Source organism: Malania oleifera, chromosome 5, assembly GCF_029873635.1.
Source record: "Malania oleifera isolate guangnan ecotype guangnan chromosome 5, ASM2987363v1, whole genome shotgun sequence".
In the NCBI taxonomy this organism is placed as follows: domain Eukaryota; kingdom Viridiplantae; phylum Streptophyta; class Magnoliopsida; order Santalales; family Ximeniaceae; genus Malania; species Malania oleifera.
Genome location: NC_080421.1, coordinates 72120625 through 72192713, shown reverse-complemented (window position 1 = coordinate 72192713; position 72089 = coordinate 72120625). Strand labels below are relative to the sequence as shown.

At 36.1% G+C, this 72089-nt stretch overlaps 1 long non-coding RNA gene across 1 annotated transcript; it reads right to left on the bottom strand.

Annotated features, from left to right (window-relative positions):
• Positions 1–25596: 25596 nt before the first annotated feature.
• Positions 25597–58138, bottom strand: LOC131156394 (uncharacterized). The gene is made up of 2 exons (XR_009136982.1): positions 57842–58138; positions 25597–26869 (listed from the first exon to the last, which is right to left on the bottom strand). It is a non-coding gene; the product is annotated as an uncharacterized LOC131156394 (long non-coding RNA).
• Between the last annotated feature and the right edge of the window lie 13951 nt (positions 58139–72089).

The window sequence follows — 72089 nt, the reverse complement described above, 5'->3', positions numbered from 1 at the left end:
AAAGTATTTCTTCACTTGGAGAGAATTGAATATGAGGCAAAGAAGGTGGTTATAGTTAATTAAGGATTTTGATTGTACCATCAGTTATGACCTGGGGAAAGCAAACGTGGTAGCTGATGCGTTGAGCAGGAAGTCCAGAGAATCAATGTTGGTGACTATGGAGATCCAGTATCTAATTGTAATGGATCTGGAGAGACTCAGCATTGAATTAGTTGAAAGTGGTTCTCAGGCTCACATTTCCAGTTTAGTGGTGCAGCCTATTCTGTAGGAGAGAATTAAAGCCACTTAGAAAGAAGACCCAGAATTAGTAGAAGGGATGGACAGAGTGCAGAGTGGTCAGGGGGAGGAATTCAATGTTGTAGATGATGAAGCTTTACGGTTCGGTTCCAAATTATGCGTTTCTGCCGATACTAAGATCAGAATGACTATTTTAGAGGAGACTCATAGATCTTTGTATACAGTTCATCCCGGTAGTACGAAGATGTACAAAGATCTGTGGGAGTCGTACTAGTGGAGTGGAATGAAGAGAGAGATCGTCGAGTATGTAGCCCAGTGTTTGAAGTGCCAGCAAGTAAAGGCTGAGCACCAGAGGCCGGCAGGGTAGTTGCAGCCATTATATATCTCATAGTGGAAGTGGGATCATATATCTATAGACTTTGTGTCAGGATTGTCGACGACATTACATGGCCAAAATGCCATCTAGGTGATTATTGACCGTTTGACTAAGATCGCCCACCTATCAAGATCAGCTACGCCCTCAACCGTTTAGCGGAGATCTACATTTAGGAGATAGTTCGTTCTCATGGCGTGCCAGTATCGATTGTGTCAGATCAAGACCCCCATTTTACGTCACGTTTTTGGAAGAGTCTGCAGGAAGCACTAGGGTCTCAATTGTCATTTAGCACGACATTTCATCCTCAGTCAGATGGTCAGACTGAGAGGATGATACATATATTAGAGGATATGCTCCGTGCGTGCATATTGGATTTTAGAGGTAGTTGGACTCAGTTTATGCCACTAGTAAAGTTTTCGTATAATAATAGTTATCAGTCTAGTATTGGCATTTATACCACTAGTAGAGTTTCCGTATAATAACAGTTATTAGTCTAGTATTGGCATGGCACCATTTGAAGCACTGTATGGTAAGAGATGTCATTCTCCTTTATTTTGGGATGAAGTGGGTTAGCGACGAGTAGTGGGACCAGAGCTTGTGTAGCAAGCGCGTGATAAGGTTTGGCTTATCAGGGACAGGATTAGTGCATCTCAGAGCCGATAGAAAAGTTATGCTGGTAATCGCCACAGGAATTTGGAATTTGATGTGGGTAATCATGTGTTTTTGAAGATAGCTCCGTTGAAAGGGCTTATGTGATTTGAGAAGAAGGGTAAACTTAGTCCTAGGTTTATCGGTCCATTTGAGATTCTAGATAAAGTGGGACTGGTAGCTTACAGGCTAGCTTTACCACCTGTGTTGTCTAGGATCTACAAAGTATTCAATATTGCTATGTTGAGGAAATACGTCACATATCCTTCTCATGTCATCAGTTATGATGAATTAGAGCTTAGTGATTCACTGGTGTATGAGGAGGTATCAATATAGATTCTGAATAGGAAAGTACGGGAGCTACGTACAAAGAAGATTCCTCAGGTAAAAGTTTTGTGGAGAAATCATGCAATTGAAGAGGCTTCTTGGGAATCCGAGAAACAAAAGAAGCAGAAGTATCTAGAAGGAGTCTAAAAAGGTGAAATGTAAGTAGTTAGGTAGTATTTATTTTGCAGGTATAAGTAATGGTTTAATTAGTGTAGCATCTTAGTTTTGGGAGAATTTTTCTTTTGCATATGTAATCTCACAAGACTCGAAATGTAACCACGGTATTCCTCCGCCAAAAGTGAGGGTAAGTAATAAAATAAGTAGACCCTTTTCCTGTTAAGAGATGATGAGTTACATAAACAGTAAATTTCGAGGACAAAATTTTATAAGGAGGGGATAATGTAATGACCCGAAGAATAATGGTATTTAAATAATAAAAGAAAGGGAATGGAAACCGGAAACGGAAGGAGGCAGCCGACGAAGCATTCATCAACGACATTGCATTTTGGAAGGAATAACCAAGGGGAATTTTCAAGGCCTCGTCAACGAACACAGGGGATTCGTCGACGAGGAAATATTTAGAGGAGTTTTGGGCAGTCTAAATTTCATTGACAAGGAGTGGGTTTCGTCAACGAAATTATTAAAGGACTCGTTGACGAGATGATGTGACTCATCGATGAATTCAGGCCTATAAATAGTGAAAAACTTGAATTTTTTTATGGAAATCCTGCGTAAAAACCCTCTCTCTCTCATCCTATGGTTCTTCCCCCTTCTCTCTTCGATTTTGAGCCAGATTTCAGCCGATTTGAGGATCTGAAGCCACCACGACGCTCCTGAGAAAGTTCTCTGTAAGTCTGTCGGAGCGGATCGTCGATGGGGCTGAGGTGGAAACCATCCCAAATCAAAGGTAAGGTTTTCTACTCAATATTTAGTTAATTGACAGTTGAAGGAAGTGATATACACGTAGAAATACTGAACTTTAGTTCTGGGGTATGTTGTTTTCAGGGTGTTGAATTGGGAACCCTACGGGTGCAGGACATATTTTCTTAGGGCTTTTCAGGAATCAGGTAAGGGGATAAATTAAGCTAGTTCTTTTAAGAAAATGTATGTATATATAGCATTTGATTTCAGGAAAGTAAATATGTCTATATATATGATTTATATTTGAGAAAACACTATTGAAAATGATGGTATGTTGAATATATGAAAAACCTATTCAGTGGCATGAGTAGAAATTATTATGAAATACTGTTTTCTAGAAATGTGATTATGATATGGATTTTTATAATGGAAAACTAGCGTATGGGCCGAGATTTTATATATGTTTGCTGGTGTACGGACTGAGCTATGTGTATGATTTGCCAATGTATGGGTTGTGCCATGGAAATGATTTACCAGCGTACGGGCTGTGCTATGTGTATGATTTGCCAGCGTATAAGCTGTGCCATGGAAATGATTTGCTAGCGTACGGGCTGTGCTATGTGTATGATTTTCTGGCGTATGGGCCAAGCTATGGAAATGTTTTGCCAGCATACGGGCTGTGCTATGATATGATTTGCCGGTGTACGGGCCGAGCTATGATAAAATGTGAAATACCGGCGTACGGGCCGATGATTTTCATGATATACATATATCTGTAGAATGATATGATTGATTTAATAATTAATGATATGAAATATCCATGTATCACAGTTTCAGTATATGTTATATGATATCAAAACCTGGTTGGCTTGGTCTAGGCTAGCACTTGCACGGTACCGTTGCTATGTGTCCATGGTCATCATGATCATGATATTTGTGTTAACGCTGCTGTACAGAGTGGTATGAGATTGGATGGTCAATGCGGTTTTTAAGAAGTGTGTGAGTGCCCCTGGTGTACGGACCAGGTCAGAAAGACCCATCAGACTTACAGACTGTACTTTTTTACTTGGCAGTGGTCGGCCAACCATTGTCAGGTCTCGCCTTCGGGTCATACAACCCAGTCATGTGAGGGTAATACATAACAACAGCCAGCTAACCTACTAGGAATTTTTTTTTTTGTATTATTATTATTATATGAGATGAAATATGTTTATGAAAATGCAGTATGTTCTGCCATGTTTTGATGATATATATGTTTTCTCAAATTTGACAAAACAGTCATTGAAAATGTTCTGTATGGTATAAGTATAACATGGAATACTCATGTTGCCACACACTGGTATTAGTTTATTTCCCTTACTGAGAGGTGTCTCACCCCAAAATTTTATAAACTTTTCAGGAGCTCCTGATAGGAGAGCAGGTAAAGCCCCGCTGATCTAGTACAGTAGATCTGCCCTTCCAGAATGGTAAGTATTTTGATAGGGTCGGATGTATTTTTTGGAAATGGCCCTAAGATATCTTTTTGGGTTGAGTGTTGTGTATATATATACAGTGATTGTAGTAACTCTGGTATTGTGATGTATGGTATAGTGAGATGTATATGAATGTATGTTTCATGCTGCTTAGGCTTCCATTATATGTTCTGATGTATCCCTGGTACCCACGAGTCCAGGTAGATTATGATATGCCGAGCTTTGTGATATTGTATTTATTGTATTTAAAAAAAATGTGGAAATTAAGCAAGTCGTCACAGCATCCCTGTTAATTCATCTAGGTAAACTTTCAAGGAGGGATCAAACTCGTGACCTTGATGTCCCCAAAGTCACAAGTCATCCTTACCTCATGACATTTTGATTGTTGTTTAGTATTTTTATTATTATTATTATTACATAGGAACTTCAGCCACCAATGAGCCCTTCGAACCCCTTGGTACGGCACCAAACCTACGGATCAGCATCCTCCACCCCCAGGTCTCGCTGATCAGGGCAAAGTCTAGATGCAGACACAACTTTCGTGCATCCATTGGACGTTCGGCCAACCTGACCCTCGGGACACATCTCCATTACCATCCACAGTCTCTTATGACTCATAGAGCAAAGTTTCGCCGTCCACAGCTATTGCTAGCTCTGTGAGTGTATCTACCTTGAATTGAGCCCCCCGATACTCCTTACGTGTTGATGTCTTTCCACCGCGTCATGCCCATGGGGGCTTGTCGTTGTTTAGTGTTTTGATGTCGTTGTTTTGTGCTTAGGACAACAATCTCTATTTTTTGGTCGAGATTTGTTTATTTCGCATTCTAGTTTGATTACGCCTTATTGGTAATAACTCATATTACTTTGTGTGGAAATAATTTGTTATATTTGATGATTGTGGTTGATGTATGCTATTAGTTTCAATTACGGAAGGTCTGTTGTAACATATTATTTTGATTTAGTGAAAAATTAAAAGTGGACTTCAATCGTGTGGTTTTTTTCTTTTATACCGAATTGTTTCTAGGTATGACATTGTTTTTGTTTTTGTTTTCTTTATTGTATAGTTGTTTGTTTTTTTTATTTTTGTTTGCTTCTGAGTTTTTGAAAATTGTTTATTCTATTTAGTGTTGATTCGAAGAAGGAGAAAGATTGTATTTGTTGTTGTGCATTTTCTATCACCTACGTACCTCGCTTACAAATTTTGAAAAAAGAAAATAAACTATTTTAGGCAAGTGAATAGATAGTTTCCATTTTAGTTGATATTACTTAGATTCTAATTATATAACTTTAGAAGTGGCGAAAGATGAAACGACTAAGTTAGAGTTAGACCATCTAATACGTCACATTTTAGGCAATAAATTAAAATTTTGGATTGTACGAACGATTAATTTACATAAAATTTTGGAATCCACTAATTAAAAAACATTATATTAATATTTAGACCTTACATCTAATATGTCACATTTTAGGCAATAAATTAAAATTTTGGATCGTATGAACGATTAATTTACATAAAATTTTGGAATCCACTAATTAAAAAATATTATATTAATATTTAGACCTTACAAAAATACTATGGGATTCACGTTTTTAGGATGCACATCAAGTCATACCTCTCACTTATATTGTCGAAGTGGTAATTACCTTACATCTACAACCGAAGAGTTTCAAATCTTAGAAGAAGAAACACTTGCAATCATTCTTAAATTGCAAACAAAAAAGACAACCTAATAATTTCGTCTTCCGAAATAAACAAAAAAAAAAAAAATGTTACATGCATGTAATTAAGAGGATAGTTAATCATAGGAAAGGGGCCTAATAGCTAATTTAATTAATGAGTGAGGCAGAGATATTATAATTAATGTGGTCAAAAGAGGTATTTTTTTGTGCCTCATTCAGCACCAAATCATTATAATAAAAATGAAAGAGAAAGAGAAAGAGAAAGAGACGTATAAAATGGGAAAGCTTTTGGTGGAGGAAGAATGCTTCCCCCCTTAGACTGCACTTCTTAAATTAAGTAATTATTACCCAAAACCCATTAATAAAATTGGACCAAGTAAAAAAAAAAAGAAGACAAAAGTAGAGAAATGGACTTTGGCACAGCCGGTGGTGGTGAGAGAGAAGAGTTCAAAACAGAAAAAATAAAAATAAAAAAAATGGTCTGCCTCCTATAGGGACAGTGACACATTTCATTTGGGCTCTCTCTCTCTCTCTCTAACAATGACAATGACCAACAAATGAAAAAATAAAAAAAAGATATGACAAATCTTATAGAATCGGTAATAAAAATCTCTTTCGTGTTGGAGTTGCCTAATTATGCTTAATTTATTTTTTTTAGGTACCAAATGTGCAGTAAAATGTTGTGATAATAAGAACATGATTTGCGGATTGAAAAAATCCTGTCACTAAATTGAAGTTGTGTTTGAATATTAATGAGAAATAAAGATTGTGAAGGTAACACATCATTCTTTGAGCAGCCATGTCATCCAAGACATTTTGCAAGGTGTCACATTACCCAAATCGAGATATAAGAGGTTAGGTATGACTTTAGTAATGCAAAACATGAAGTTTGATAGATAGTTATTTATGTATGAGTGACATAATTCGATGTCCTGTTATGAGGGTAGTTAAAGACATGAGATGAACATTAAAAGAAAAGGAAGGCTTCAAGAGCAATAGTACTGTCGAAGTCATCGTACCAAGCATAGCACCTAACGGAGGATGGTGTGTTAAGGCCTATTGATAGGCAGCTATTATTAGCTAGAGGAAAGATATGCCCCTAGTGTGCCATATGAGGACAAATACTATTGTCACGGATAATAAGGTGTTTTAAAATGTGACTACCAACCCATTGCTAGCCAAAGGGTGTGATTGCTAGTTGTATATATCAACAACATAGGGAAAAGGAGGTAGATAATTTCACTTGTTCGACGGAGTAGACGATATATAAGAAGTAAGAAAATCAAAAGGTACCAAAATTACCAGATATGAGGAAGAAGGTTTCCGCCTCAACAACCTACTATGTGGAAAAGAATATGCTAAATTTACCAATAGGTTGATGTTAGTAAGGTTTTATTACTGTATGGATTGGTTAGCAACCATTTAGCTAGACGAGTTACTAAGAATCTTGTAGACTTATAGAACAATTTGCAAATTATTCACGAGAGAGTTACCATTTATCATGACATTTGGAATTGATGTTGTTGCTCTTGTATAAATTGGCTTCCTAACTATTTGAGATTTGGGCATTTTTAGGGGACTAGTAGAAGATTTCCTTGCAAACTTGGACTTTCTAGAGTAAAAGAGGGAGGTTGATAAGGAAAGGCTTTTCCAATATCCACAACAATCATGAATTAGTAAAGGATATGTCGTGTTGGTATAGTCAATAGGCACCTTAGAGGATGGGGTAAATTGAGTGATAAAAAATTGATCAAAATTTAATTATAACAACAAAGATGATATGCAGAAGAAATTTATGAAAACACCCAACCAAATCACACAATTAAAGGCACACACAATTCATATATAGTGGTATGAATTCAAGCATGGTCAAGCTCATGAATGCTTAGCCTTGAATTTGATCAAAGCCAGTAGATGTTGAATGAAAAGATAGGAAGGCGATGACATCTCCTTCTGATATAAGGCAGACTTACACCCTTGACATTACAAAGCTAGCGAGATTTTTTACTATCTTTTGATATATGGGTAAATTTTTTTGAGGGCCATACTGTGCCATCGTCTAAAAAAAATCAAAGATAAAATAGTATTGCAAATGGTAACTCTTGGAGCCACACAATTGCTAACTATTTTTCTCAAGTTTCTTGAGAAAAAATGAGGAAACTATAAAAGTGGATGAAGACTTATTCCCAAAGATCATCATGGATGTAGCCAAGATTGTGATCCCTAAGCCAGGGGCACATGATGACATGAGAGGCAAGGCACCCTCTAATAGATGGGCTCCCAAAGAAAAGTAGATGACGAATGAAGTAGGGTCGAGTCAACCTTAGCTCAAGAAAGAACCAACCAAGTGAGATCAAAGGGATGTTACCCAATTTCCAAATTGACGTATGAAAAAGGTTATGCAACACATTAATGACCAAGGAAGGATCACATAAAACTATAGGCTCAACCAAAGGATCCTTAAATCTTTCACCCATTAGCAACTAAGGATTCAAAGTGCCACCATCACCAGCCAAGGTGCCCCCAAAACACAGTATTTAAAATATTAAACCTCAATCAATCAAAGGAAAGAAAAATATCAAAATTGTAGCTCACCAAAACTCGGTTGTGGAAACTTTAGAGAAAAAGATAGGTCAAGAGGCATGCTTGAAGAAATGGTGAACAAATATCATCTAATAATAATTTCAACAATAGATACACCTTGAAAGCAAAGAAAACAACTCGTGGGCAACAAGAATGGTAGCTTAAAGAGGTATGATCTAGCCTAGGGGGCAACATAGGCCATAAAGATCAAGTGAATGAAAATACAGAATGTGATTCCCCCTAAAAAATAGACAACCATAGAGCAATTTAGGAGTTTACCATATATTTCCATTAATATGGTATTTACTCTCCTTACCACATTTGGGGTGACTCCTGAACAGAAACCATTCTTGGATGGTGATGTGGTGGAGGTAGAAAGACATATTCGTAAGATGGAGGGCCTAGAAAAGGAATATAGGCAATGTTGTGAAGCAAACTCGACAATAATTACCTTCCATAGACTAGCAAAGGCAATTGATAAACACCTTAAGCCATTGTACATAGTGGCCCATGCATTTTGAAGGGAGCTCGAGCATTGAACATCATGCCAAATTGGACCCTAAAGAAGTTAGGCTAGAAGGTAGAAGAGGTACTCTTATTAAACATCATAATAGTTGATTTCATGGGAGGGTGGGGGGAATTAAAGAACATGGCATGGCCTTAACAAATTTAACTTTTGTAGAAACTGAGCCTTCATTGTAATGGGTTCAAAGTCAATATGTGATGCTTTCCTAGGAAGAGATTAGATCCACTCCAATATGCGCATACCATCCTTTGTACCCCAGTTCCTTATTCTTTAGAGACCGAGTGGGAATATGAGGATAGTGATGCAAATGGTTGCCTATTCTCAATGGGAACCAACACTTTGAAGTCTTACCTATATAAGGGCGATATCAACCAAGTAACTTGGGTCATGGGTGATGGAAGCAATGAACAAATGGGATGTTCGATAACAAGGGCATAAACGCTAACCAAACAAGCAATAATATTAGTTATCCATTCTCGCATAGCTTTAGGAAACTTAATTAGTGAGTTCACTAACACATATGTGTGATTGAAAACCTCGAAGTCGTTAATGGATTTAAGATTCATCAATGCCTTTGCAGTGTCGTCCCCTTCATTTGAATGATCCTCATTATGAACCTCATAACAAGTTATCATGTTCACTGCCAATTCATTCTTTTGAAAGAATCTTTGTGGAAGTATTCTCCAAGTCTAACATGTAGTCAAATCTCATAATATAAAATATCAATATTGTCCTGTATAGCCATTTTAGTTGTTAGTTTTTATTGACTTTTTGAGCCAGTCTCCTGTTTTGATTATGACAAACCATAGTATCTTATCAGTATGTTAAGTGTATGAACATGTTTACTTTTCTTAGCATGAATGACAGATGAGATATAAAAGCCGAGAAGCGCTTAAATGAGCACATCATTCAACGCAATTCACGATATTACAAACGAGCAGAGCATGAAGTTTCTTGTTTGTTTCAAGTTGCATTCTATTTCATTCTATTTTCCTTAGTCTGTAATAATTAATGCATGGCATGCATGGTAGGACTATAAGCTCAAATGACCATAGGGAAATCAATGACAATAGAAAAGACTTCGATCAACTTTCGGTCGACCAATGCCAGGTTTTAGGCTAAATTAAAATGCCTAGATAATACATCGACCCTAGGTCCCTGAACGTCACTTAGGAAAATTCCTTTTATTTTTATAAGTCACATATATGATAACTGGGGTAAAATATGACTTGGTTCAAAATTGAAAGTGATTTGAGTGACCGAACCGTGTGCGTTAAAAATGCCTCGGTTGACAGAACAAGAGAAAAGTATAAATAATTGACTTGGGTCATGCGACCGAACTAAAAGTGAACTAAACGTTTACGGTCAACCGAACCATAAATGAGGACATTTCCACCTGCTCCGGGCGCCCGAACTTCACGTTCATTTTTACCTTGGGTGATCGAAATGATAAGTTCAGTAGACCGAACTTAGAATCGGGTGACCAAACCTCGAGCGTTTGGAAAATCGCCATAGGTTCAGCCACCTGACCATTCTTTTGGGCACCCAAACTGGAAAAACACCTTTTCCATCTGTTTCTGTTCGGGTGACCAACCCTATGGATCAAGCGACCGAAACTCTCGGGTTGGCCTATTTTTACCACGAGTTATTAAAGGAAAAATAGGGTTATTTTGGATTAAACTTGTTTCAAACATTTTTAATAATTCCTACTATATCCCAACTGTCAAAATTTTGAGTATGTCTATATATATGAGCTCATTTGCAAAAATTATGATAAGATTAGTGATTTGATTAAGAAAATATCCTCTAAATTTTTTGAGAGCCTTTTCTTCACATACAAGTCAAAACTCTCATCTTTTGCTTATTCCTTTTCTTCTCTCTTGGTTTTGATTAAGTGTTGATTTTCTTGTGAGAGTAAGCCAAAAATTTTCCCCATTGATTTAATCCATATATTCATTTGTGGGGGATATTTTGTAAGCTTGTGAGGTTTTGCACTATTATTGCAAGACTCTTGAGCTGCTATTGTGTTCTTGGAGAAAACAATTTTTGACAATCTTGCTTTGCAAAATCTCTTGTGCTTAAACTTTTGAATATCATTTTAAGAGATTTGATCATAATCTTGAAATTCTTTGAAACCCTATTTCTGATTGATATATATATTGTTTCAAATATTGATTGACAATACACTCTCGTTCTTTATTGCTTATTGACATTACATTAAGTGTTATTGCACATATTTTGCACTAAGCTTATAGTTCTTATCATATTATATGAAGTGCATTGATTATACTGTGTTGAATTGTTGAACAAATCTACTTGTATTAGAAGCATCCTTATTTGTACGCAAATTTGTATTTATTGGTTGTATTCCAGGCGTGGCTTAAGGGGGTGTTGATCTAACCTGCAAGGATCGATAAGGCCTTCTCCGCCCCCGCAAGGAGAGTGTGTAAAGGTTGAGGTCAGCCTTGATGTAATTTGACCTGCTTGTAACCGGTGTCATTCCACCCATTAAGTGAGCAATAGTGGTAATCCTCGGCCTTACCAGCTTAGGCGAAGACTTAGGCAGTATTGGCCGAACCCCGATAGCACTTCTTGTGTCTACTTTTGATTTCCACACTTAAATTTACACACTTGAATGTTGTTATTTTAATTACAGTGTTTGGTTGAGAAACACTAAGATTGCTTTAATTGCTTTACATTTATGCTCAATTTGATTTTTGCTGAGTTGGATACTGCATAGAAAGACCCTAGGTTGGGAAATAATGTTTGTGGAATTGAAATCAACCTAGGAAGTTTTGTTTTTTCCAATTCACCCCTCCTCTTGAGATTGCACCAAAGTCAACAGTTTTTCCCCTCTTATTTTTTTAAATGAAAATGTGAATTTCTCTTTGTTTTTGTCTTTATAGTGGAGTAGGCCTTGATGGAGCTAGATGCAACTTCCTTGCTCAGCATCATGTCATTAGAGTCCACCCTATTTCATCTTCCAATGTGGATCTAGTGACATCATCAGGCATAATTTCCAAACTACTTGGTCGAAATTCAATTATAACAAGGCTAAAGACTTCCAAATTAAATGAGCTTGGGCTCAGCTATTGATGCACTTTCTGTGTTGGTTGAACAATTGAATTACATCAAGTTCAACATTTGTAGATAATCAAATTGTTCCTTCAACAGATCCATTATTATATTTGGGAACACGTTCCTTGAGACCTCAAATCAGCGGATCTACTTTCAAAGAGATTGAATCAAAGGGTCTTTTACTTCATTGTGAAATATACAAAGATTATACCCATTCTTTTGTTTAATATAAAATTAATATTTGTTCCAATTTTCTTGTCTCAATTTTCAAGGCAAAAATTTTGTCGTTACAATGCCGATTCAAGGGCTTGAGTAGTGTGTTATAGAACGAAGCAGTGGTGGATCTTTCACATGACCAACTTAATAATCTATGTTGACTTTACTGTAATCCCAAGAGGGGGGGGGGGGTGAATTGGTATTTTAAAACTTTTCTCTCCTAGGTCAGATATCCAGTAGCAGTATTGCACAATCTTAGGGTCAATCTAAAGCAGATAATAAGATGAATCAATAAATGCAGTTGAAATTGAATTTCACAACTAAATTACTCAAGCAAGCACAGTAAAGTAAGTAGGATACCAAATGTGTTATCGAGGTTTGACAAATGCGCCTATGTCCCCGCCTTGGCTTACAAACACAAGAATTCCACTATGGCTCACTTAACGGGTGGAGCGGCACCTAATACAACCGAGTCAAATTAAAGTAGGGCTAACCTCAACCTTTACAATCAACCTTCCGAGCTGGATTAACGCCCCCTCAAGCCATGCTTGGAATACAACCAATTCACAATACAATTTTGTGTACAAAGTACGTGCTTCTCCAGCAAGTAGATTTGTACCAATATCAATCAATGCACAACAAGGAGATATGAACTATAAGCTCAGTGCAATATGTGTGATAACACTCAATCTAATGTCAATAGTCAATCAAGAGCAATAAAGTGTATTCTCAAACTATCTTTGAAACTATATATCAATATATCTCAATCACAAGTAGGGTTTCAAAGTTTTTCTATGAGTGTAATCAGAATATCTCAAGAATGATTTTCTAAAAAATCTAGCACAAAAGATATTTGTAGTTAGAGCTTGTAGAAAATATTTTGCTTCAAATCACAATACAAGTTTAGAATTCTTGCAATACAAATGCCAAGACTCACAAGCTACAAAATTTCCCCACACAATGGATTTATTGATTAAATTGGGGGGAGAACTTTAGCTAAACTCTTAATCAAAAGGCAATCACACAATCACAATAATGAGAGTTTTAACAAGTTGGAACAATATAGAATCACTCAAAGGCACTCTCACCAAGCTTGATTTAGCAAAAGAATAGCAATGGGTGAGTGCATAGGTATTGTATTGGAATAATAAGCTTTCAAAAATTTAGAGGATTTTTCTCTTAATCAAATTGCTAATTATTGTCTTAATCTTGCAAATGAGGACCTATATATAGAGATGTTGCCCAAAATTTTTACCATTGGGAATGTAAGGGTAATTTTTAAAATTATTTTAAACATGTTTAAGTAAAATAACTCTAAATTATCCTTAATTATCCGCGGTAAAGATTGGCCAACCCAAAATTTTCGATCAACTGTATTTTAAGTTCGGTCGACCAAACCACTTTTGAACTATAGAATATAGTCGGCTGAATCAGGGTGATTTTGGAACCCTTCGAGGTTTGGTCGGTTGTATCTTAGATTGGTTTGCTATTCATCCAATTCCGTTGATGCAATCAAAAATGAACTTGGAAGTTTGGTCAGCTGAATCATTGGGTGTCAGACATGAGCAAGTTCGGTCGACTGAGGAAGACATGTTCACAAAGATATAGTCGACTGAACCTAAGTCAACAAGTTCACTATTAGTCAGTTTGGTCGATTGATGCGTTTATAACGCACTACATTCGGTCAACTAAAACTCATTTACACTAAAGATTTTTGTCCTGATTTTGAGTGTTGTTACGTGCAGGGACCTAGGGTCTATCTAAGGTCATTTTAAGCTTATAGAACCTACCATGCATGTTATGCATTAATTATTACAGACCTTGAATAACTAATATTACATACCCGAATGAATTAAAATATAAATTACAACAATAAACACTTTGGGTCTTCATTTCCCTTCAAATCCATGTGCACCATATGATACTGCGATTGATCTTGCACACAAACTCAAGGCAAACATTAAATACCAAAGTATTTTTTCATAATCAAAATGGGATATGACCTATAAGGTCAACAACATATGGAAGGTGGATTTGTTGATCTATTTGACAAGATCTGCCAATTTGAGGCTCAAAGAATGTGCTCTCCAACGAAGTGATGATGGATCTCTAGAACGACGAAATTGACAATAAATCAACAGTTTGATTCATATGCAAACTTTGTATTTGCATGTTTGATAGTGAATGATGGATGTTTGAACGAAGAACAGATACACAAGATCAATAAAAAATTTGAATATTCTTCTATCACTGAATGGCCTAGGAGGTGGAGGCTAGGTAGTGGATGTATGCCTTCCCTCCAAATTTTGTTGCTTTCCTTTTGTCCATGCCCCTTTTGAAAAGCAAATGTGGGGAGGCTTCTATAAGAAAAGATTAAGATTAGGGAAACCCCAAAATGTTTCATATCTTGGCATGTGTCCATGTGTATGGGATATGGACTTATGGCTAAGTACACTTTCTTAGTAAAGCCCAAAGCACTCCTTTCATGATGAGGCCCAATACACACACACACACACACACATTCTAGGTCCACTAAATAATTAGCAAAATAAATTTAACTTAGTTTGATCAATTAAATTAAATTTCAACATTTACAACTTTTTTAATATCCAATAAAATTTTGAGATTTTCATTTTAGATACCTTAGTTTCAAATTTTATGAGGTCGGGTGGAGATGGTATTGCTTGGATGGAAGATCAAACACATCCCTTTCTATAGCCAAGGTCAATGCAAGAAATTTCTAATGGATGAAAAGAAAAGGTATTAAATTTATTAGATAGCCAACTAATTTTTGTAATGAAAGTGAAATGAAGAAAGAAATTCATAGAAAAAGAAAAGGAAATAAAAATCATGTGTTTGCACGTGCCTCTTAAGAAATTTGGAAAAAAGGCAACATGTACGATATGTTTTTTGCGATATATAATATTACATTAAATTTATTTGATAGTCAAATTATTTAAGATGTTGACACATAATTTATTTAAGATATGCATTTTGAAAGAAAAAGTAGTATGTGTGTTAATATTTTGGATAGCGTGACTATCATACAAGTTTTTTCTTTTTCTTTTTCTTTTTTTACAAAGTCATCTAAACACATAGAGCAATTTATACGGGAGTTTCCAATATGTAATTTCTCAAATCACATGAGTTTCCAACATGATTAAAGGCCGTAATTAACAGCGGATGACAACAACATATTTGGTTCAATTTATAAACTTAATATATTAATAATTAAATTTAGATTATCATTGGATTAATGGATCACATTTTGACCTTTTTGTATTGCATGCTTTCATTTCAAAAACAAAGTGATCACGTCTATCCATAATCCTGCTCTTAAACTATATTAACGAAGTATCTTTGGTACAAGTAGTAGAAGCTACCTAGCACGTGGAGTCTACCCCAATATATAGCATGCAGCCTCCTCCTCCTTCTCTTCCTCCTAATTAAATTTAATTACGCATAAGTCAGAGAGGAGAGAGATGCATTGTAACTTCACTGTCACCGATGGAAAACTCACACAGCATATCTTCTAAAAGCTTTGACTATCATATATCTTGCGAGAGAAATTCCTTCCCCAACCACACCTGTAGCTTAGGGTTTACCCATGAGTGAGCTCCGACAATTTAACGCTGAAAATTGTTTGGTATGTCGGGTACCCTACATGTGTACTGTCTTTATGGATTTCTTCACTCAAAAATGCATATAATCCATGTGATGATATGCATACCTGATCTATCGGTATTAGATAAACTTTAAAAGCTTCCTCTAATGTCCCAAAGGTCAACTCCATCATATATGTATATATATATATATATATATATATAAATCCATATATACATACATATGTATATATGTATGTATGCATATACATGCACGTGAAAGGATGTGATCCACTCTTAGATTTAAATATTCCATTCCCTTGAATTTTTCCTACTCTAGTAAGCCCCAATGGTGCATGCAGAATGAACAGTACCGGCCCTTCATTTAGTGGGTTAAGAAAACAAAAAGAAAAGAGCATAGACCTTACACTAAATTAATGGTGATGATTGCCCGGGTTGGTTTTGTAGGATTTATATCCCAAAGGATATATCCCACATGAATGATATGGGTCCCACATGTAGGATATGTGTCCCATATGATAAGGATATGAATTAATGGTTGCATGGGTTAACTAAAGGGTTAGCTTATTTAATATGAGCAATTAATGGTGAAAGTTTGAAAAAATTCTTTTATATATATATATATATATATTATATATTAGCTACTATTATGGGGAGTAGTTATAAGGGCATGTTATACATCAAGTTAAATTCTAAGGGTAGGAAAAGAGAGCTAAAGAAGAAAAAGAAAAAGTTAAGCTCATAAGCTTTAAAGGGTTAGCTACATGGTGATGTTAGCTGCAAAGAAAAGATAGGAAGAAAGAAAATTGTCCTCTCTCAGTCTCTATTTCTCTAATCATCAGGAGATCCCATAGATCTAGTGAATGAAGGAAAGAGAAAGAAGAAAAGTGGGAGAAACGATTTCTTCGGATTCTCCGGGTGTTCTTCTCGATAGGTTCGATATGACTAATTCTGGTATGTAAAGTTTATAATCCTTGAATTATTTATTTTTCCACATAAAGGTTATTGATGTGAAGTTTATGATAATTGAAAATCCTTGACTGCAATATATTTATGAAAATTTCCTTCTAACGGGTTCAAGTAGTAAAGACGCTTGAAAGACTTTGGTAACTCCACAGTCTTGGGTTTGATCCCACTTGGGAGTCAGACTCCCAAGTGAATTAACAGGTGTGCGTCAATGGACGGGCATGTTCTACCCTCTTAATAATAATAATAATTATTATTATAATGGTGATGATTTCACGTAGCTAATATATATATATATACATGTTCAACACATTGAAAACTTTTTCTTAATGTAAAACTCTCAATGCCAACTTCATCACATACTTTTAGGAACCCATGCATGTATGCACGCATGCATGATTTTGCACAAATGATCTCACATTGTAAGATGCATGGAAAGAGTTATGCATGTCCCTTTGAATTTTTCTCTCTTCGGTAGATGGCGATGGCTCATAATTGATGCAGGAAGGTAAAAGAGAACAGGAGATGAGGGAGTCAAGGGGTTTGAAATCTTGCGAGCTAGGCGTGCGTTGCACTGGCGTGATTTGTTTTAATTTTGCTCATGTGCTATCACTGTTGATTGACTGATGAGGAGGGAGCGTCCATGTCTTCCCGCCATGTGCTGCCATTGCAACGCGAGAGTCATGTGGCCCTCCTTGTCGCTCGAGGTTCTCCGACTGATGGCTGCTGCTATGATGAGGTCTGGACAGCGTTGGTGCACTGGTTGCCTCCCTCGCCTACTCCTTTCATTGAATATTAATAAATGGGTTTTTCTTACTTGAAACAAACCATCAATGCCCCCTGGAAAAATAATAAAGTAAAAACAACACAAAAGCAAAATCAATGTGTTTGAAAATGGGTGAATTCCATCGGCTTTTGCTTTAGAATTGCTAGGGCCAGCCTCTTGGAACTTTGGTCCAGTGATTATTATTTAAATCCAACCAAAATTTGACCCACCCTATAGCAAGGGTTTAGGCCCAGTAGGGTAACTAAAGGTATGGGTTGTACTTGGGGAATCAAAAAGCCTATTGGTGATGCACATGAGGGGCCTAGAAACTGAAGTAATATTCATTATTCTCCATACTCATAATCATTTCATAATCATTTCCGTGAGATCTTCCCAACTAACACATGAAAATATACAAGTAGCCAATTTTTATGATGAAAAAAAAAAAAAAAGAGTAAAAATAACTATCGACTTGCTCACTGGTGAAGAACTTCAAAGGGCATTTCTAAACCCATAAAAACAACTTATTATGAAAGCGTAACAATAGTCTACCCATTATGAAAGTGTCGGTAGCCTCTGTAACCCTATTGTAGATGGTGCCTGCCCCGTCCCCCGTCCCAACGAAAAAGTTGCAATTCTCATAAATAAAGGACTGACTTGCGTATTTTGAACATTCAACTCTTGAAATAAGGTTATATGACTAGGGGAGAGAGCAAATATTTTTCCTACTAGAATCATAAATCGTACCAAGTATATCATATTCTTGGCATTGATTTGAGTATCAAAGAAAGCCCTAATAATGTAGCATTTTTGGCTTACACCTAATAATACAAATGTAATCAAATAATTCTCTATAGATAATGTAAATAACTTGATCATAATTCATCTTTATTATATTGCTTATGTAGCATATTTATGTAATAAAATATTTTTCATGAGAGTAAAATGTTATTTGAATGATATATTAACTTAGTAATTCATAAGAAAATTGTTTCTGAAATTTTTAAAATTGAGAAATAATGAAACAATTGTTCAAAAGAATATTATTATACATGTTAGGATTGTCGGGTGTTACGAAAAAATTTTAAATTAATGTATGTGATTTTACCTCCACTCGAATGAGTTTGCTGAAGGAAAAGAATGTAAATGATCTCCACAATATAATAAAACCAATATAAATCTATAGTTAGCAAACCTAACAATTTCTCTTTAGAACTTCCCTAGAAATAGAATATTTGACTATGAAAGAGAGGAAGGAAAGAAGAATTTTGATTTTATTTGATGATTAATCATGCCATTGATACCACTTATTTATAACATGAAGGGTTACAAATGATGTCTCCTCAAAGGGACACTCTAAATAGAAACCATCTGCGGAGTCCATGCTAAATAATGGAGAAAAACGAGAAGCCCAAAAAAAAAAAAAAAAAAAAATAGACTGTGCCTAAAGAAACAGACCCCAGAAAATCCAGAAGCCCAAAATAAACAACACAGGTATAAAGAAAAAACCAAGAACAACCTCCCAACGCTAAAAATTAAATCTTGAACCAAAAAACTGCACTAAAAATTAAATCCTAGACCAAAAATCTATTGTTTCGAGAAGATAAGTGTTACAAACAGCAACAGAAAGATGTTGCCTACTTGCCGAGAGTCACAAACAACAACAAAAACTGGAGAAATAAGCGGCAAACCATAAACCTATAGTGCCTGCTTGCCGAAAGTCACAAGCCTGCTTGTTGAGAGTCACAAACAACAACATAAACTAGAGAAATAAGTGGCAAACTAGAATCATGTTGCGCCTGCTTACCGAAAGTCACAAAAAAAAACAGAAAACTGTCGCCTGCTTGCCGAGAATGTTGGAATTGGTGTTATCCCAAGAGGGGGGTGAATTGGGTTTTAAAAATTTTTTGGCTAATTTAAACATTTCGCTGATTCACTACAAATCATATCTCATTTAATGCACACGCATGTATGTAAAATAATTAAACTATGAGTTAAGATATATACATGTGCAATGAATCTCATTTAATTTAAATGTGTGCATGGAAATAATTGTAACCGTAAACAAACAAACATACACATACAGAAATTTCAGTGCGAAAATATAAATGAGATAGAGAGAGAGTGTGACACACGATATTTGTTATCGAAGTTCGGTCAAACTAGCATATGTCTCCGCTTTGGGCATACTCTCAAGGATTACACTAACCCTGCTCACTTAAACGGGCGAAATAGAAGTCGTTACAACATCTTCCTTACGGAGCGGTAAACCTCAGCTCAATTATAAGGTTGAGCCCAACTTGTCTCCCTTACATGACGGAAACTCCCCAGTTCAATTTCCCAAGCTGAACCCAATCAGTCTCACTTACAGGACTGAAACTCCCCAATTCAATTAACGGGTTGAACCCGATCGATACAATAAAAATATTTTTCGTACATATAAACATGCTTCTAAATACAAGCAGAGATGTACATCATTAAAACTCAAATACATACATTCTCTTATGATATGCAATCTGCTCAGTAAAGTAAGGGTGCTTATCTAACAATTTATGTATAAATGAAATATATGAAAATATGAGTATTATGTTCTCCTATAAATATTTTTGCAAATAAAGAAAATTTAAAAAATTTAGGAATTTACACTCAATAAAATATTTGTGCTATAAATAATTTCTCCCAAAATATTTATCAAATAAATAATCGAGAGAATGCAAGCAATACTATCAAAAAAATGATTTCTAGAACATAAAGAACAAGTGAGAGTTAGTGCAAGTAAAATGCCATAAATAAAATACTCTACTCAAAAATGATTTTGGAGTAAAAGCATGGAAGAGATTTGGATAAAAAATTTTGCCCCAAAAGAAAGATTTTAACTATAAAAATTGGTTTGGGGGAATTTTGATTAACAAAGGTTTAGAAAGAATTTTAGAGTTAATCAAAGTTACCAATTTTGGCTAATGAAGGGGTATATATAGACTTCTTGAAAATATGACCATTTGGGGGCACGCTTGGTATTTTCTAGATTGTTTAATGAAAAAATTAAGCTTAATTAATGCTGGAAAATAACTCAACCCGAGAGGTTCAGTCGACCAAAGCAAGGGGTCGGTCGACCGAGTCGAGGCGATTTCCCGAACCTTCGTAGGTTTAGCTGACCGTGGCTTAGGTCGGTATGCCGAGTGGGCAAGTTCAGTCAACTGAGGGTATTTTGAACTAATAGTTCATTCGTTCGGGGCAGGTAGGAAAAGTCAAGTTCTGGGTTCGATCGACCATGGAAGCTACGTTCAAATTCGGTTGATCGACCGAGCCATGTTAGATGTTTACTTTTGACCATGTTCAATTGGTTGAGCTCTTTAAGTAGTAAATGGTCTGGTTGACCGAGGCTTTATAGCACATGTCTCACGTGGTAGGTTTGGTCAACTGAGTCATTTAGTACAAAAGGGGTCGGTTAACCGAGACTCTTTAACTCAGCCAAAAATCCAACATCGTTCGACTGAAGGTTTTGTTTTTGCCTCGATTTTGATTCTAACCAATTTAAACCTTTTTATACGATTTAGTCTGTGAAGTGTGCTGGTCCTTAGGTGTAGGGACCCAAATTCGAAAAATAAATAAAGGAAAAGAGAAGGGAAAGTAAAAAAAGATAAAACAACGAAGCTCATCGACAAGGCTCCATTTCTCGTCGATGAAGTTTCTTCTGCGGCTCAACGACAAGACGCAGGGACCTGTCGACGAGAAGATACCAAGGGATTTTTCAGAGATTCTGAAATCTCAGGCTCGTTGAGGAGGTAACACTCTTGGCCACGAGCAACCTTCTTCGGCTTGTCAACGAGAACTGCGACTCGTCGACGAGGCTTGCCAGGTCAACCTTGTTTATAAATATTATTTAGTTGTTTAATGAATAAGAAACTCAATTCTCTCTCTCTGTCCCTCTCTAAGACACAAACCAACCCTCTATCCCTCTAGGATTCCGTGTCGTCTGTTTCCGAAATCAATAATCTGACATCATTACGTGGGTTAGGAGGAGAATCTCTACAGTTATAGCGGATCAAATTTTCGATCTGATGATTTTTGGGGTTTTCTCTAAAATCGAGGTAAGGATCAGATTTTGTTTTTTATTCGATAGTTATGTAGTAGTCGACATTATAGTGAACTAATGATCTTCGGTTTTTAGGTTTTGGGGATCCCGAGTCGTTGTTTTGGATCAATCCGTCTGTATTTCAATTTTCGGGATTAAGGTAAGGGGATTTGTTTACATCAGTATTTTTAGAAAAAGAAACCACAGGAGATGTAGCTTATGTTTATATGTACCTATGGACTGCATATTTGCAAAGTTTTACCGGGAAAAAATGTCGATCCTTACGGTTTTCACCATTTTACGATTTTGGCAAAAATGAGATTTTTGGCATATGATCTCCAAATTTCTTAAACTACTTTATTTGCACTAATACTAAAGTAGAAGATGCTTGAAACTCTTATTAGCAACAGAAATGATATTTTATGAACCAGTTTATATGAAATGTATATATATGATCAAATAAGTGTGACGCATGATATGAATTGAATCTATATTGATTTGAGATGTATGTATATGACTATGGGGACTAAAGTTCCAAGTGATTATCAGAAATTGCAGAAAACAAGTGTCGGTTAGATACCGTGCCAAGTATTAGAAAAGGGTAAAATCGAGAGGTGACGAGCCGATTTTTACCATAGTATGAATGAAAGTATGCATGAATGAGATTGTGAAAATACTGGAATTGCACAGGTTATTATGTTTTAATGTAAATTATATATATGATATTGGGACCGCAGGTTGTCTCAATAGTATATGAAGTCTTAAAAAGCTTATATTATGTAGGCTCGGTACTGTTGCCAAAACAGAGGTACAGTGCAACCACACGTAGTTATTATTCAGTGTGGGTACCTAGTAGTAAGCTTGGTAAGAAGGGTCACTGGTCAAATGGGATCAGGGTGGTGATGGTCAAGTTAGACTGTAGTATGATAGGATACCTGACGATGCCTATACGTACAGGGCTCGATTAGTGTTCTCTTATCGCACAACCCTTGCCATGGGGAGTTACTGACATAGTTATAATAGTTTCAAGCTGGTCAGTGTTCTAAATATGCATATACATGATTTAAACGCTTTACCAAGCAGAGTCACAGGTCTGAGTACCAGGCAGAGGGATTGTACAGTGTATGGGCATGTATCCTACCCTAATCCCGGGAACTTTCACTTGTAATGATGCTGGATTTTATATTATCAGGGGTTTATATATGTACTATATATATACATGCATATTACATTATTGAGAATGTGCAATCTACGTAACAGTTTTCAAATAAGGATATAATTGTATAGTCACACATTGATGTAATATCTTCCTCCTTACTGAGAAGTGTCTCACCCCAATCTTACAACCTTATTTTCAGGAGTTACAGGAAATCGGTCCTAGTCGTTTAGAGAGGTTGTGGAGTGTAGGGTTTTGTTAGTTAGCGTAAGTTTTTGTATGAGTACTGGGTTGTTAGCCTGGTTAGTTTTTGGGAATGTAATATAGTTTATGTTTTACATACGGTTGAATACATGTAAGGAATATTTAGATATTTTGGTATGTCTATTAGAATCCATATGAATGATTTATGTTTTTTGCAAGATATGTGAGAACAAATCATTATTGAATACCCATGTGTCCTTGTTTAGGGCGAGTGGCTATGTATATTTATAGGATTTGTATAGGATATGTATTTATAGTAGCACTCTGGGGCCGTATTAAGGGTCGGGGCATTACACTAGGGTCTATTTATGGTCGTTCTAAGCTTTCATCCATATCATGCAAATGCATCCATTATTACAGACCAGATAATAAAAATTAAATGCATATACAACTTAAATTAAGTGTCTTCTTCTTTTGCTCTTCTGGTATTATGGAATGCACCTGAGTGTGTGATCTTTAGGTTCCTTCTAGCTTCCATGTCCATTATCTCATGTGTGTGCTGAATCATGAACCTGTTAAAAAACGGTAAATGCATACATGAGATACAAGTGTTTTGTTAACATCAAAACAGAGATCGAACTAAAAAAAAATCAATAGACAATCACAAGGACATAAAATGGAGGAATAAATGGCAACCCAGAAACCTGTTGTGCTAGCAGCCACGCAGGCACAGAAGTACTGAAAGAGGAGAGAAAAATTCCAAAAGAGAAAACAAAACCACAATAGTCACGAAACCGAGAAGACAAAAAATCAAAGGGAAAAAAACCTAGTAGTCGGCTGGCTTTGACACTATGTCAAATATTTTGTGAATGGTCGAATGAATTGACCTTGAATGTGGGCTAAAGTAAGAAAAGAAATATTTTGCTTTGCTGTTTGCTGTTCCATTGACATCCACATCCACCCTTATTGCATAATTATCTCTCTTCTCTTATTTTGTATTTTCATAAATTCAATCGGCCCTTATTTAATTTTTTTTTTATTCATTAGACACTTGCACTAATTAGTTTGAGCTACACAATGAGAAGATAGTAGCCTATCTCTTTATCCCATATTGGCATCTTCCCATCTCTCTCAATACTTGAACTTGACACCAAACATGTGTGTCCCGAATTTTAATTCTTGGGATGCCCATTAAGGGAGTTAGTACTTATATTATTGACTACTTATATCCACTTTATATTTCGGGTCACCTACTTAACATTTAAAGATTTATATATATATTTTTTTAATGATTCATATACCTATCAAAGAATAATTTTTAAAAATAAATACAAATGATATTTATTTGTTTTAAGGGATTTTATATATTGAGTCATTTTTCAAATTTGTGCTAGTAATATTTTGTTGCAAAAGATTTGAACATGGAAGAAAAGAAAATTGAGCTTTTGCTAAGATTTTTTTTTTTTTTTTTGGCCATGTGCTTAGATAGTTTGGCAAAAGAAAAATACTTATTTGATCAGATTTTTACGACGTCACTAATATATTGTAGCAAGGGGTTCCAAATATATGTGACCTCTTCTTTTTTAGAGAAATTTTTTGGCCATGGTTTTCATGTACGTATCCCATGTGGGTGGTTTTTTCTTTTTCAAATATTTGTTTTGCCTCCAAAAGCCTGGCATTTATTAACAATGGGATAGTAGGAAGACCCCTAAGCAAGGCAGGAATCCACATTCCCTTGATGTGAGGGAATTTAAGGCCCCAACCAACAAGATTAGGTCAAATGAAAAAAAACATGTATTTCCATCATATCTCTTGTGATTTGTTGAGACTGAATGTTGCATATTGATTTCTTTTCATTCTTCTACAAACCTAGTCTCAACTGATACTGAAATAGTAGAAAGATTATACTAAATTATGTTCTATTCCCTTTATCCCTAAAATCAAATGATCAAAGGAAGTCGACACCTCAACTGATGGGATTAGGTCGAGAGGGGCATGCATTATGAAATAGTGAGAGTTTGTCCTATACATGTTTGTCAGTCTTCTATAAGAATGGAGTGCCACCAAGTTTTCAAACCTAATATGTTTCCAAAAAGCCCTCTCTTTTAAAATTGATCAATAGATAATGATAAAGCATTAGGTTTCCAAACTTTAATTTCCTTATGTTATTCCAATTATGTTTTTCAAATCAATAGTACTCATCAAACATATTCTCCCCTATTAACACTACTCATTTTACACTATTTTTAAAAATATAAAACTAAGTTACCTCAAGTCAAAGTCATTGTTTTATATAGAGTAATCTCTTGGCTTCCCAAACTCATGTTTGAGTGCTTTTTGACAAAGAGTATCTCATTAGATGACCAAAGGGGTCTTTCTTTTCCATTTCATATCTTTCTGTTTAACTTTTTCTTTAGGCATATATCGTAATAGCAATAACCATTCTTTGAATTGCATGACCAATTATCCTTATAACGGTTGGTCATCCATCTTCTCTGCATACATATATATTCTAAACTTATTCTCTATTTTCTTAGACTCTTTAGAGTTTTTATTATTTTTCCTCTTCAAAAACTAAAATGATGACTCCACTTCTTGTTTTATTTTCCTTTATTTCGCGTTTTTTTCTTTTTGACATTCTTGAGTTTTCTGGCATGAGGTTGCCATGCTAAACTTGCATGAGTCGCATGACAAAATGCAACATTGGTAAAGTGAAATTTACAAAATAATAAATTTAGACAATAAACTAGTGCATGGTGTGGAACAGAAGATGCAAACCGAGAACAAATACTTCACAAGTTATAGAGAGAAACCTAATGCAATTATATACAAAAGTATGTAACGCAATTACTTGCATAAACAATATTCATCATCTTCTCAATAGCGCGGGGAAATTTTGCTCCACTTCTCAACATCTAACAAAGCATGTCGTCCAAATATCGTTTCAATCCTCGTAATAAACTCTTGACCATCATTGCAGACCACCTTTGTAACTCTACAAGGATTTCCAACATTAGCTTCTTTGTAATATGTTGTCTATTATTCGCCCTACCCATGCTAGTGCTATCTCTCACCTTTTAGATAAGAAATGCACGAAACTATCATAAAGGGCGTTTGAGCAATGTAGAACAAGCTTACAAGAAAGAGAGGGAAAGAAAAAAAAAAAAAAACAGAAAAGGAAAAAGCAAGAACATAAATCTCCAGAACTACCAGAACATGCTGTTTCGGAGTTTCTTCAAAGCAATTTCATTAAAAACTCAAATCAAGTTCATTAAAGTCCATGGACCTTGGCTGGTAAAGAGTTCATACTAGTTTTGGGTCATTGGATATCCAGGCAAGAGCTCAATGGGGAGCACTAATTTAGGTTTGTGCTAGGAAAAAGTGGAAGAAGTCAGGAAATTCTCCTTAAATGTGATGCTCTAGCTATGATCTGCATATATGAAACGCATAATGGCAAATAAAAATGAACATTGTGCACCAATTTGTGTTTCCGAAATCACTGAGGATTTTGAGGGAGGATTATGGACCTTAATTTTCTCACCTATTAACCCTATATAATGACATCAACTAGCCTTTAGTTAAACGATATTGAGGTAACAGTGTAGCCTTTCTGTTTTGATCAATATCTCATGGTCACATTGACAAAAATAAAAGCATAAGGGTAATAAGTAGGAGTACTTCGTCAAACTAATTTTGGGCTTTACTATTGCCTAGAGGTCTTTAAAAAAAATGGTTATCAAGTAAGAATACAGTTTGATAAATTTTAGGGTTGCTCAACATGTTCTTGATCACTGTCAGTGCTCTCCCCCACTCTGTTCCTTGTACTCTTCGCCATGATAATGCCACCATTATAATGCCTTACGATACCAAGTAAAATCAGGTGCATGAACACACCATCTCAAGTTCTAAAAAATGAATTAATACAATTGTAACAAGGACAAGGAATCTTATCTCCCCTCACAACACGGGCAAATGCAAAATCAAGGTACATATTCACTCTGTTGACAAACTCGGGGAGAGTACGCTGAGTAATATCCATCCAACTCTTGTCCATTAAACCATGTATCTGCAAAAACTGGACCAATTACACAAATGTAGATTATTTTAGCATACTCAAGCCACATACAAGCCCTAAAATTAAACTAAACAAATGGTATCTAGAGAATCAATCACATGAAACAACAGGAGATACAACTCACCATGACCAAGCTAATCAAAATTAAAAATTGATAAATTCGAGAGTACGAAGCAAAACTCAAGTTTATCTCATGCATAAATTTCATCATATTGAATGTGTTATGCCAAAGAATTAATGGTAAAGTAGGAATAGGCAGTAAAAACTCATGAGGATCATTGTGAATAATTAACTCACATGTACGCAATCACTTCATTCCTAAATTTTCAATTGTTTCATCATCCATACAATTGAAAATTTTTTTAGAATTTAAATATACCAACAATCATTTATATAGAAAAAATGGAATTGCAAAACAAATCATACTTGGGCAACTTTCTCTAAAAAGTAGTCTCCACAAAGTGTTGGTGATTCTCTAAGTCGAGCACAACTACCAACTTCTTGGCCAAACATTTTGATAGAACTATTTGTTTCCCCTTTTACAAGACTATCTTTTGATAGATTAACAATAGGTTAACTTTTTGGTGTTTGTAAGGAAATGCAAAATCACCGCGAATATATTATTATTACATTACTTACTGTGATTATATTAAACCATTTGATATCTAAAGTTATATAAGCATTGAGACAAAAGAATACATTGGAATGTCATCACCAAAGAACATAGAAAGAATTCAAATCGTTGGTCCTTATTTATATTAAACATTAGTATGAAAGAATCCACATCCAATCATACTCACATAAAAGCATAAACATGCCAAATTTCAATTTGAATAAATGAGATCTTCATGATAAATTAAAATGTATTTGTTGTTTAAATTTAATCATACAATAATTTTTGTAATAAATTAGGCTGAAATTTATTTTATTTTACACATTATATATTACTTTAGTATCACATTTCTATGACACTGATAAATTTCCAATAAAAGAAAATGCAGGGGAATCAGTCCAATTAGTTCTCACATTCTCAAGTCTTGCTTTTCGTTATGCAGTAAAAACAGTGGATGTTGTAAGCCTAGGCCCACCATTTATGGTGTTGATGCAATAAATGAACCCACTGGATTGAAACTTTTAGATTACAAGAGGGAGACTTCATTCCTTAGTTTTACACCCATAATGTGAACAAAACAGATCTGATGACAAAAGGTAGGGTTACTTCTTTTGTTGGTTCACACAAAAGATGATATCATTGATCTTTGAATATAAAAGGAACAATCTCAAGATCATTTAATTTGCATGTCCTGATTTCCCAAAAATTTTTAAAAAAAAGTACCGATCAATTCCCAAACTTTAATGCCATTAATATACTAGTAAAGAATTCAAGATCACAACTGATGTCACACCAAGAAAAAATCGCAGGGTGCTTCTCAGTTCACACCAATTCCAAATAAGCAAGCAAGCAAGCAAATTTCAAACATTTTGGACACCAATTCTAAAACGTCAATAAATTGATCTTCACACAGTAGCATACCATGGGTATATACTATATAATAATAATAATAAATTGATCTTGTCATTAAAAGAAAAATTGTACCCCAATTTAATCATGGAAATAGGAAAATGACAATCTGAAATTGAATTTTAGAAAAAAAAAAATTCTTCAAAATGAAAAAAGATTTACACTTGCTGTTGAAAAATTTGCAATTACTTTAGGGGAAAAAAAAAAAAAAACAAAGGCTGGTTCAGGTAGGCTCTCAGAATCTCCTCAAATTAGCAATTCTGAGGTTTTGCTTTTACTCATCAGAGGGCAAGCAATGCAGCTAGCAGGATTGACATTGAGAACGAATATGACTCGGTGTGTGCCACTGCCTGGGTGCTGTTAGTGAAAGCAAGGACAGCACAACTGCGCTTCTGAGGCCCAATCTGTGATCGAAAAGGGAAGGAGTGAACAGGTAGTGGGTAACAGCAGAGTGAAGGGGTGGCAGGTGGTGGCAGAGGGAAGCGGGAAGGAAAGGATGGATGGCTTTTATGGTAATAGAAGAGTAGGGAAAGAAGAGACTGGCATTGTCTCTGTATCTGGTGTTTGTAATTGAGGAAGAGGGAAGCATAGGCATTTTAGAATAATCTAATGTTTGCAAAGAAAGCAAATTGCAGCTGAAAAAACAATACACAAATCATATTCTGTGACGAAAATTAATTGCTACAAACTCATAATTTGTAATGAAATGCTACAGCCACAATACTTTCACCCTTCTTTTGAGAAAATTTTTACAAATTTACCACAAAAGTTTTAACCTCTTTATGATAAAAATCTTCATTTCGCCACTTAAGAACTTCACCTATCTAAATCACAGGTGGGAATACTATTTGGTGTTTTTAGTAGGAAGATTTTTATTTAAAAAAAAAAATCCTACAAAAAATGAATTTTTTGCAAGGTCTTTTAATTATGACAAAAATGTCTCAATAAAAAACTATATATTCTTGCAGTGACTAATAAACTATTGACAACACGATCTATAGAATGAGCCAACTCATAGACATTAGACTCAAAAGCCAAAAGAATGGAAACATCTGCCCCAACACTCAATGAGTAACCATAACTAACCTCAATGCATGTATAAAAACAAGAGATCTTCTCTTAGACATTTGGCAATAATTATGCTTTTCTTTCACATCAAAGACATAAAACTTTTGAAGAGACTAAATTTGATTAGTTTTGGATGAATATAGTGCAAGATTAAATATATCAACTCAGAAGAAATAATTTATTGACACTTGTTCCTAAACCAATAAATCACTCAATTATAGACACGGAATGAGTTTCAGAAACAGACTAGATGAACATGATAATGTAATTTAAAAATAAAGCAAGATTGGTTTAGATAATCATATACTCAAGAATAAGACGTTGATTATGATGAGACACAGCGACACACTCTTGTTACTAGATAAGAAGCAATTCACATGTTACTTAGATTTGCACGTTTCAAAAATTTTAAACTCTAAGTGGATGTGAAAAGTGGTTTCTCAAATGGTTTTGTTGAAGAGTATGCAAAGCACCTTGGTTAAAAAAAAAAAAAGATTTCCTAATCATACTAACAAACTTTTAAAAGTACTATACGGTTTGAATAAGTTCCATATGCATGGTGCAACAGATGCAGCCACTTCTTGATTGATAATTGTTTTGCTAAAGGAAGTTTTTTTATAAACTCTATAAACAATGATACTTGTTCAAATATACGTGGATGATACCATTTTTTGTGCTAATGACTAATCTTTATGTAAAGATTTTTAGTTAAGACGATGCAAACTAAATTTCAAATGAGTCTTCTATTACTTCAGTTTGCAAATAAAGCAATATGAAGTTGGCATATTAAAACTTGATTTCGATGAGAAAGGTGAAGTAATTGACAATAAACCTTGTTATGTATATTAGATCTCTGTGACATTCAATTACTAATAGGCATCAGATTCAATTTAATGTTTGTCCTGTTTGTATTTTGATCAAATATTTTCAAATATTTACATGGGTCACAAAATATGGGTCCTTGGCATCCCGAGTGTATTGATTAAAATTTATTTAGAATATTATGATGTTGATTTTAGAAGATGTATCATTGACAGAAAAGCACTAGTGGTACTACTCAATTTCATTATTATTATTTAACTTCATGGTTTAATTATAAACAAAATTCTATTGCACTAAGCACTGAAGCTGAAATAATTGACTACAATATTTTATTTAGATTTTTGCCTAGCTTGTGTTAACAAATGCTATATTTTTATCAAAGAATCCTAGTAATCACTCATGTACTAAATTCATAATAAAGCATTACTTTCTTTATAATCATATTGCTAATATATATTGTATAAGAATATATGCATACTAATAGTCAATTAACTGAAATTTTCATCAAGCCTTCATATGAAAATAAGTTTATTTCAATGTGAAAACAAATTCACTTCTGTACAATAGATGATTGAATATATTATTATGAACTGATCTATGTGTGTCTTGGAATTTTGAATTTTCTATGTGTATTTATTTCAGACTCTATCATGATAATTATGATCGGGGTGATTTCAATGTATTAAGATACATTGAAAATTTCCAAACAAAAGCCAACTCATTGCCCCATTTCTTAAATGATTTTTCAAAGAAATTTTATTTTTTTATTTTTTATTTTTTTGATATAAAAATAATATTTCATTAATAGGAAGAGAATTTACGTGAGTGAGAATGAGACATCTCCCAAAAAAGGCCTGGAGCAATCCACAAAAAAACAACTGATAAATACCCAAAAATAAAAGATCACCATGCCAAAATGTTGCTCCAATCTCTATGTAACTCATTGAAACTATTCCTCTGAAAAAACCCAAAACAGTGCACCACAGTGAGGCCAAATACTGAATTTTATCCCAAACTAGCACCCAGTTTAATTTCTTGCCATTGAATACCCTTGCATTATGCTCCAACCATAACCCCATAAAACTTCAAGTATTCCATACATCCATAGGACTACCTTATCCTTTCTCCTACCAAAGCCTGTGAAAGAAATCGCTACCAATTCACCAACCGAAGAAGGGCAAACCCAGCTCTCTCCAGAACCGAAAAAAGTATATGATTAGTTTAAAGAAATTTAATTTAAAGATTTAAATTTCTATTTTCTGGGCTCTCAAATAGTTTTAAAGCAAATAATTTTGTCCAGCACAAATATTCAAAATGAATCTTATTTGGATCTAGTTTTGATGATTTCAATGAGTGGATAAAATTTGGAGGATTTATGCAAAAATAACTCATAAGTTGATCAATGGTTTCAAGGACAGGCAGTGGAGTCTATTTTGAAACAGCTACTCAAAAATCGGGGATATTTTTAAATTTTGATCTATATTAATAACCTTCATTTCCCACTTTACCCATACACCAAAACCAATTATGCTAAAATCCTTCTTTGATTCCATGCCCTAACCCATATCACAATTGTCATTTTGCTCCATAACCCTCATTCTCAAGTAAGGTTATGTTTGTGTCTACCCATGATCCTCAACCCCTATCTATCAAGACATCCCTCATACATCATCTAGTGTGAGCCTCAACTCCTCTGTTAAATGCTGGGACCACAAACTTGAGGTGGATCTTTGATGAAGTTTACACATACAACCATGAAAGTGCAAAAAGGCTCTGTATTGGAAAGGACAAAAGCTCTAATCGATGTCACGGGCGAGGAATCATTGAACGTCTAAGAGCAAGGCCAATAGTCGACGCATGCCATGCATTTGCCTTTTGCCTCTCCATCACATGACCAAACAACCATGCCCTCTACTGAGTCAACTGACACGTCTCTCACCCTCTTGGGCATGACTATCACACCACTGCCTAAGCACACCATTGCCCTTATCTCTTCTCCTTAAAGAACTAGGATCTCTCCTCTCTCACCTACTCTTTTTGAAAACCCTTATAACATTTCACATCTATGATTCAGTATCCTATGCATTTTGTACCATAGATTTTTCTTTCTTTAATTCAAATAGATTTTTCTTTCTTTAATTCAAATAGATTTTTCTTTCTTTAATTCAAATAGATTTTTCTTTCTTTAATTCAAAAGCTTTTCTGTTTCAATTCTAAGGGTTGGAATTCTTCTTTGGTTGAATCATCCTTTTCTCCTCCTTGTCAAACACTTACTATGATATCATTGATTCTGTATCACACTTAACTCTCCATCCATAGTTATACCACAAGAGTGCATGTTGAGCTAACACTCGAGACCATAGGAACCTTGCTCTCTCTCTCTCTCTCCCCTTGGATGGAATCTCTTCCATGGCAGATTAGAAAGGAAACACAAAAAAAAAAAAAGGGACCTAAAAATACTTTTCAAATTCAAATATAAGGAGCAACTTGTGAGACTTAAGTCCTCATGTTTGTCAAAGCATTATAGAATCCTCCACCATACAATTGCTCACATAGTCCAACCCCATTTTTGGTTCTAGGCATGCTGTCACTAGAATTGATCTTTTGTAGATGCACACTTTGTTAAAACACAAATATGTGAACCTTCCTAGTTTCATTATTAATCATATGATTGGTGTCTCTAAAAGGAAATCAAATGTTTTTTTTTTCCCTATAGTTCCCTCCATATCCTAATTTTCATGCAATTTCGTATTGATCTTTCGAATGAGTCTTTCATACCCTTTTCTAGTGGCCACAGATATGGCGAGAATTCGAGAAAATATGGATTATAATGAGGGTGCTCAAAAAAAATTGAAGAGTCCTCATCTTCTCCTCCTTGTCCCCTCTAGCACACCTCCACCTGCTCCTATTGCTAGTCCCTAGCTCTCATGCCTCATGTTTACACTCACATTGTGCAAATTCAAGATGGTTTATTTGCGCTGTCATCATTGGAGAACTTGCATGATGTACTAAGATTAACTAAGAGGGCAAAGGGAAACAATCGCTCAATAGTAACTATAGGTTGAGTAACAGAGCAACAAGAGATCATCCTTTAATAGCAATGGTAGATTGTATAATATCCACAGTTCCAACAATTTGCTATACAGCCTTGACTTTTTTCCTAGTTGTACTGTTTAAAACAATTTAAGTTCTTTTGGTTGTATAACTAAACTTTTCTTCATTTATTTTATTTCTCTTCCCTTAACCCTTTTTTCGTAATTATTATCAAAAATAAAATATAAAAAATAAAAATGAGAGAACGCATTTTGTTTAACTAGCTAGCCATGGCCATGCGCAATTTGCATCCCCCATTGCTTTCAATTGTGAGGGATGAAAATTTCTAAAAATTAATGATTAAATGTATGAAATATGAGAAAGAAATAATTAACTTTAGAAACAAAAGTTAAGGAAATGTAATTACTCAAGAAAATTATTTTTTGAATAATTTAGTTATATATTTATTAACAAAATTATGAAATTAGTATATCCTATTTTACAATATTTTTAAGTTGAATTCAAGACTTATTCTCTCTCAACCTCCTCTTCCAATCACTTTGAAAAGTTACTATTATTTTTTTAGAAAAAAAAAACGTATTTTGAGGAATTTTTTAATTGTTTTTCACAAAATTAAACTGAATTTTATTTTTAAATTTGAATTGATTAAAAAAAATGAATAACGTGAGTCAACTTAGACTGACTGGTTTGGTTCATAGATAACAAAACGGAAGCAGAGGCGGGCCTTTTTCCTCGTCCCATATTGTTGCAAGAAGACAACCAAGAGGGCTTTAACCCCATCTTCTTGAAGGCAAGAGGGTGAACAAGGGAGGGCAAAGCAACCATTGCAAGATTCAGCCACTGCCAGCAGATTTGACCACCCATTAGCGCCTAGCATGACCACCACCTCCAATGCCTGGCACCACCGCATGGCACAAACCCCACTGCCAACAAATCCAACTCCCTTTGATAAGCCTCTTACTCTACAACCCTATGTCTAGATGCTTATGTCTACTCCCCACGCGACTTGGGACCTCCACTGCTGCCAATTAATCTAATCACCATTAGATTGCCAAATTTTGAAGAAGAAAATTAGGAATCTGAAGTGCACACCCAAGGAAAACTTTTTTGCTGTAAATGAAAATTTGTTGATGGAAATAACAGAGGAGAATGGCTAAGAGAATGAAATTAATAAAGGTGCGATGTAGGAGGTAGAAAGAAAGCCAGAGAGCAATTTGAGTGGTAGGCTTAGAGCGGACTTCACCATTGTGCCCTTTCTGTTTTTTTTTTTTTTTTTCCCCCTTTTGAAGAAAAAAATTTTCACATTACGATCAAATGTAGTGTTTTATAGGGAAAAAAATAACTCACTGCTAAGTGGCCTCTTACTTTTTGTTAAAAAAAAAAATTGAAATACATTTTACATTCATATCCCTCATTTGAATGCATTTGAATTTTAAAACCAAGGATTACAAAAGGGCAAAAAACACTCACCTCCCTTGAGGTCTGGCAAAAAAAACAAAGACCTCCCTTGAGGTTACAAAATTTCCATTGACCTCCCTTGAGGTTTCAATAATGAAACAAACCTCCCCTAAGGTTTTTCAAAAGAACACAAACCTCCCTTCAAAAGGCTTGTCTTTTTACAAAATACAAGAAGAGGTTTGTGTCTTTTTTGGTAAAGCTTAAGGGAGGTCCCTAGAATTCTTGAAACCTTAGGGGAGGTCCCTAAGATTTTTGAAATTTCAAGGAGATCAATGTCTTTTTGTCAAACCTCAAGGGGGTCAATGTCTTTTTCCCTTAATAGAAATAATGAAGAACTTTCTAGGAATATTAAGGCAAAGTTATTGTGGATTCCCTTAATAAATAGTAGAGTTGATTCTTTGACACCTTGTTTACATTTTGTGTTGGTTATTGTTGAATAATAAGGTAAAATGGAAGACTTTATCGCAATGATAGGTCTCTTTCCCTCAATTTATAGTATATGTCAAGTACATTTCCAATGACTATAATACCCTTACTAACTCAGGCATTTACCAACATAATACTAGGACATAGTAATAATGTTAAATGACCAAAATAACCATTAAAGTTCCCCCTCAAGTTGGAGCATATATATCAAATGCTCCTAGCTTGTTACAATGAATTTGACACTAGCACTCCCAAGGCTTTAGTTAATAAATTAGCAAGTTGCAAATCAAACTTCACATGAGTGGTAGAAGTGAGCTTCAACATAAGTTTCTCCCGAACAAAGTGGCGGTCAATTTCAAGGCGTTTTGTCGGCTTATAGAAGATCAGGTTGGAGGCAATATGGATGGCAGCTTGATTATCACATATCAACTCCATAGATTGAGAATGTGAAAAGTCCAGTTCTTCCAACATGTTCTTCAACCAAACAAGTTCACATGCAGTGAGTCATGATCCTATATTCTAATTGACCCTACATTTCTTACTCTTGCAAGGAGCCAAGTTACCACAAACAAAGACACTATAATACTCAATTGTGGATTTTCTATCGAAAGGTGACCAAGCCCAGTCTGCATTATTACTAAATATGGATGTGACCCTAATCCTAATAAAAGAGATATCTCCCAGGTGCGCCTTTAAGATGCCTCAAAATGCAAATTATTGCATCATGGTGACTTGTTCTTAGAGTCAAGAAACTAACTCACAACATCACTTGTGAATGTTACTTCCAATCGAGTGATTGAGAGATAATTCGGCTTTCCTACAAGTCCCCAATACCATCCTAAGTCAAGCAACAAATCACCTATATCTGACACTAGCTTACTGTTAGGATCCATAAGTGACAAGTTTGGATCCTAATAGCCCAGTCTCATCTAAAAGTCTAGAACATACTTCCTTCATGACAAGAAGGCTCTCATACGAGATCTTGATACTTCTATACCCAAGAAGTACTTCAATGGTCTCAAATCCTTGGCCTAAAGCCTAAATTTGTAAGAAATGCTTTCGGCACTGGACACCTTGATCATCATCACTAGTAATCACAACATCATTCACATACACAATAAGCAAAATCCTATCAATTGGAGTATGGTGATAAAATACAAAGTGATCTATTGCTCACCATTCAAGGCCAAACTCAAGTACATAGCACCGAATCGATCAAAACATGTTCAGGGAGATTATTTTAAATCATATAATAATTTATTGAGCCGACACAATAAACCTGACTACCTCTAAGCAACAAACCCAGTTGACTGCCTCATATAGACCTACTATTGAAGATCAACATGTAGAAAAGCATTCTACACATCTAACTGATCTAGAGACCAATGATACGTGGTGGCTATGAAGATGAACAAACTTACTGAGGCAAGTTTAGTGAGAGGAAGAATGCATTAAATAATTTAAACCATACACTTGAGAATATCCCTTGACAATGTGTTGGGCCTTTAATCAAGCCAAAGAACCATCTAGATTGACCTTCATGGTATAGGCCCAACAACAACTAATCATAGACTTATCAGGAGGAAAAGGAACCAACTCCCAAGTATTCATTATCCTGTATCGCATGCATCTCTTCAATCATTGCATTCCTCCACCTAGAATGAAACAAGGCTTTAGAAATAAACTTTGGAAGAACAACAGAAGACAAAGTACTAAAAAATATTATATGAGGCTAACAAGAAATCATAATGAACCATTTAGGAGGAAGAGGCACCAACTCCCAAATATTCATTATCTTGTAGCGCATGCATCTCTTGAATCATTGCATTCCTCCATCTAGAATGGGACCAGGCTTTAGAAATAGACTTTGGAAGATCCAGAAGACAAAGTACAAACAAAATAGTAATATGAGAGTGACAAGAAATCATAATAAACAAAATTGGAGATTAGATGTTGGGTACAAGTGCATTTACCTTTTCGAATAGCAATAAGAGAATCAACAACTTGGAAAATAGGATCATCTAACGAGGGAACTAGAGGCATAGAAGGGGAAGCTAGAGAAGGCTTTCCTCCCTTGAGTTATCATGTATACACTTGCAAATTAGAAGAATCCAAGCAACGACAATGACTCAATCTATATAAAGATGTAGGAGGAATGCGAATAGATAATAGGTTAGGATTGGGAAGGCTACGCAAAGGAAAGGACTCATCAATGTCAATAAAACTCAAAGAATCAAAATATTATGGTCAAGACTCAAAAAAGGTGGCATCTGCAAAGACAAAAAATCTATGTAAAGTAGGGTTATAACATCAATATCACTTTTAGTATAGGAGTAGGCTAGAAAAATACACTTGAAAGCATGAGGATTCAACTTACCCGTATCTAAATTCAACTAATGGATAAAGGACACTCAGCTAAATATACAAAAAGGAAAGGAGAACAAACGAGCCTTAGGAAGGCAATTGAATATGGGATTTTAGCACCAAGGATAGAGGATAGCATTTTATTGATGATTAAGCAAAACAAGAGCAAAGCATCACTCCAAAAAACTTTGGGGGCATTCATTTTGGTACAATAGGATTCGAGTGACTTCTAGAATATGTATGTTTTTTGCCTCTGCAATTCCATTTTGTTGTGGAGTGTGGGAACAAGACAACTAATACAAAACAATCAAATAATCAAAACAATCTTTCATTCAATACAACCAAGTCATTCTAGAGCAATCATTGACAAATGCATCAAAGCATTGAAACCCCAACTTTGACGTGAGCCAACTAAGACCCTAAACATCAAATGGGTTAACATTAAATAGCAAATTGCCCTTTTATTTAATCAGGAAGCAAAGGGAACATAACTATATTTCCTAATTGGCAAGACTCACACTCAAGATTAGACACAAAACTCAAAGTAGGAACTCATTGTTAAACATGTCCAACAATGGATGACCACAACGAAAATGGGTTTGATATGGTGTGGTAGCAGCTCTATAAGAAATAGAAGGAGAGAGCAACTCAAAGTAGTAAAGTTGATGGGGATCAGCATGCCCTACTGTCACGGTCCGACTATTTTCACACCGTTGTCAAGGGCCGTGCGGCGCTAGCTAAAGCACTCTTGCTTAACTAGCCAGCCTATCGTTTACCAACATTCATCCACCAAGCACTTTCATTAACATTCAATAGATAGTAGCGGCAAGCAGTAAATATTGAAGCAAACGTAATTCATTAACAAATCCTCCGTTGACATGTTGTACTTAACGAGAGAGGCAAGTAGGCTAAGCACGTTGACAATTGCTAGTGAGTTTTACAATGACCGATGAACACTCACCCTCCCCTAAAGAGGTTTTTATGTAATTATCATCCTGGCACTAGGAAACATCAAAGTGACCGAGGAGTCATACTGCCTTATTTGGCTTACAAAGACTCTACTAGCAGAAAATAACCCTACATTAGTATTTACATGATGAAAACCCATCCTAAGCACACGAGATAAGCGGTCACAAGCAAGCATAATGCCCTGAACAAGCTTAGCTCGTGACATTCTCCCCCACTTATGTGGTCGACGTCCTCGTAGACTTTTGGCGGTAGGTACACTTCAACTTTGTCCACGAATGGCTTCAAATCTTCCGCAGAAATCTAGCTGATTTCTTTGTCATCAAGGCACTTTCACTTCACTAGGAACTTCTGCCGCTTCTTCCTTGAGGATATGAACTTTCTATCAGCAAGGATCTCTTCAACTTCATGTCTGCCAAGTTGCACTGTCTTCAACTCTGCACAATTTGACTGACTTTTGCTCAGGTCGTTGGTGTTGGCGTTGAATGGCTTGAGGCAGCTGACATGAAACTGCAGTCTTCTCCCCTTATCTGCCCACTTCTGCATCTGCTCAAAAGCTTTTTCTAGATAGGCTTGGGCAAACTCTGCATTCTGTCTCCTTTCACTGGTGAAGGTGTACGCCTTGGGACTCTTTCGTCTGTACGGCTCACCCACTGTGTGAGGTAACAGCGGCAGCTGGCCTATAACAAGCTCAAAAGGGCTCTTGTTGGTTGTTGAGCACCTTTGGGCGTTGCCACAGAACGGAGCCACATCAAGTAGTTGCACGTCATTCTTCTAGTTGTCATTGACAAAATGGCACATGTACTCATCTAGCAGCTCTTTGAATCTCTTCATCTCTCCGTCTATCTGTCGATGAGAACTCGAAGAGATGTCAATGTGTGACCTGAATATCCTGAAAAACTCTGTTAAGAAGTTGTCAGTGAACATTAAATCTTGGTCACAAATAATAACTTGGGGAACACCCCAACGTTTTACAATAGTCACAAGGAACAATTGTGTCGTCCCATCTACCGAACAGTACTTTGGTGTGACCATAAAAGTACCATACTTCTTCCGCTCCCCCTTGTCTTGTTGGCAAGTAAGACAAGTTTTGGTATAATCAACCACATCATCCCGCGTGTGCGGCCAATAATACCTCCCCAGTAGTCCTGTCATTGGAGTCATTCTCCGCGAATACCCCTCAAAGAATTTCTTGCAGTATCTAGTAAGGCCAAGAAAGGAACGCAACTCCTTCACTATCGTGGGGATCTTCCGTTCTTGAATCATCCTTACCTTCTCTATACCCCTCCGGATACGACCTTGTTCAACCACTTGACCAAGGAATTTGTTGCTCCACCGAGCGAAAGAGAAATTCTCCTTCTTCACATCCAGACTGTTTCCCCTCACATCCGTAGATGCTCTTCATGTTTCCTCTGAAACAACACCGATGCTCCCAACGGTGTTTTGGAAGGGCGAACACATCCCGCTTCCAACTCATCAAGCTATTTCCCCAACTCTACTATCTCTCAGGCGCAATCCGACATGGCCCTTTAGCAGGTGGTTTCACTCCTGATAACAACTCGATCTCATCCTCCACAGTCCATCGTGAAGGCAAATTGTGAGGCAGCTTATCCGGCAACACCTCCTTATACTCATCCAACACCGTTTGGATGGTCGTAGGCTCTAGCTCTTGGCCTACTTCTTTGTCTACCACCACCGTGGCTAGACGTGTCTGCTCACCCTTACCCAATCCCTCATTGAGTTGTATGGCTGAAAGGGACTTCCCGTCGTCTCCTTTCGTTGCAACGACTTGCACCACGCACGAATGATCTCTCATCAGACACAGGGAACTAGCCGAAGGCATCAGCACTGCCCTCGTCCCCATTAGGAACTCCATTTCTAGAATGACTGGAAAGTCATCCAATGGCACCGCTGTGAAATTCACATAACCTTCCCACTATCCAAGCTTTATAGCCACTTGCTTGGTTACTCCTAGAGTAGGCTGGGCTACAGAATTAACTGATTTAATGTGTCCTGTATCCTTCTCTAAGGATAAGTTGAGTCTCCATGCTTCCAACTACGAAACAAAATTATGAGTATCCACCATAGCGCGAGTACTCTTCCCATTTATCCTCAAGTCCACAAACATTAACCCTTTTGCTCGTGTAACTTTCGATATTTTTGCCTGCTTTTCCAATGCGTTCACAAACCGCACTGAACCCACCCTCAGGGCATCATCCTCTTCCCCATCGTCTTCCACTACCTGCTCTGCAATGGAAGCCTGTAAAGCATTAAGTGATGCTTTGTGAGGGCACTCAAAAACTCTATGAGGACCTTGACACAAGAAACACTTAAGTTTACCCTTTCCCTTGGGTGTGTTGAACCCTTGAGACAACTAAGCTTCCTTTGAGGTTGATGATTTAGAGTCGGCTCCCCCACTCTTGGGTTTGCCATTCTTGAAAGACTTTCCACCGTTTCCCTCTCCGCCAAACCGTTTGGACGAAGTGGTATTATCAACAGCGTAGTCAGTCAAGCGTTCTGCAGCCGCTTGTGCAATTGACAAGTCTTGAACTCTTTGCCTATGAAGTTCAGTTCTTGCCCATGGTTTCATCCCCTCTAGAAAATAGAACAACTTGTCCTTCTCGGACATATGCCGAATATCCAACATTAAAGCAGAAAATTGTTTCACATATTCGCTGATTGATCCCGTATGCTTGAGATCTCTCAGTTTTCTCCTTGCATTATACTCAACGTTCTCAGGAAAGAATTGGGCCTTGAGCTCTCTTTTCTAGTCTGCCCAACTATCAATTACACAACTTTCATTTTCAATTTCTTTGTACTTGGTACACCACCACAGTTTGGCATCACCAATCAAGTACATGGTCGCAATATCCACCTTTGCCTGTTCTGAGGCCATCCTCACAACGCGAAAGTACTGCTCCACATCAAACAAGAAGTTTTCTAACTCCTTGGCATCTCGGGCACCCCCATACGTCCTGGGTTCTGGCACCTTGGTCTTGCTAACTCCCGGAGTGTTGGAGTTCCCCATAGCAAGAACAATCAGATTCACCTTTGCATCCAGATCAGCCATCCGGGCTTGCAAAGTTTCAACTGTGTGGCGAAAGTTCTCTGACATGTCGCATATCAAACTTGTTTGATGTTTTTGTGATCCCATCACCTCATCAACAAGTTCTCTCATCTGGGCCACCTCCGCGGCCATAGTGTTAGTTGTTGTCTCAACCTGTGCTTCCGGCACGCTGATCCTCTCAGCAGTGTTTGGTGCCATGCTCACTTACCAAAGCTTCCCAAATCCAACAACGAAGGCAATCGAATTCACGTAGCAACTCAACCTTGGGCTCTCACCAAGTGTCACCGACTTGGCTTTGATACCAAATGTCACGGTCCGACTATTTTCACACCGTTGTCAAGGGCCGTGCGGCGCTAGCTAAAGCACTCTTGCTTAACTAGCCAGCCTATCGTTTACCAACATTCATCCACGAAGCACTTTCATTAACATTCATTCAGATAGCAGCGGAAATAGTAATCAATTCATGAAAGTCGTGGCAAGCAAGCAGTAAACATTGAAGCAAACGTAATTCATTAACAAATCCTCCGTTGACATGTTGTACTTAGCGAGGGAGGGAAGTAGGCTAAGCACGTTGACAATTGCTAGTGAGTTTTACAATGACCGATGAACACTCACCCTCCCCTAAAGAGGTTTTTATGTAATTATCATCCTGGCTAGGAAACATCAAAGTGACCGAGGAGTTATACTACCTTATTTGGCTTACAAAGACTCTACTAGTAGAAAATAACCCTACACTAGTATTTACATGATGGAAACCCATCCTAAGCACACGAGATAAGCGGTCACAGGCAAGCATAATGCCCTGAACAAGCTTGGCTCGTGACACCTACCTATGTCATTTTCAAATGTTGTGACGCATGGACGGCCTCCTGATGTTTACATTTTCTTTACCGACATGATGACACATGAATGACCTCCCGATGTCCACATCGGTTCATAATTGTTTGTAGATTTTGAATGGATTATTTGAAGACTTGTTTTGAAGACTTTTCAATGTCAGAAAAACCCAAGTAGAGATGCTGAAGCAAGTCTGAGTTCAAGATTCATGTGGGCCCCACACGAATTGGGCCTCCCTTAGACTTTTGTTTGTATTTAATTTGTAAACATGAAGACAACTTGCTTGCATGTGTATGTTAGGAAATTGTGTGAGTATGTCAAGTGAGTTGGAGTGTTAGTAAGTTGTGCTTAGTATTTATTGTGTCTAGAAAGTTGGAGCATTTATTTTGTTAGTAACTTGTAAGAGTAATTAATGTGTCTAGTAAGTTGGTGTCTTTATTATTTGTGTCACCCATGCTTGTGTGGGAATTGTTAAATGTCTTGGTCCCCCCCATGCTAGCTAAGCTTATTAATGCTTTGTCCCCCCATACTAGCTTATATATACCCCTTCATTGTAAGAACTATGTAGAGGGAAAAGTATTGATATTGAAAGGAAATTCCATTGTTGAAACTTGTTAAGCTTTGTCCAATCCTTGTGATTGTACAGTGAGAGGCTACGTTGTTCTCCTCAGAGATCAGGTGGTGAGAGACTACTATTCTATCCAGCGATTCCATCCCTATCCCACTTTCACAACTTCCCTCCATCACCCACACAGCCACCACCAAGTTACACCCAAGGCCAACAATCCACCATTCCATTGTAGCATACATATTAGATTTTAAAGTTTGCACGAAGGACTTCAGGAGAGTTCTATCTTGTGTAGAATATCGTCAAGTCAACCATCATTTTGATTTAGCATTCATTTGGATCATTACATACTTACAGCAGTTTTACTTCCCCTCCATTACATTGCTGTGTTTGTCACGGTATTTTAAAGCTTGTTCCAAGGAATTTTTTGGCATGGTCTAAGACTTGTGTTGAACAACGTCAAGCATCCATAGATTCTTGTGGTAACTTCAGTTTCTATTTGAACCCCTATTATATCTTACAACCCCTGCTATTACTAAACCTTAGTTTCAAATTCTGCACTTTCATATTTAATAAACCCTTTGCCTGAAATTTGAATTCCAAAACTTGAATAGCATACCTGAATCCTTAGACTTTCAATATTGCCGCTTGCTAATCTAAATCAATTGTGGAATACTGTTGTGCTAAACACATAACTTATTTCTTGAAATATTAAAATAACATATTTGTTGCATATAACTTGATTCCTTTGTGAAAGAACTCTTGGGACTTATTTCAGAACAGCATCATACACCCTTTAAAAATCCCAAAACATGTGAAATGTCCTCTGGTTTATTGTGTTTATGTTTGAGTAATTAAATTCTTAATTTAAAGTGTTTCAAATGTATGTGCTTGTGTGACGGTTGAAACCATAGGACTAGGCCACCCTCTCCCATCCTACATCATCTTGGTATCAGAGCCTAGGTTATAATAGGCTAAACTCTCAAAGTCCCATTTCCTTAGCCCGCAGGATTTTAGTTTCAGACTGAAACAGCCACAGGATTTTGCCTAGAATAGCCCACCTATATTCTGAATTTTGGATATTTGGAACATAGTTTGGTTAGGTTTACACTTGACCCTACTTTGTGTGACTAAACACCATTCCAAGGGCTTCCTAGTGTATTCGAATCCTTCCCCAACCCCTAGGATGTCTACTCAAGTCAGGAATCCTTACTGAGGTCTAGGGTTAATGATGAAAGAGAACCACCTATGCCTCCTAGAGAAAGACCTACCCTCCTTCCACCAAGGCGAGTGAATTGTCAAGATGACTTTGCTAGGAGACCCCCACGTCATGAGCCTTATGCCCAACATTGGAATGATGAGGTCTATGATGTTGATGACTTTCACATTACGACACCTTACCATAGGGACCATTGTAATCCTTACAAGGATGTAATGAGGATAGAAGCCCCCACCTATGATGGGTAGATGGATCCTAAAGTCTTCCAAGATTGGTTGACTGGGATGGATTTTTATTTTGATTGGTGTAAGATGGCTGACTCTAATCGGGTTAAGTTTGCAATAATGAAGTTAACGGGGCAAGCCAAACTCCATTGGATAAATGTCGAGAGGCAAGAAGTAGGGTTAGATCATAAACCCATTGAGCATTGGGATCTAATGAAGGATAGGTTAAGGGAGAAGTATGTGCCCCTTAGTTATAGAGAGCACCTTATAGATCAGCTTTACAATTTGCGTCAAGGCAGCATTTCTGTTTCAGGATACATAAGTCAATTCGATGAGTTGTCTATAAGATGCTATATCTATGAGACTGTTAGTCAGTAGATCTCCCGATTCCGCCTAGGATTAAAGCCTGAACTAAGGAGAAAACTGTTTCCACATCACATTGAGTCCCTTGAACAAGCCTATAATTTAGCTCACGACATTGAGCAAATGACTAAAGGGCCTATGGGAAAACGGTTTGATACCTCTTCAAATGAGTCATACTCTCGAAAGATACAGAGTTATGACAAGTCACGACTAGCGCAATCAGGTCAAGATATCTCCCGAGGAAGCAATTCCACACCAAACATCTATGAACAAAGGAAAAGCACCCATGATTGGATCCTCTCACTAGAATTCCAACAGTGCAGTGTACTTCAGGCGCCATAAACAAGGACACTTTTCCAAACAATGTCCCACCAAGAACTTGGCGCTTGATAGGGAAGATAGTGAGAAAAAAAAGAAGGAAAAGAAAGAAACTAGTGAAGAATCCTTGAAAAAGCTATGTGAGCAGGAAAGTCAAGATACACAGGAAGTGAATGTGGTTGTTACTAAGGAAATTAAAACACCCCTTCCTGAGCAGGACACACCACTAGAAGTATCATCCCTACCTTTTGAGTTTAAGGAATGTCATCTCTGAGCCACCTAGTGAGTTACCTCCCATGAGAGACATTAAGCATGACATTGATCTTGTTCCTAGTACATCTCTACCTCATTTACCACATCATAGAGTGAATCTGATAGAACATAAGGAGCTAAAAAAAGTGAATGAATTGAAGGAACATGACTTTGTTCAGAAGAGTTTAGATCCACTTGCCTGCCCTACTTCCCTAATCCCAAGAAAGATGACACTTGGGGGATGTGCATTAATGATAGAGCAACCAATTAGATTGTCATCGAGAATAGGTTTCTCAAACCCATTGTTTCCAATGAAGATGTACAGCTCGTAGGTTACTTCTTGAAAGCCTTGAGGACCATGCTAGGCACCAAACTTAAATGTTTTAGTGCTTACTACCCCCAAACTAATTGGCAAGTTGAAGTAGTGAATAGGAAACTTGTAGACCTTATTCCACTACCACTTAAGTCTAGAGTGAGTGAGCCAGTCGATGCTTTTGCAAAGCATATACACAATCTACACTCTAAAATAAGAATGAAGGTTAATTTGAATTTTGAACATCATAAATCTCGTATAGATATACATTGCATGTTGAAAGAATTTCAAAGGGTGATATGGTTATAGTCCGTATTTGTCCAGCGTAGATTCCTATAGGCAAGGTGAGGAAGTTAAATGCTAACAAGATGGATCATTTCAAAATTTTTAAGAAAATTGGTTCTAATGCTTACATGCTTAATATTCCTATTGATTTTAGCATAAGCAATGTTTTAATGTTGAAAATCTAACCCTATTTCTTGTAATATCTTCTTTTTTAGAACCTTCAAATTCTAACCCTATAGGTGACCCCACTCCATTTCCCACTCCTTTTGAGCTTGAGAACTCGAAATTGTCTTTGCCTCTACCCTTACCCATGCCCAAGAACCTTGATGTAATCTTGGATGACAAGACAAAGTTCACTCAAGCAAGACCATATCAGAAATTCTTGGTCAAGTGGAGAGATAAGCCACTTCCCGAAAGAAGCTGGAATTTTAAAGAAAACCTCCTTCGTCTTAACCTAGAGTTGTATTCCCAGTACACCACTTTTAATTCTTCGGATAAGAATTCTTTTGGGTTGGGCCCGGGAGAGATGATGGGGATCAGCATGCCCTACCTATGTCATTTTCAAATGTTGTGACACATGGACGGCCTCCTAATGTCCATATTTCCATTGCCGACATGATGACACATGAACGACCTTCCGATGTCCACATCAGTTCATAATTGTTTGTAGATTTTGAATGAATTATTTGAAGGCTTGTTTAGAAGACTTTTTAGTGTGAGAAAGACCCAAGTAGAGATGCCGAAGTAAGTTTGAGTTCAAGATCCATGTGGGCCCCACACAGTCTTGTGGGCCCCACATGAATTTGGCCTCCCTTTGACATTTGTTAGTATTTAATTTGTAAACATAAAGACAACTTGCTTGCAAGTGTATGTTAGGAAATTGTGAGTATGTCTAGTAAGTTAGAGTGTTAGTAAGTTGTACATAATATTTATTGTGTCTAGAAAGTTGGAGCATTTATTTTGTTAGTAACTTGTAAGAGTAATTAATGTGTCTAGTAAGTTGGTGTCTTTATTATTTGTATCACCCATGCTTGTGTGGAAATTGTTAAATGTCTTGGTCCCCCCATGCTAGCTAATCTTATTAATACTTTGTCCCCCCATGCTAGCTTATATGTACCCCTTCATTGTAAGAACTATGTAGAGAAAAAAGTATTGATATTGAAAGGAAATTCCTTTGTTGAAACTCATTAAGCTTTGTCCAATCTTTGTGATTGTGTAGTGAGAGGCTACGTCGTTCTCCTCGGAGATCAGGAGGTGAGAGACCACTGTTCTATCCAACGACTCCATCCCTATCCCACTTTCACGACTTCCCTCCATCACCCACACGGCCACCACCAAGTTACACCCAAGGCTAACAATCCACCATTCCATTGCAGCATACATATTACATTTCAAAGTTTGCACGAAGGACTTCAGAAGAGTTCTATCTTGTGTAGAATATTGTCAAGTCAACCATCATTTTGATTGGTAAATTCAGCATTCATTTGGATCATTACATACTTACAGCAGTTCCACTCCCCTCCATTTATTTGTCACGGTGTTTTAAAGCTTGTTCCAAGGAACTTTTTGGCATGGTCTAAGACTTGTGTTGAACAACGTCAAGTATTCATAGATCCTTGTAGTAACTTCAGTTTCTATTTGAACCCCTGTTATATCTTACAACCCCTGCTATTACTAAACCTTAGTTTTAAATTCTGCACTTTCATATTTAATAAACCCTTTGCCTAAAATTTGAATTCCAAAACTTAAATAGCATATTTGAATCATTATACTTTCAATATTACTGCTTGCTAGTCTAAATCAATTGTGGAATACTGCTGTGCTAAACACAGAACTTATTTCTTGAAATATTGAAATAACATATTTGTTGCATATAACTTGATTCCTTTGTTAAAGAACTCTTGGGACTTATTTCATAACAACATCATACACCCTTTAAAAATCCCAAAACATGTGAAATGTCTTTTGGTTTATTGTGTTTATGTTTGGGTAATTAAATTCTTAATTTAAAGTGTTTCGAATTTATGTGCTTGTGTGAGGGTTGAAACCGTAGGACTAGGCCAACCTTTCTTGTCCTACATCAAAAGTCCAACAGCCTCACATCCTATGCCAATCGTCTTCCTCGTCTTCAAATCCAAAATAACAATAGAATCAAGCAAGAAGGTTACAGAGAAATTTAGTGACAATAATTTTATTAACACACATTAGATTGAAGGGGGATTTAGGAATGTATAAAACATAAGAAAGAGAGTTGGAAGGAATAGAATTTATTGGTCCTATCCCCTTAACCACCGTAGGGGACCATAAGGAAGGGTAACTTGGGGTAGATTTCTAGAACTGGAGGGCAGAAAAGATGTTGGTGACACTTGTCCAGAAGTTAGTAGCAACAAAATTGATAACCCAAGTACTAATAGAAGAGATACCAAATGACATACAAACGGTAGGGTTACCTTTTTGAACAAAAGATGTAACGTGATGAGATGCCTTTAGCAATGCCTAATATGGCATGAACCTTGAATACTCCTATGAGACAACTATAGTACTTTCATCCGAACAGTGACTGACGACATGCATTTTGCAATGCTTGATTCTATAGTAACCTTGAATACACTTTGAGATAGTTATAGTACATTGTTCACCTAAACAAGTATGACTACCGAAGGAAACACTTTTTGGATTTGAGGACTCCATAGCAACACACACACAACCTCGATACAACAACAAATCAGAAATGCACAGTGAATAACATGCTTTTGGAATTCATGAACACCATCCAGCGTAGAACCTTCAACAACAGATGTAAACCACAAGCACACAACGAACGTATCACAAACACAGAAAATACCACAGTCTCAGGCCCCAATGAACTCAATAAACATAGACAAATAGCTTTGGGAAGCATCAAGCAATCATTCCCCAGGTGCCGAACATGAGCAACTAAAAAAAGTGAGATCTTTGAATTAAGGAAAAAAAAAAACCTTCAATGATATGTTTTTATAGGGATTTGAACAGAGCATGATGAATTCAGGCCAAAAACATGCCTAAAATAAGCTTCACACACGGGCGTGTGGGGTTGCCCTGTCTGCATTCAACTAAAGGCACGAGAGGAGCTCTGCAGATGGGATTTCAGCAGAGAGCAGATTGGCAATGTCTTTGGGTGGCTGGTCTTGGTTTTGCAAAATCTATAGGGGTCTTTGTGTTCTTGAACTAACAGTGTCATTCAGGAAATTTCTGGCGACTGCTCTAGCTTCCAACAGCTGCTCGCTGTTTTTCAGGCCTATGCTGTTGCTGGAAATTCTCCTAAGATAGTAGACATGCAGTGGATCTAGGGTTTTAGGATTCCGTTTTGACGGTGGCTATGACAATTAGGGTTTTTAGGTCTCAGAATCATGCTCTGATGTAATGTTGAATACTTGGGTAAAATGGAAGACCTTATCACAGTGATAGGTCTCTCCCTCTATTTATAATATATGTCAACTACATACCAATGACAACAATACCCTTGCTAACTCAACTTACCAACATAATAATAATACATACTAATAATGTTAAATGACCAAAATAAACATTAACAATTATGTTGGTTGTATTAAACATGTTTGAAGCTCGATGCTTGATGATTACACATGCTTTACCTATTGTTGTTTACTTTTGACATTATGCTTGTTGATTCTTGTGGTGCTCAAATATATATTTTGATATGCTTCAAGTATAGGCTAATATATTTATTGACACATATAAAGCAGGAGCGAATTTTAGAATTCCCTTAAAATACTTGGGGTAATTTTATCATTGACAAAATGGGAGACAACATACGTGCAGATATTATGAATATTGTGCTCATGTGATGAACTTAAGGTTTGTTTGGTTAACTGAATAGCTATTCCTTGAAATAACATGGAATATAGTGAAAATTTTGGAAATGTAGGTAATAGCTATTCCTTGTATGTACCTTATTATTTCATCAACATGCAATAAGAAAGGAATAGACATTCCCATGGTGAAATTTGGGAGTAGTTATTCCTTGTCTATTCCTTGTTATGGATTCATAAAAAGTTTCACATTGTTATTTGCTTTATGGTATTAACATAATCTTTTGTATAACTAATTAAAACTAACGTATTATAATCTATTCTTAAGAATAGACATTTCACGAACCAAATGAAGATTCAGTGAAATACTTTCATAATAAGTGTTTTTTTCATGATTCATAAATTTCATGTTATTTTGAGAAGTCTAAAACTTTTGCACGAGGCTTTTTTTGTTAAATAATTACATTCAACATACTGAGAGCCTAAGACTTAAAATATTGTTAAAATTTGTTGTTATTGATGGTGTTTACCATGAATTCACTCATGCTCAGTAAGTAAACCTATCACAGGCCATTAGGCCAACCTTTGTGGCTGTAGATTCATGACAGGTGGTGAGTCAACTCATGGACATTGGACAAACATAACAAAAATTGATATTCTATCCACTTTCAATTCTCAATGCTTTTTCTCAATTTTTTTGAATATTCTTGATGGAACTAAATTATGCATTGTTACTAAACATGGGTAAATGTTAAATATAATAAGCTTAAAACTTTGATCTTTAAGCGTTTAAATTTTAATAAGCATGCTTTATCCCAAAAATAAAAAATAAAAACATGGTGTCAGTTCTAGATAGCAGCGACTCTAACGTACGTCTACGTTTTGAATTTGGATCTTTTAATTATCAGCTGAAGTTAAGCGTACAAGCGTGTTGCCAAAATTTCAAGTTGAATATTTAAGTTCCCCGAGATAAAAAATACTAGCAACATTTTTTCTAGTGAAGGATAACAAAGAGAAAGCCTGCATTGAAATATTTGAACCTTGAGTCTCTACTGAGAATAAGCTTGATCATGATCAACAAGATCTTTCTGTGTTATTCAAGTTTCTAAATCTTGTTTGGAAGTGCCTTGTGTTAACCGTCCAAAAATGCTTAATGTATTTTTCTGTTGGAATATTTTCATAAGTCAATTCATCAACAACTGACTAGATTAGATGACTCATCCTGCCATAAATCAATTCATGCTGATACTGACAGAGTGCTGAATGGCATGAAGAAGTTCTCACATTCTTACAGCCATGATTTCATATATTTTGCACCAATAAGTATTTTTTTTTTAAGGTTATGATATTTAGTTTGTTTGTTTACATATTAATCGTAATCTTTGATAGAGTATCCGTGGACAGTTGTCCATTGGCTTTGCTAGCCAAGTTGTAATGGACAGGAAGTATGTGCATCAAGAGCACATGTTATACTTGAGTTTGAGAGACTAAATAAAATGAGGAATTCTTAAGGAGTGGGCATAGGTTGGGTGCAACCAAACCACTATAAAATAGTGCTTGCCTATTTGCTTTGTTTGGTTTGTGATTGCATCCACAATATTAAAATAAACTTCTGAACATTTTTTTAATCGCACCCAATTCACCCGCATTTGGGCCAACAAGAGTAAACTCTAGGAGATGTGATAAGAATCCCTAATAGCTCGAAAGTCCTGAAAATATAGGGAACATGCATAATTTTTGTCAACTATCTTAAATAAGGACCTTCCAATCCCAAACTCAGTAGAAGACATTCTGACAAGACCAGTAGGTTACACAGTGCTAGAAGAATTCAACCTTGGCATGACCCAAGATTGCCACATAACAAGTCCTCAGATATGGTGTTGGTTCACTTCTATCAGTGCACTTAGAAAAGGGACTAGCCTTATGATTAGCCTCCTTGCTCAGGACAAGAATCTTCAGGCTCTTCTTCAAAATCATGAGACAGAATTAACTTCCTTCAATGAGGCGTGGAAAGAGGAGTATACCCAAAGAAAATCTAATTAACAAAGAGAAACATAGTAGGAGAGAAAAAATAAATACTGAAGATGTGTTCCTGGTTGAAGGAAAGAGATTAATTGAAGGAAAAGACACCAGAAGTTCACTTGATGAAGTTCAAATGAAATGAATTTGCAGAGAGCTTCAATGGTATTTGAGAGAGCTTCAATGGTATTCAAGAGAGCTTCAGAGCAATGAAAGTTGAAAAATAACCTAAAGCACATTGAAATAAACATTGCATGACCTAAAAAAAAACATGTACAAACAGTTGAGTTTCATTCATTTAGAGTAGCCAGCGTACGGACACATAGGCCATGCACACCAAGTCACCTTAAAATTCAGATAGGTGCAACTAATGCACCTTGCAATTAGCTAGCTTACATGCCTAGTTAAACTCAAGCTTGAGTTCTATTTTAACTTTGGTCCAGAAATTTTGGATATATTATATTTTTTATTAGGATCATATCTTTAAAGTTTCATGACATTTTAAATTTTATGAAATTAATATTGTAGTTTATTTTGACAAATAAATATTTTAATTTATATTGGTTTCTAAAAAATAGTTTACCCATTTACTATGGACTATAAGTTCATACAATCTCCCTATACAGTTGTTTTATTTAGCATTGGATTACTTTTATTTTGTGCGATGCATCACACCTATTGTAAATAAATTGTTATCAATTATTCTAATTAGAAAAGTATTACATATACTAAAGAAAACTACTACATTTTTCTAAAGAACTAAAAAAAAAATCTGTTCATCATCCGTTCCAAAACTATTTCTAGAAATATATTCTTAGTATTTTTGTGAACTACTGTACTATATGTAAACAGCTGCCATATACTTCTAGGTTCTAGCACTGATGGCAACCACACTTGATTGAACCCATGCCAAGACTATAGATAGCAAGTTAAGCCCCTAAGGCAATTATTTTGGAACTGTTGCTAAAGGCAGCTTTTGTTTGTTGTGCCACCCTTAACAACACTGACACTTTTCATTCTCCTCAGCAAGTTAACTGTGACACTACTAAACCTTAAGGTTACATTTTCACAATTGGAATAAGGTGGGGACAAATAGAAGTTGTAGAGCAATATAACACTTTTTTTTTTAAATGACTGATGCAAATGATTGTGTTATTCTATCCAACATAACATGGGACAAGAATGGATGTATTCATAATTAAATTTGGAAATAATCTTTCTTGTCTACCCCAAGTTACAAAAAAAAAAAAAATTGTACTATAATTTGTTTCATGATGATTATTTCTGTTGTGTATAATTAAATCCTTACACTATGACCAATCCAAGGAATAGATATTCCGCTGCATAAAAATCTATCATTCAAAAGTAGATTTAAAGCCACAATCAGTTAAAATATGCTTAGAATAATTTTTAAAAATAGAAGAATACGAACTAAAAGAAATTATGAAAACTACTTAATGATTATTCATTTAAATTTATTCTTTTAGTACTAGTCCAAGAACAATCATTGATCAAAACACCTTTTAGATACTTTTCTTATTTCTCAAAATTTTAAAAATTTTCTAGATATTTTTTAATTTTTTGTTTAAATTCATATAGCAATTCTTTATATTAATTTTTCATCATTAAAAAAATTGTACACATAGATTTAGTCTATGAAAGTGAATTTTGGATTTTAAAATATTATACCAACAGGTTGAAAGCCAAAAAACTATAATAGAAACTAAAAATTGGCTATATAGAAATGCATCACAGCCACTGCTCTGTAGTTTTTTTGCTAGACTAAACAAAAACATAAATTACACTCAAAAATCCATAATATAAATAAGATAGAAATTAGAGAATTATAGGATTCTGCATCTAACATTCACACTAAAACGCTTAAAACCACTATATCCCCACAAGTGAGGCTAGAAAGCAAGAACAAAAGCCACAATAAATAATTATCTACATCCCCACAAGTGAGGCTAGAAAGCAAGAACAAAAGCCACAATAAATAACTATCTATATCCCCACAAGTGAGGCTACAAAGCAAGAACAAAAGCCACAATAAATAACTTTCTTTCTTCAGTTTGTGCATTTTAGAGGCATAAATCTTGAAATTTCTGAGCATTCAATAATCTAGCGAGTAGTAGCTCTCAAGTCATTGATGTTGGTTTCTAAAAATGACTGTTTTAAGAAATATTTTATGGCATTTTATTCTTCAAGTTAAAAGTTATAGTTGAATATTATTACAAACCTGCTGAAAATTGTCTTCTATCTAAACATAAGGAATTTAGTCATAAAGTAAATCTCTACATGTTCATTAGGAGTTGAGAAATAGGATTACGGATATTTTATTGGAATTTATGTTCAGATGCTGCTTCCTGACTCCAACATATAAGATTTGGAGTTCAGTTAGGTCTCAGAAGCACCACAAAGAAATCCATGGATTGGAACCACATTCTTTGGAGGGCTAAGGTGCCTAGGAAGATTGGGGCTTTTGTCTGAACCTTGATTCTGGAGAGGATTAATACACATGATTTAACTTTAATATATAGTACAGATGATTTGCTTTAGAGGAAAAGGCCCTATAAAGCTCTCAATCTGACAATGAGCATCATGTGTCATGAAATTAACAAAAAATAATGCCCATATTTTCATGCATTGTAGGGTGGCACCGCAGCTTTGGAATGCCCTTCTTTTCACTAATAAAGGTGGAGAGTTGTTATTGGTTAACATCAAGGTTTGGAAAGAATAGAAATAGTAGAGCTCTTTGTAGTGCAGCTGTTTTCACCATCCTTTGAACCTTGTGGATTGAGAGGAATGCTAGCATTTTCTAAAGGCTGCTCAACCTACTCATGGATATTATAGGATAGGAAGACTTTCCTCACTTCCCTTTGTGGATTATCACTGTCCGACCTCATAAGAGATTGGAGGGCAGCCCTTCTGTAATTGGTACTTGTATTGTTTTTTCTGTTTTTCTTTAGTGTATTATAGTTTTTCTGTATTTCTAGATCACTGCGGAGGGCTCCTTGTCCTCTAAATCATATACTCTATTTCTCGGTTTTTAATACACTGTCTTCTTTTATCCAAAAACAAAAAATAAAAAAAGAAGCCGCAACAGTGTATACATGAGGTTACCTTCAAAAAAATTAACGCAATTTCCCACTCCCATTAATCATTTATTCTCTTTCAATGCACAAGGACTTAACCTAACTTCAATTTATATAGAATACTAGTATGCTCCCCCCACTAAATCAAGAAAAAGGCTTGATAAGACGAGCAGCGAAGCTACCTAACTTTATTCTTTTTGAAAGCTTTTGTACTCATCGAATATTATGGTGTATAGCACAGGTAGTAAAAAATGGGAACTTGAAGAAGATGGCTTGTGCACCATATGTCAATGTGGGGCATTTATAACTTACCAGATTTAGTTTACTGCAGTTGAAATAGTTCAACCCTTTTAATGGTTGATTGTTAGATGTAGCCAATAACTAAGTTTTTCCTCTCAAAGTAAAAATAATTCATTTCATAACCGTCCACCATAGTTTTTTATTCCTTCCTCTCAATAATTTATGCAAGAGCTTTACTTTAAACCTGATGCAGTCTAATTAAACTGCATTTAATTTACATAATTTATGCCAATAAATCTATTTGAACAATCCCTTAACTGGCTTTTTCGGCAACATTAATGTTTATTCATCGACAATGATGCATCTTATTCAGATTCGTAATAGATTAAGAAGTTGCAATCCAACCATCAAGTCTAACTGTATCAGATTCTTGATCAATGGTTCATAGTCCCTTTTCAACAGCAGCCCATAAGCTGTCCACTATACATAGTAACTATGGAAAAAGGGAAGATTAATAGCCATGATGGATTACTGTTTAACACAATTATCGTTTAAGTCATTCTAATTAATACAGTCCACAGACACAAGGTTTCCTGAAAAGGCATGATGCATCTGGTTGCATAGAAAATAGGCATGGGATATGTAAATTGTTTAAATGAGAATAAACTGCAATCACAGTTTATCAACCACTCACAAGACCACCGAGACCTTTGACTTAGCTCCCAAAGGTAATCCACCCAGCCCTTCCCCAACATATACAAGGGGAGTGGAAGATAATGGAAGGGAGACAATGTCCAAACTAAATCATAACACAAGAAAACCATTTGATTTATCATATCAGTCGGGTTGATCTGGTTCATTCTTTTCTATAGATAATCTGAGAGAAAACTTATAACCTCGCAGATGGAGAGGGATTCAAACGCTGGTATTCATATCAATACTTGGTTTTCAAGACCAACTCTCTCAACCACTCAAACATCACCACTCACAAAACACTCACATAAACCCCCTGAGCTTCCAAACAAAACTCAATCTTAACCTACCAGACCAAGTTTGAGCCATCTCTCTTGCACGTGCAAGGCTAGAGTTTGTAATAATATTCAAAAACTATTGGCTCACTTAATTTGATAATGATGTACACGTAAACCAAGTATTACAAGGTTAGGTACCTTTGTCCAAGGGGTCTCTCTCTCTCTCTTAAAAAGAATTAAAAACTGATTTTCAGCCAGCACATTCAAGGTTCAAGTTCAGTTTACAGTCTGACTCCATTCTATAACTTCTCACTAATTTAAAACATAATGGATGCTCTAATAATCCCACAAAAATATATGCACACATAAACAACAGCATCTGCTCCTTGCTAGCAATGAAATAATCCAAATTTTTAATGCATCGTTATTAAAACTACTACCTATAGAAAATATCTACGATACGTTGATTGTAAACATAATTTTGGATTCCCTAAGAACTCTCATACATTGATACTTGTATAATACAATAGTTTTGGTATAGGTAAAGCACAATCAAGAATCTCCCTGCGAAAAGCTAACGGAATTTGGGTTACACAAACAAAAGAAAAAGAAAAAAAAATGAAGTTCTCGTCTGAATTCATATATGCATAGTGGAATCCTAGCTTCATATTTTCTTCAAATTGTTTCACAATGTGTTGTACAAAGAGTAAAAGTTGTCAAAATGCAAATGTTAAGATGGATAAATTAAGGAACAAAGAAATTCGCAATAAACTAGGCATAACACTAATCAACGACAAGATAAGGGAGGGGCAGCTTAGATGGTTTGGCCATTTGAAATGCAGGGCAAGCAATGAACCTGAGAGGAGTTAGCACTTTTGGTATTAAAAGGAGTAGAGGTAGCCCTAAGATGACTTGAAATGTGATAGTGAGGAAGGACTTAATAGTGCTTAAGGTGGCGGAGGAAAATGTCCTCGATCAGGTGAATTGACGGAGAAGGATTTATCTACCCAACCCCACCTAGTGGAACTTAAGGCTGCTTCTTGTTGTTTTTTGTTTGTTTCATAATGTGCTATCTTGGCTTTCTATTAAAAACAAATTGCTCCCAAGTCCCAAACATTCTGTATCATGAAATGAAGGCAGAAAATAAACCTAGAACCCAAATTGGACGCCCAATTTTGTTTTGGTTGCACTTTGAACTACATACAATAAGGTTGAGGTTTGTTCCTTGCCCGCCAGAACTACAAATGAGCACTAGAATTTTTCTTGCAATACGAAATTCACAAAGAAAGCACCCAAATAAATTTCCTCATATCGACAAAAATAAAAAGCAAGCTAACAAAATTATCAAACACGGAATATGGAACACTACCGTTGCTATTCACATTGACAAATATAGACGCTAAATTATAAGCACTTGATCAAGCATTTGATTCTACTTCAATTTGTTTCAATCAGAAACCAGACTAAGAGGGTTTTAAATCTTCCAATGGAAATCTAAAACACAACCTACAAAGATTACAGAATATAAGATGAAAAGAGAAAGCAAACCTACGTTTCTAATTCCAATATCAACTACCGATCAAAATTAAGTATGATTACAAAAATTACCAAATCAGGGCATATTATCGACAAAAAATAATATATATATATATATATATATATATATAGAGAGAGAGAGAGAGAGAGAGAGAGAAAGAGAGAGCGCTAACCCTGCACAGTGATTTCCGTGCCACCTCTGGAACTGAACTTGGGGAGCATGAGCGATTGCGGAACAAAAAAAAATAAGGTGCGAGGAGAGGAGTAAGAAAATAAAAGCTCAAGTAAAACAAGGTTAGCCATGAAATGCATATCATCAACTTAAAAACAATGACAAGGTTAGTCATGAATTGCATATCTCGGCTATAATAACATGCTGATTTTTTTGAATTTGAGTTCTTTTTATGAAATTATTAGCAGAACACATCCTCCATAACATTTAGAACTCACCGATTGTAATATGTTACATCAACAATGTAATTCGTATAAGTAAATAAATACTTTTTTGGGAAGTTATTGTTGTAGAAAAAGAGAGTTTCATGAACCCTTAAGACAACTAAGAAAGAATGAAGGAGAAAAGAAAATTATTTACTGAAAATTTAAGATTGAAGGTACCTGCGCAGTCAACTTAATCTTGACGATTAGATGGTGATTTCTCGTTTGATTTAGTCAAATTTTTGACAGGTTGTTCTTGACTCATACTTCTTCATTTTAGTCGATCTAATAATTGTCATTTGGAGTTTTGTAACTTCGATTTCGTGGCTTGGACAGAAGCCTTTGTTTTGGGTGAGACCTCTCCATTTCTCATTCAAATTTGATTTCACCTTGATGGAAATGGCTCATATTATTTTTCTATACCAAGAATTTGTAATTTTGGATGATTGTTGTTGATGTATGCCTCTAGTTTTAGCTAAGAAAGACCTATTGTAACTTACTAATTTGAAATAGTGGAATATTGAAAGTGGATTTCGGTCTCGTGGTTTTTCCCTTCACACCGAAGGGTTTTCCATGTAAATCTTGGTACTTTCTTTATGATTGTGTGGCTGATTTTGTGTGTTTGGTTTTTATCTATTTCTATTTTGGGATAATTATTTTTTCCACTTAGTGTTGATTGGACTTGGGGAAGGTTTCTTTTTTTAGGCCACTGTGTTTTGGATACCACCTCCATAATCCACCTCTTCCCCAACATGGTTATATGTAAGTAGGATTGTGTGGCTACTATTGATGGTACTAATGTTACTATGTGGGCTCCTATATTGAAGAAAACATTGTATCGAGGAAAAAATGTAACGACCTCAAAATTTGAATCATTTCATATTATTTTTTTTTCTTTTTATAAACACATAAGAGCTACTCTGATACCCTCTATATGAAAATCTCAGGCCTCAAAAGGATACTGGGGTATTCCTGTATACAATAAACATACCTATGCAGCGGAAACATAAATTATACATCCATATATACCATACAATACCAAAAATCTGTATTTCTAAACTATAGCTATCTATTACATCTCTCTCTAATAATATCTACCCCAAAAATACAAAACTTTGCACCAACTTACCCTGAAACTAGGGTAACCGAGAAATCACTATCCGCGAGCCTGATATGCTCGCCTAACTGGCTCGCCTGAAAAATGTTACAATAATAGGGTGAGATGATGCTCAGTAAGTGGAAATATGTTATTACTAGTGTGTGACGACTACGTTACATATACTTTAAATAACATCTGAGCTGTAATAAAGAATAAATATGTAAAACATATCTTACATTTTTCGCATTTTAAAACATAACTGTATCATCTGCCTTTTCTACTTTTCATACTACTAATATCATACTATATTTATCAAATACTGTAAAACTGTATACATATACATAACTGTGTTTTATCCCTAGTACTCTATATGTCATGATTTGACCCCTCATGATAGGGTTGTGCAACCCGTAGGCCGGACTTAATCTGGTCAGCCCTCCAGATAAGTCACTATACTCAACACTACCTTAGTCCGGCCAAACTGCATACTCTTCTAGGCACGGAACTGACTGCTACCTCGTCAAGTTTGTCCCCTCAACCCAGCGAACTGGGGAGCTACATACTCTCCAAGTGCAGTTGACAGTACCCACACACTATTTGAGATATGTGGTTGCACTCTATCTGTATTAGCAACGGTACTGTGCTCTGTATTCTGTATCTGTCTGTAATCTTTTCACAAGGATTTGATACTATATATATATATACATATATACCTTTTTACTATTTTTATCATGTTTCCAAAATAACCATAATGCTATAATTTTGTACTGTAAATACTGTAATATCTATATATCTGTAGCATCTTGATGCTATTCTATATAATCTGTCTGTATCATTTGTATGTATAATCTGTCTGTATACTCTGAATGTTATGGCATTTAGGAAAACATGGCATACTATAATTACTGTATAAACTGATCTGTATAAAAACTGCAGTGTATTGATTCTAAATAAATTGTAATATACTAATCTAAATAAACTTCTGTATATGTATACTGATCTGAATAAACATTTATAATAAATTGTCCTGAAATATACTATGATAACATCAATCTTTATCAGTAAATATAGTATAGTATGATATGCTGTAAAAGGCTATATAGGTTCCATATCAAATAAATATCTACTCAGATCACACAAGCTTTGAAAACTCTTATTCTATAAATACTAGATAATAAACTGGCATATATAAAATCTCTGTTAATATCGTAAAACCCCTAGCATAGCATATTTCCCTTACCTTGTTTCTGAAAAACCCCTATTGAACTCTGGCCCTACACCCGTAGGGTTCTCCACTCAACAACCTGAAAAAGAAATTCCCCAAAACAAAACATCAGTATTTTCCTATAAACAGCATCTTCTATAAGTACAGGGAAAGCATATTCTAAATAAAACATCTTACCCTAAATTTGGGATGAATTCCACCAACGATAGAGAACTTTGTCTGGAGCATTGTGGTAGCCTCAGATCTTCAATTCGACGAGAAACGGACCCGAAATCTAAGAGAGAAGGAGTGGGAGGTGTTTTAGAGAGAGAGAGAGAGAGAGAGGAAGATTTACGTTAAGAAATTTCATCGACGAACTTCCTCCTTCGTCGATGAATTTCAGACTGCCCAAAAACCTCTCTCGGTATTTTCTCGTCGACGAAACCTATTCTCATCGACGAGCTCCTATAATATCCTCGTTGACGAATCCCCTATGTTTGTCGAGGAGAACCCTTCTAATTTTTTTTGGGTTATTACATTCTCCCCTCCTTATAAAATTTTGCCCTTGAAATTTACTATCTGTATCATCCTCTATCATCCCATATAGGCAAATGGTCTACTTATTTTAGTACTTACCCTTACTTATAGCGTAGGAATACCGTGGTTATAGTTATGTTCTGGGAAATTACTCATATGAAACTAAAAGACTACCTACTAACTAACTCAATACATATACCTGCAAAAGAAACTTTACCTAATTATTTATACTTGACCTGCTATCACCAACCTTTTAGAACAACTGCGGGTATCTTTGTCTGATCTTCTCCTCAAGTTCCCAAGAAACTTCCTCTATATCATGATTTTTCTACAAAACTTTTACTAATTAAATCTCTTTGGTGCACAGTGTTTGAGTCTTGTTATCTAAGGTCTGAATTGGCACTTCTTCATAAGCTAAAGATTCTTTAAACTCTATCTCTGCATAGCTGATTATATGAGATGGGTCTAGGACATATTTCCTTAGCATAGCAACATGAAACATGTTATGGATTCTAGCCAGAGTTGGTGGTAAAGTTAGCCTATAGGCAACTGACTCTATTCTTTCTAGTATCTCGAAAGGGCCAATATACCTAGGGCCCAACTTGTCCTTCTTCCCAAACCTCATAATTCCTTTCAAAGAAGCTATTTTCAAAAATACTCGATCTCCCTCATCAAATTCTAACTCTCGGCGGTGAGTATTTGCATAGCTTTTCTACCGACTCCGTGCGGTGCTAATTCTTTCTTTAATTAGTTGGACCTTATCACACGCCTGATGTACAATCTCTAGACCCAACACTCTCCTTTCACCTACTTCATCCCATAAAAGAGGAAACGACATCTCCTACCATACAATACCTCGTAAGATGTCATGCCGATACTAGTCTGGTAACTATTATTATAAGCAAACTCGACTAACGGCATAAACTGGGTCCAACTACCCCCAAAATCAAGCATGCAAGCACGAAGCATATCTTCTAAAGTCTGGATTGTCCTCTCGGTCTTCCCATCTATTTGGGGCTGGAAAACAATGCTAAATGCTAGCTATGTACCCATAGCTTCCTAAAAACTTTTCCAAAATCATGAAGTGAATCGAGGATCTCTGTCTGAAACTATGGATACCGGTACCCCTTGAACACAAACTATCTCCTGAACATAAATCTCCATCAACATGTCCATGGAATAACTGACTTTAATAGGGATGAAATGTGCGGTCTTCATTAGACGATCAACAATTACCCAAATTGCATTTAACCCCTGTCACACTGGTGGTAATCCCTTAACGAAATCCATCGAAATGTGATCTCATTTCCACTTTGGAATGAACAATGGCTGCAACTGTCCTGCCAGTCTCTGGTGCTCAGCCTTAATCTGCTGACAAGTCAAGCACTGCTGTACAAACTTGGCTATGTCCCTCTTCATTCCACTCCACTAGAAATACTCTTGCAGATCCCTATACATTTTAGTGTTACCTAGATGTACGGTGTATAGGGATTTGTGAGGCTACTCCAATATAATTTTCCTGATCTTGGTATCTGCAGGAACACAGAGCCTAGTAAGAAAATGCAGGGCTCCGTCATCTAATATGTTGAATTCCTCACCATGACCATCTCGTACTCTTACCATTACCTCTGCCAATTCCTCGTCATCACCCTAAGCTATTTTAATTCTTTAGTATAGTGTAGGCTGAACTACTAGACTGACAATGACTGTCTAAGGACTCTCCTCTATTAACTCTATATTGAGCCACTCCAAATCTATCAAAATTGAGTGTTGAATTTTCATAGCTACCAGTACGAGTCCTACTGATTTCCTGCTTAGAGCATCTGCCACCACATTCGCTTTCCCTCGGTGGTAACTAATGGTATAGTCGTAATCTTTAATGAGTTCAAGCCACCTTCTTTTCCTCATATTTAGTTCTTTCTAAGTAAAGAAATATTTCAGGCTCTTATGATCCATAAAAATCTTGCATTTCCCACCATATAAATAATGCCTCCAGATCTTAAGAGACAACAACTATTAACTCTAAATCATGCACATAGTAATTCTTTTTATACTCTTTAAGTTGTTTAGAAGCATACGCAATAACTCTACCGTGCTGCATCAACGTGCACCCAAGTCCCTTCAGGGATGAATCACTGTATATTACAAACTCGTCCTCCCCTGAAGGAATAGCCAGTATTGGAGCTAAAACTAATCGCCACTTTAACTCTTGAAAACTCTGCTCATAGTCGTCGGTCCAATCAAATTCACATTTTTCCTCATAAGTCGTGTTAACAGACCAAACAACCTAGAGAAGCCATCCATGAAGCATCGGTAATAGCCTGCCAATCCCAAAAAACTTCTGACTTCCTTAACGCTGTTTGGCCTTTCCCAACTCACCACTGCCTCTATTTTACTCAGATCAACTGATACACCTGCTTTAGAGATCACTTGGACGAGAAAGGTAACTTGCCTTGCTAGAACTCACATTTCTTCAATTTCGCATATAATTTCCTTTCTCTCAATATCTGCTACACCAGCCTCAAATGATGCCCGTACTCCTCAAAATTCCTTGAATATACCAGTATATCATCAATGAACACAACTACAAACTGATCTAAATATTGATGGAACACCCGATTCATTAGATCCATAAATACTACTAGTGCATTAGTCAACCCAAATGGAATCACTAAGAACTTGTAATGCCTATATATGGTTCGTAACACGGTCTTCAAAATATCTTCTGCTTTAACTTTCAGCTGATGGTAACCCGACCATAGGTCAATTTTGGAGTAAACATGGGTCCCCTACAGCTGATCAAATAAATGATCGATCCTAGGGAGAGGATATTTATTCTTGACTGTCAATTTGTTTATCTCCCTATAATCAAAACACAAACTCATGGTCCCATCTTTCTTTTTCATGAATATAACTGGCGCGCCCCAAGGCAACACACTAGGCCTGATGAAACCTTTATCTAGCAATTCCTGCAACTGTTCTTTTAATTCTTTTAATTCTACTGGGGCTATACGGTATGGTGCTTTAGATATTGGTGCAGACGTTGGCAATAGATCTATAGTAAATTCAATCTCACGTTCAGGTGGCAAACCAAGCAATTCTTCTGGAAAGATGTCTGGGAATTCCCTTACTACTAGTATGTCAGCTTGTTTCAATTCTTCTTTCTACAATTCTTTTATGTATGCGACATACCCGTGGAAACCACCCTGTAGCAGTCTCCTAACTTGAATAGTCGACACTAGCTGTGGTGAGGCACATACGCGTGAACCCACGAATTTATATTCTTGCTCTCCCGAGGGTATGAAAATAACTTCATTTTTATGGCAATTTATATTGGCATGATGAGTAGCTAGCCAGTCTATACCCAATATTACATCGAACCCCTACATATCTAGGATCACTAAATCAGCTGATAATACTTTCTCCTGAATACTTACTGGAAAATTCTGAAGTACCCTTTTGTATCACACCATATACCCCATCGGCATACCCACAAATAGTTCTATATCTAATGGTTGTGTCTCCCCCAACCGACATTCACTTGGGTGTCTCCGTCCACATCTAGGGCAAATGGTAAGAAACTGTCCACCCTGAAATCCACCGTGCTCTACTATCTGCCTCTAGCCAGATCTACCACCTCTCCAACGGCCTCGACTAGGATCTGCCTGAAAACCTGAGGGTGCGGTCCTCTTCTTCTAACTTTGCATCTCAGTCTCCCTTAACAAACTTTCCTCTGCTATAATAGCCCTGACAACCAACTCTGAGAAATCCTGGATCCTCAATACTGCCACCTGCCTGTAAATATCTCGCCTTAGGTTCCTCTCGAACATTCTCACCTTCTTCACTTCGTCTGGGACAATATAGGGGCAAAAACGCGATAGCTCGATAAATCTCGTAGCGAACTGCTGGACAGTCAATGATCCCTGGGACAAACTTAGAAACTCTTGTACTCGAGCCTCTCTGACTGAGGTAGGATAATATCTATCGAAGAACATGTCCCAGAATCGTGCACATGTCATTGGTACTGGAATCGTCCTCTGCTCCTCCAACAGTCTGGTGGCTGACCACCATCTCTCGGCCTCCCCCTCCAGTCTATATGTAGCATATAAGACTTTTTGCTCGTCGGTGTAGTGAAGTACTATCAGAATCTTCACCACTTCCTGCAACAAGTTCTCTGCAATTACTGGGTCAGTTGCTCCAGAGAACGCTGATGGGTTCATCTTCATAAATTTTTCTATGGTACATCCCTGAGCTAGAGATGGACCTCCTTGTTCTTTAGAGCTCCATGCAATCTCATCCATAACTTGCTGAGCCACACTGCATAGCACAGCATCTGAATCCGCACCTTCTACACCATCGCCCCCACTAGCGTGAGCTCTACTGCCTCTTGGGTCCATCCTACATTATACAAAACATCGTTTCAGAATCCTATTTCCCGTACAAACCTAACTTATTCTACTCAACTAAAACTCTAGATTCCCTATTATCAATCCCTCATGTTCGTGACCCCAATAAAATCCTGCAATCGAAACACATGACTCATCGATAGTTTACTATTGCTTTCCTAAAGTCGTCACTCCAAGAAAATCACAGAAACAATCACAAAAATCATGTATCCAAACCACAGAATAAAACCTCAAATCTTTTCCTATATTCCGGTATTGTTTCCCACTGCACTCTAGAGTCAACAAAACCTAGCAATTTAGGCTCTGATACCAACATGTAACGACCTCAAAATTTAAATCATTTCATATGATTATATTTTTTTTCTTTTTGTAAACACATATGAGCTACTCTAATACCCATTCTATGAAAATCTCAGGCCTCAAAAGGACACTGCGGTATTCCTGTATACAATAATCATACCTACATAGTGGAAACATAAATTATACATCCATATATACCATATAATTCTAGGAATCTGTATTTCTACACTATAGCTATATAACACATCTCTATCCAGTATTATCTACCTCAAAAATACAAAACCCTGCACCAACTTACTCAGAGACAAGGGTAATCGAGAAATCTTTATCTGCGAGCCTGATCTGCTCGCTTAACTGGCTCACCTGAAAAATGTTAGAATAACAGGGTGAGACGACGCTCAGTAAGTGGAAATATGCTATTACTAGTGTGTGGCCACTAAGTTACATATACTTTAAATAACATCTGAGTTGTAATAAAGAATAAATCTGTAAAGCATATCTTACATTTTTTGCATTTTAAAACATGCCTTTTCTACTTTTCATACTACTAATATCATACTATATTTATCAAATACTGTAAAACTGTATACATATACATAAATGTGCTTTATCCCTGGTACTCTGTATGTCATGATTTGACCCCTCATGATAGGGTTGTGCGGCTCGTAGGTGGGACTTAATCTGGTTGGCCCTCCAGATAAGTCACTATACTCTACACTACCTCAGCCCGACCAAACTATATACTCTCTTAGGCACGGGACTGATTGCTACCTCGTCAAACTTGTCCCCTCAACCCAGCGAACTGGGGAGTTGTATACTCTCCGAGGACAATTGACAGTACTCACATACTGTTTGAGATATGTGGTTGCACTCTATCTGTATAAGCAATAGTACTATGCTCTGTATTCTATATCTGTCTGTAATCTTTTCACAAGGATCTGATACTATATATATACATATATACCTTTTTACTATTTTTATCATGTTTCCAAAATAACCATAACACTATAATTATGTACTGTAAATACTATAATATGTGTATATCTGTAGCATCTGAAATGCTACTCTATATAATATGTCTGTATCATTTGTCTGTATAATCTGTTTGTATACTCTGAATGTTATGGCATTTAGGAAAACATAGCATACTGTAATTATTGTATAAACTGATTTGTATAAAAAATGTAATGTATTGATTCTGAATAAATTGTAATATACTAATCTAAATAAACTTTTGTATATGTATATTGATATGAATAAACATCTACAATAAACTGTCCTGAAATATACTGTGATAACATCAATCTTTATCTGTAAATAATGTATAGTATGATATGTTGTAAAAAGCAATATAGGTTCCATATCAAATAAATATCTACTCAGGCCACACAAGTTTTGAAAACTCTTATTCTATAAATACTGGATAATAAACTGGCATATATAAAATCTCTGTTAATATCGTAAAATCCCTAGCATAGCATATTTCCCTTACCTTGTTTCTGAAAAACCCCTACTGAACTCTGGCCCTACACCTGCAGGGTTCTCCACTCAACACCCTGAAAACGACATTCCCCAGAACAAATCATTAGTATTTTACTAGAAATAACATTTTCTATAACTATAGGGAAAGCATATTCTAAATAAAACACCTTACCCTGAATTTGGGATGAATTTCAAGCTAACTAACTCCACCAACGACCAGCTCCAGGAAACTTACAGAGAACTTTGTCAGGAGCATCATGGTAGCCTCAAATCTTCAATCTGACGAGAAACGGACCCAGAATCAAAGAGAGAGGGAGTAGGAGGCTTTTTAGAGAGAGAAAGAGAGAGAGAGATAGAGAGAGGGAGAGAGAGGAAGATTTACACTAATTTTCTACTGAGAAATCCGGGTTTTCACTATTTATAGCCTCGAATTCGTCGACGAGACACATCATCTCATCAACGAGTCCTTAAGAAATTTTGTCGACGAACTTCCTCCCTCGTCGACAAATTTCAGACTGCCCAAAAACCTCTCTCGGTGTTTTCTCGTCGACGAAACTTGTCCTCGTCAACAAGCTCCTCTTATATCCTCGTCAACGAATCCCCTGTGTTCGTCGATGAGAACCCTTCTAATTTTTTTCGGGTTATTACAAAAGGTCTCTATTACTCCACACGTAATGTACGCATATGATTTTAATGTGATGTTCACATTCATTTGTTTGATAAGAGAAGGTACCACCAATGACTTTGGAGTTTTCATAAATGTAGTGACAAATCCTAATCTACAATTTCTACTGACTCTCGATGGTATAATATAGTTTAGAAATACATGTGTATTTTGGATATGATCTTTTAAAAATATTTTAATGTAGTTCACATATTTGCATGTCTTCACTAGGAAAATACTATGCGGTCAATTGTGAGGCACAAAAACATAATAGAATTTCTATCACCTTACCAAGCAGAAAGATGTCATCAACATGATTATAAAGGTAAGGATCGAGGCTTGTATGAGTTTTCAATCCTTAGCACTCATTGCTTCAGAATGTGATGAAGCAATGCATCAACATCTTTAAAGCACAATTTCATATTTTAACTAGAATGTCAAATAATGTTTTGAGAGGTTAATGATGGATTCTAGTGTCTTGTTGAGTACCCTTTCAAGATTTTTCATGCAAGACATGATTGTAGGAGAGAAATGGACTTCATAATATGCATGATTAAAAATATTGCAAGCAATGTAATCCAAACATATTGTAGAATGAAGAAAATAACAGTATTCAATAATGTAATTTGAAACAGGTTACACGGTTAAGTCTTCCCCAAGTTTTCTTACTCAAGATTTATGCCTAAATTTTGCAAGGATATTTCTCCCCCTTTTAACATCAACAAAAGGGGCTAAGGCTAAAGCATATAAGCATTGAAATATGTCATTAGCTTAGAGAAATCTCTTTAACAAGCTGTTCCAAAGAAAAATATCATTCTGAGCAAGAAATCATAGCGCAGTCAATCATCTATGCAAACAATTTAGTTCAAGATGCTCCCCCTCAGTTATGCACTCCATTTTATCTCTAGGCAACTTCTCTATAGTGCATCAAGCCTAATTCACATCTGATTTAGATAAACCTATCCTCCTGAAGTGGTTTCGTGAATATGTTGGCCCATTGTTCATCTATGCACACAAACTCAAGTTCCACATCCCCCTTTTGCACATGGTCACAAATAAAGTGATGTCTAATTTCAATGTGCTTAATTTGTGAGTGTGATATGGGGTTCTTTGAGATATTTATTGCACTGGTATTATCACATTTTATGGGTATAGTTTCATAGTGCAATCCATAGTCTATGAGTTGTTGCTTCATGTAAAGCGTTTGAGCACAACAACTCCCAGCCACTATATATTCAGCCTCGGCTGTGGATAGCGCAACTGAGTTCTATTTCTTGGAGAACCAAGAAACTAGAGATTGGCATAAAAAGTGACAAGTGCCTCTTGTGCTTTTTCTATTTACTTTACTACCTCCAAAGTCAGCATTAGAGTAACTGATGATCTCAAAAGAAGTGTACTTAGGATACCATAATCCTAGTTCAATAATCTCGATAAGGTATCTAAGTATTCTTTTAACTGCTAATAGATGTGACTCTTTAGGTGAAGCCTGAAATCTTGGACACAAACATACACTAAACATAAAATCAAGCCTACTAGCATTCAAGTACAACAAGCTACCGTAGAGCTTAACGTCTACTGGTATACCTTACTCATCTTTATCTAAATTTGTGGATGAACCCATGGGTGTTCCTAAGATTTTACTATCTTCCATTTTGAACTTCTTGAGCAAGTATCTAATATATTTTGATTGTTTTATAAAAATTTCATGTTTGTCTTGTTTTATTTGAAGTCCTAGGAAGAAATTAAGTTCACCTATCATGCTCATTTCAAATTCATTTTGCATGCAACTGGCAAACTCATTACACAACTCTTCGTTTGTTGCTCCAAAAATGATGTCATCTACATATATTTATGGAGCATGTTATCATTTTTAGATTTTATAAATAGTGTTGTGTCTATCTTCCCTCTAGTCAATCCATTATCTAGTAGAAAACCACTAAACCTTTCATACCAAACTCTAGGAGCTTGCTTCCATACAAGGCCTTACTCAGTCAATAAACATGATTTGGGAATTTGTGGTTTTCAAATCATGGAGGTTGTTCAACATATACTTCCTCATTTATATAGCCATTTAGAATGCGTTTTTAACATTCATTTTATATAATTTGAAGTTCTTAGAACCAACATATGCTAATAACAATCGAATGGCTTCCATTCTAGTTATAGGTGCATAGGTTTCCTCAAAATCTATACCTTCCTCCTGGTTGTACCCTTGAGCTACTAGTCTTGCTTTGTTTCTTATTATTATCCCATTTTCATCTTTCTTATTCCTATAGACCCATTTAGTTCCAATGACAGTCTAATCATCAGGTCTAGGAACCAAAGTCCAAATTTTGTTTCTCTCAAATTGGTTTAATTTTTCCTGCATAGATAGCTTCCAAGATTCATCCTCAATATCCTCATTTACATTTTAGGTTCCTCTTGTGATAAGAATGCAAAGTGGCTAACCATATTTTTAAGTGATGATCGGGTAGCTACTCCGCATAATGGTTCACCTATAATTTGATCTATAGGGTGATTTCTTACAAATTTCCATTCTCGAGGTAGTTCATATACCTCACTCTCTAGTTATTTATCCTCAGTAGGTGTTTCTTTAATTTCAGTGCTCTTATCTACATTGTTTTCAATGGATAAATTTTTAAATTCTTTTCTTATCTCAAGGTCATCCTTATCAGTCCTTTTAGAGAATGGTTGGACTTATCAAACACTACATGGATGGATTGTCAATGTTCTTTTGTTATACACCCTATAAGCTTTGCTTTTTAAGGCATAGCCTAGAAAGACACCCTCATTAGATTTTGCATCAAATTTTCCTAGGTGTTCATTATCTCTAAGAACAAAACATTTACAGCCAAATACATGAAAATAGGAAATATTAGGTTTATGGCCATTCCACAATTCATAAGGAGTTTTATTTAAAGTAGGCTTGATCAAGACTTTGTTCAATACATAGCAAGCAGTGCTAATTGCTTTAGCCCAAAAGTATTTTGGTAGTTTATGTTCATTCAACATTATTCTACTGTTTCCTATAGAGATCTTTTCTTTCTCTCAACTATCCCATTTTGTTGTGGTGTCCTAGGTGCAAGAAAATTATGGGATATGCCATGAGTGTCACAGTAATTTTCCATATCCCGATTTTTAAATTCACTACCTCTATCACTCCGAATATTTGTGATTGTATAACCTTTTTCATATTGAATTTTCTTACAAAGTTTGATAAATTTTTCACATACTTCATCTTTGTGAGCCAGAAATAATACACATGTGAATCTAGAATAATCATCAACAATGACAAAAGCATACGATACACCTCCTAGACTTTTGGATTTGATTGGGACCAAATAGATCTAAGTGTAGCATTTGAAGTGGTCTAGTGGTGGATATAATTTTCTTTTTCTTTACGTTAGATCTAGTTTTTTTTCCTAGTCGACATGCATCACATATTTTATTTTTCACGAATTGTGTCTTAGGTAAACCCCTAACTATTCTCTTTTAACTAGTTTAGACAATAAATCCATGTTAGCATGTCCTAATCTCCTATGCCAAAGCCAACTAGTCTCATTTATAGCAGAAAAACATTTAACATGTTGAGAGACTAAGTTATTAAAACTAGTAGTGTAAACGTTTTCATTATGTTCTGCAGTAAACAAAATTTTATTCTCAGATATGTTTTCTACTATGCATTTATCATGTTTAAAAGATACCATATATCCTTTATCACATAGCTGGCTTATACTTAATAGATTATGCTTCAATCCACCAACCAATAAAACATTATCTATAATTAGAGAAAGATTCTTACCAACCTTACTTGCTCCAATGATTTTACATTTTGCGTTATCACTGAAGGTGAGGAATCCTCCATCCTTTGGTGTAATGGATGCGAACTTTGCTTTATCTCCTATCATGTGTCGCGAGTAGCTGCTATCCATGTACCATTTGTCATTTGAAGAGGACGATCTCAAGCATATCTGTAATAGACATTCAAGTAACTAATTTTGGTACCCAACTTTTCTTGGGTCCATAGGGGTTAGTGCTTGACTCTCCCTTGACTTTCCATACTTTCTTTATTTTCACATCCTTGTTCTTAAAAGGACAATCAAATTTTATGTGACCTAACTTCTTACATTTAAAGCATGTGGTATACCTATAGGAGTCTTGAGATGGGACATAATATTTTGACTCCCTCATAAATTTGCCTATGTGAAGATGTTTCTATTTTAGTTTTTCCTTCCCATTAAAACTAAGACCTTCCTTTTCTAGAGAATTTATTTGAGCCCCAAGATGTTTTTCA